Source organism: Centroberyx affinis, unplaced genomic scaffold (genome assembly GCF_046629955.1).
Source record: "Centroberyx affinis isolate AG114_WGS23_722 - 3 ecotype Tasmania unplaced genomic scaffold, CSIRO-AGI_Caff_v1 ptg001641l_1, whole genome shotgun sequence".
NCBI lineage: Eukaryota > Metazoa > Chordata > Actinopteri > Beryciformes > Berycidae > Centroberyx > Centroberyx affinis.
Window position 1 is genome coordinate 31,422 of NW_027280075.1, and position 60,948 is coordinate 92,369.

Genomic DNA, 60,948 nt, shown 5'->3' on the forward strand with positions numbered 1-60,948 from the left:
TATTTAGGCCACAGTGGTTTGTTACAAAGTGCTTGTTGTAAAGGCACAGATGTTCTATGATACAGTGTGTAAATTGCCATTAATGTTACTGTGAAAGACATAAAACTCATATAGAAGAAAACTATTAGAGCTCCAGCAATGAGCTTTTTCATCATTAATCAGGTCAGAACATTTTAAAACTGAAATGGAAGGATGCCAAAAGTGGCATCCTGAAATCTTGGACATATTAAGAATTTATTCAGTATAGTAGTTATTTTTAGGATATAGTCAAAAAGTCTTACTGTATAATGATATCTAACACCCATAAACCTGAACGTTAATATTTTATTTTAAACTTCTGTCTTGATTCTTTTTGTCTTCCATTGTATCTCTATGAAAATTCATCCGTGTTAGGCTTGACCCGATTAGCAGCTGGATTCACAGCAAAAGAGGCGGTGGTACGGTGCAACCAAAGGTGTTTATTCACCCACAAAAATGACATAACAAGACAGCAAACTGGTTGACAAAAATGAGAGGCATGGCTGTGAGCAGCTCTCCAGGGTCCTACCAACAGCAGAGTCAGATAAACACTGGCAGCCTTTTATACTCTGCCTCAGGTAATTAACCTGGATGCTACCAACTATAGGGGTCACTTAAACAATAGCATTCAACAATACAATATACTGCCCCTTCAACCTACCATTCTACATATCTATCGAATACATACAGTTAAATAGATGTTGCTCTCAAACAATAAATACTGCAACATATAAACAATATACATTTTAGTTCAAACCCACACACACAACACCCCCCTCTCCTATCCCATCACATGGTCCCTCCCCGAATTATATATAGGTGCTCAGACACCCCGGGGAACTCTTTTGCCCGAACACCCTGGAACACAGACAAGACAGCACAGGTAAGTGATTCCATGAACCAACAATTAAAACCCTTATATTGCACCAATGTAGTATTGCACTTAGAAGTATATATTGCACTAAGGAAGTATTGCACTTAGAAATATTGCACTTGCCCATACTAAATCATAACATTCAACCAAACAGTGAAAACCTATTTTATGTCAGGTTAAGTACTGAACATTTGTTTGTTTTCTTCAGGTGGAGCTTCAATCCTTGCCCATGCTGATTAACTGCTCCAGCAGGACAAGATAAAATAACTCACACAAACTTAAATATTTAATAAAATATATCCAATAAAATACTTAATCATGACTCGGTGTGCAATTATTAATGCTGTGCAAATTACGCTGTGCAAACTATTCAGTAAGTCAATAAGTGTACAATATAAATGTACAAATAGTGCAAAGGATTGGTAACGAAGTGCGCCTTCATTACATATCCTCCCTACTCTCCTGTGGGAGCACACTACCTCAATCCTCATGGACAGTCAGCACGACGTTGGACTTCCCTGACCTGTAGTGGACAGTGAAGTCATATGGCTGCAGGGAGAGGTACCAACCTGCGATGTGCATGTTTGCATCCCTCATGCAATTCAGCCACTGAAGTGCACGATGATCGGTTTCCAGAAAGAAGTGTCGTCCCAGCAGATAGTATCTGAGGGTGTCGATGGCCCACTTCATCGCCAAACACTCCTTTTCCACTGTCAAGTACCTTGTTTCTCTGTCCAACAGCTTGTGACTCAGGAACGCAACCGGCTTCATCTCTTCATCCACCTCCTGCAGCAGCACTGCTCCAAGGCCCACTCCAGAAGCATCTCTTTGCAGGGTGAATGGCTTGTCAAAATCTGGACTGTTGAGAACCGGATGGGTTCAGATTGCTTCCTTGAGATCTCTGAATGCTCTGTCACACTCATCAGTCCAGCCATTATGGGGATTTTGACAATTGCGAATTTGATTTGGGGGCCCCCCACCGCCTCGGCGCTGCTAGTACTATTGACTATTGTCAATGCTTGATCATTCGCACACCTACTGTAAATCTAACACACTCATTATCAATTTTATTAGTTGTAGCTGTGTTGCTTACATCATACCAATGTCAGCCTGGCATGTTTTTACCATTCTATGGGTTTTTTTAATCTTAAAAGGTAGCAAACTCACAAGAGTGGTCTGGTGTTAATTTGAACTTTAATATTCAAAGTGATACAGTACTAAGTGGAATACTGAATGTGGTGTACTGAAAAGTAACAAAATAAACCAGCAGACAATGCATTTACTGTAAACAAGTTAACCACATTAATTGCTTTTGGTTTAAAAAATTTGCAACGTGCAAAAGTGCAGAACAACAATCAACTACAATTAAAATCAAATAACAGTACCTCCTTCAGTAAAGTTTCCTTCTTATATAAAAAATAAATGCAAATGTAAAAAACAGACAATATTAAATAAATACTTAAATGACATAAAATGAACAGAGGAACCTGTAACAAGATAACGTGATCCTGCCTGGAAAAAAATCATGATATGATATTTTTGACATATCGCCCAGACGCCCACCTGTAATGCAAACATACCTTTATCTTTCTGTTTTTTCTCATCTTCTGTTTTCTTCTTTCTTTTCTCTGCTCCAGAAGGATATTTCCTTTTTTGCGACATTACTTTTTGCTGCATTGATGCAGAGGAGAGGACAGTAACCTAACGTTAGTCTGACTGACTGTGCTTGCATCAAAAGTGCGCATTGTGCATGAACGTGACACCAGCTCCGACAGAGGCAGCGGGAATTGATTAAACCAGTAGTATTAGCTAGCCAGCCCGTTAACATAATATTGTGTTTTTGTATGATTACCATTGACATAATATAATATATCATGAAAAAAAACAAATATCAAGCACTCTTGGGGCCCCTAAGCAGGCGCTTAGTTCACTTATGCCTTGCGGCCTTGAGTCCAGCACACTTTATTGGGGGCTGAGGCTCTTGTGAGGTCATTCAGCACTGCTGACCTCTCTGCAATGTGGGGAATTAATTTTCTGTACCACCACACCAGGCCCACAAAGCCTTTCACCTTCCTCTTGGTGGTTGGAACAGGGAAGGAACGGATGGCTTCAACTTTCCCCACTTGTGGCTTGATCTTGCCAAACCCAATGACAAAGCCAAGGTACTGAACTTCTCTCTGGGCAACAGCACACTTCTGAAGGTTGATGGTCAGCCCAGCCGCTCTGATGCATTGCAGGACTTGCTGCAGATGGCACACCACATCATCCAGGTACGCTGCAGAGAACTCAGACACATCCCTCAGCACATGGTCCATTAGTCTCTGGAATGTGGCAGGTGCCCCGTGGAGACCAAATGGCATCACACGGAACTGGTACATACCAAATGGTGTCTTGAACGCCATCAGCTCCTTAGCCTCTGGTGCCAAGACCAGCTGCCAGTAGCCTTTGCTCAGGTCCAATGTGGTGATATACCTTGCTCTGCCGACCCTCTCCACCATGTCATCAATTCGAGGCATTGGGTATGGATCAAAGGCGGATATGGCGTTGAGGTACCTGAAGTCAATACAAAACCGCAGTGGACCATCTTTCTTTGGCACTAGTACAATGGGACTGCACCACTCACTGTTCGAGACCTCAATTATTCCCAACTCTAACATCAACTTGATTTCCTTTTTCAGTGCTAGCACCAACCGCTCAGGAATCCTGTAACTCCTCTGCCGGACTGGGGTATCCTTCTTTAGACGAATCTTGAGTTGGACAACAGAGGTGAAACCTGGTGTCTCCTGGAAAAGCTCTGGTTCCAGGAGGGGCTTGACATCCTCCTGTTGGCTCGGTGACAGATGGGACAGATCCACTGGGGTGGGTTCTGCTGCACTGGTGGGAAAGAACTCTCATTTATGTCCTCATCCTGGACTGCACGTACAAACAGTTGCTGGTGCACAGGCTCTGGGCGAACCTGGAATTCTTTCAACAAGTTTACATGAAAAGTCTGGTGCTTTTTCATTCGCTCTGGCATATAAAGTTCATAGGTGACCTTACCCACTCGTTTAGTGACTTCATAAGTTCCATGCCATTTGGTCAGCAACTTGCTTTCACTGGTGGGAAGCAGCAACAGTACCTGCTGGCCTGGGCCGAAGACTCTCTCCCGGGCTTTCCGGTCATACCATGTTTTTTGGTATTGTTGAGCAGACCTCATGTTCTCCTGTGCAAGCGCTGTCATCTGCTCCAGTCTCTCCCTCATCTTGACCACATATGCCACAACGTTCTCTCCTTCTGGTTTGGGACTTTCCCAGTAGTCCTTCAGAAGGTTCAATGGCCCCCTCATTTGGTGACCATAGACTAGCTCAAATGGCAAAAAGCCTGTTGACACTTGCGGCACCTCTCGGTAGGCGAACAGCAGATATGGCAGCCATTGGTCCCAGTCAGCACCTGTGCAGAAGACAAACTTGCGCAGCATGTTTTTCAGTGTCTGATTGTATTTTTCTACAAGCCTGTCCGTTTGAGGGTGGTAAGGGGTGGTCTTAATACCCTTGACTCCTAACAACTGGTAAACATGCTGCAGCAGTTTAGACAAAAAGTTTGTCCCACAGTCTGTCAAGATCTCCTTGGCTATGCCTACCCTGGAAAACAGCTGTAACAGGCAATTTGCCACATGTCTGGCCTTAACTGACTTAAGGGGGAAGGCTTCAGGGTACCGGGTTGCATAATCACATATGACCAATATGTAGCGATTGGCTGAGGAACTCCTCTCTAATGGTCCCACAACATCCATGGCTATTCTCTCAAAAGGTGTTTCAATGATTGGCAAAGGCTGCAACTGAGCACGCACCACCTCCCTTCCTGAAGTCAGCTGGCATTTTTCACAGGAACTACAGAACTGAGAGATTTGGGTATACATGCCTGGCCAAACAAAGTGACTAGCAATCATATGCAGTGTTTTCTGGAATGCCATGTGTCCTGCCCATGGAATTGAATGTCCAAGTTCCATGACCCTGTGCCTGAACCGCTGTGGCAGTACTAAGGCCTCAACCTTTTCCTTCCGCTGGTAGAGTATCCCACCTTTTACCACATAGGTAGCCTCTTCAAGACAGCCTGCACTGCCCTGCTTAACTCCTTCTACCTCGGTCACCTTCTCAAACCAAGGCTTTAAGGTGGAGTCCTCTCTTTGCAGGCTACCTACATCTGGTGGGATCTCACCGTCTAAAAGACAGCCTGGTGTTGACAGCTCCCCTATCCCTTTTTTTTTAGCTGTGCCCAACAACTTCTCCCACCTTCTCTGAGCCTTAGACTTGGGAGGCTTCACTGGGCCTGACTCAAACTCTACTCCAAAGAAAGGCAACTCCCTGAGAACTGTTCCTGCAGTCTGAGCCCTAGTGGTAACCACATTACAAGGCTGCACTGGCTCTGTGGCTGGTTTGAATTCAGCTTCCCTGCATGGTGGCTCTTTGACTTCCTCACCTGAGCTCTGTGCCTCACTGTTACCCATGCTACCATCTGGCTGGTGCACAAGATCTAGGAGAGTGGGCTAGTAGAATGATGGCATATGGTAAGGTTGGGGCAGAAATGTCTGGCCTCCTACCATCAAATATACCTCTGCAGTGGGGTACTCGTGCTCATCACCATGAACACAGCTGATTATGGCCTTGTCTTCACTCCACTTTTCCCTTGGGACCAGACTGGACAGTACCACTGACTGAAAGTTCCCTGTGTCAAGTAGGGCTTACTCCCGCTGACCATTAACCAAAACAGGCACAATGCAACCTTTCTCCTGTAGTGTGTCTAACCTGGTTGGCTGGGGGACTGAACACAAAAGGGATGGCTTGCTGATTGTTTGCTGGGCAAAAGTACTGAGTGTGACCTAATCCATTGCATTGATAGCACCTAACCTCTTGCTTAGAGGACTTAGGGGAAGAATTCTTAGCCTTGGCTGAAGGGAAGTGCCTACTGCTGGAAAAACCCCTCCCCAGACCAGAGCCATGCCCAACCCCAGTGGACTTACTTGTCTGGGCATGGTGGTTTTCCTGGCCAAAGGTGGTGATTCTGCTCCCCTTTCTGGCTGATGTAAAAACCTCTGCAAGGCAAGCCGCTTCCTCTGCCCTCTTGGAATCATGTTCACGGATCCAAACCTCCAGGTCTGGATGCACCATCCTTAAAAACTAGAATCAACGTTTCTGAGATGTCTTTGACAGTTGATTTTTCTGGTTTGACCCATTTTGAGAACAAGTCTTTCAGGCGTACATACAACTCTGTGGAGTCTCTCCATGATCATTTTTCAGGGACCGGAACCTTCTGCAGTAAGTATCAGCTGTTATTTCATACTTTGCCAAAATTGCTTCTTTCACTTTGTCATAGTCTTCAGAGTCATCAATGTTCATTAGAACATAAGCACTACGTGCTTTACCTGTCAGCAGGGGGACAAGGCGGACAGCCCACTCATCTCTGGCCCACCGGCATACATGGGCAATTCTCTCGAACGTGGTCAAAAAATGTTCAATGTCATCGTCTGGAGACAATGGGAGCAACTTGGGTTCTCTGTGGAAAGGTGGCTCCCTCTGGGGTCTGAAATTACTCCCCTGGCTGGTTCCCTCGTCTGGGTCTTCATTTTCAGTTCTTTCCTGGCACTGCTCCCCATCCTGCTCACGTCCATAGTCTTCTTTCATCCCGTTGACTTGCAACTGGAGCTGTTGAAACTGGTGCTGCATACTCTTCCATCTCTGCTCCTGACGAGAGGAATCTTTCTCCATCTGCTGGTCTCTGGCTGCCTGAGACCGGACAAGAGACTTGACCAGATCTGTGAGTCCTTCCAGCTTCTCTCCTGGATTACCCGCTGCCATGGCCCCTAGGTCAGCTGATGAGCTTGCTCCCTCCTCTGGCTCCTCCTGCACGCCATTCTTCATTGCACCTCTTGTCATCACCTCTTTACTGTGGTGCGGGCCCCAACTTCTGACACCACTTGTTAGGCTTGACCCGATTAGTGGCTGGATTCACAGCAAAAGAGGCGGTGGTACAAACAAAAATGACATAAGACAGCAACAAACTGGTTGACAAAAATGAGAGGCATGGCTGTGAGCAGCTCTCCAGGGTCCTACCAACAGCAGAGTCAGATAAACACTGGCAGCCTTTTATACTCTGCCTCAGGTAATTAACCTGGATGCTACCAACTATAGGGGTCACTTAAATAATAGCATTCAACAATACAATATACTGCCCCTTTAACCTACCATTCTACATATCTATCGAATACATACAGTTAAATAGATGTTGCTCTCAAACAATAAATACTGCAACATATAAACAATATACATTTTAGTTCAAACCCACACACACCCCTCTGCTATCCCATCACATGGTCCCCCCTGGAATTATATATAGGTACTCGGACACCCCGGGGAACTCTTTTGCCCGAACACCCTGGAACACAAACAAGACAGCACAGGCAAGTGATTGCATGAACCAACAATTAAAACCTTTACATTGTACCAATGTAGTATTGCACTTAGAAGTGTATATATTGCACTAAGGAAGTATTGCACTTAGAAATATTGCACTTGCCCATACTAAATCATAACATTCAACCAAACAGTGAAAATCTATTTCATGTCAGGTTAAGTACTGAACATTTGTTTGTTTCCTTCAGGTGGAGTTTCAATCCTTGCCCATGCTGATTAACTGCTCCAGCAGGACAAGATAAAATAACTCACACAAACAACCTTTAATGTTTAATAAAAATATATCCAATAAAATACTTAAAGCATGACTTGGTGTGCAGTTATTAATGCTGTGCAAATGTTACTGTGCAAATTACGCTGTGCAAGCTATTCAATAAGTCAGTAAGTGTACAATATAATGTACAAATAGTGCAAAGGATTGGCAACGAAGTGCGCCTTTGTTACAATCCGTTATTTAACTTAACTCTAAATAATTCTGAGGAAGTATGCAGTACATGGTCAGAGCGAAAGAACAACAAGGGTCTGAGTTATCAAACCAGCCTCCAGTCACCATGTGTCACCAGTGTCAACATTGACATGAATAACCTTGATGGATGATTCTCCCTGATCATTTTCCCATTCAACTATTATGGAATTCATAGAAGAGATGGGCATCAAAGACATGTATGGCATATATTTAATATATTATAATAGCTGATAATGGCAAATTCTCTCTCTCTCTCTCTCTCTCTCTCTCTCTCTCTCTCTCTCTCTCTCTCTCTCTCTCTCTCTCACACACACACACACACAGACCTATTTTGACAACCATCCATCCTCTGTCTACAAATAGGAAGACATAGATTCTCTCTTTGATTTCTTCTGTCAGTGCCTCCTATTGACCAAACCAGTTCTCACTGGCCAGCTAGAAAACACATAGAGAAAGCCTGAAAGAAAGATATCTGGCTCAAGTAAAAAAATATCTGATTCGTTTTTTTGGGGTTAATGTTTCATATGAAAATGTCAGAGATTGTCACTTTGAATATCCTGTTAAGATGCAGAATGAAATGTAGGTCTGATGTAAGTCTATCCATGTTGTTCTTTTTTTTGATGCAATAAACCAAATAGGTTGTCAGCAAACTGTAAATACAGCAACTAGGCATAAGGTGCAGATTCAGTTGCTCACAATCAGTTCAATTATGAAACAGATTGTTTCCAGTCCTCAGTTCTGATTTACTGAGTCTGTTGTAAAATACCTGATAAACGTACACCTGTGCCCACATCACAGTTCATTTAAATACAAACTAAAATCACCACTTATACCGCTACTTGTGTATTGCTTAGCAACAATGTTCTCTAGCTACTGTTCGAGAGCAATATTGCACATTTAATCATTATTATTTAATTTACATTGATTGATCATTAAAGATGTGTTAAACATTTGTAAGCCCTTTTTTATTGCAATTGTGTGTTACCACCATTTAAAAAAAGTAATAATCCACTCAACACAGTGCTTTACAGTGATTTCAGAGCAGCTAGGATGGTTTTACTGCTTTGCGTTGTGCCTAGCAACTCCTCTTAGCTCTTCTAAAATCACTGTAAAGCTTTTCATCCAATAGCTGCTAAATACAGTGACTAGCCAGACACAAGCAATCTGACTGGTCAAAGACAATTCTTATGGCTAAAATCAAAATTGGTTGCTATTTTCTTTTGTGGCAAACAAGGTGCTAGTAAGCTATCTTTCAGGCTTTCTCTTGTTTTATTTTCTTATGGAGGTACACAAAAATAACTTTTATATACTGTTCACTTGAATTGTAACTGTTGTGTAAAACCAAAACAATAAAATACTACTTTGTGTGATTAGGAGTTGGCCTAGTGCTGACAGTATTCTCTGTACCTTCAGTATGCCATCGTACCCATAACCACAGTAAAGGATGCCCTTTAGTCGAGGGTATTATTTAAGTTAGAAGCTGCGGGAGCTCATGAGCAGTAGCTAAACAAAGTGGTTGCTAAGTGACACATACTGTATGTAGCAGCATGAGTGGTACTATTCAGCTATAATGCGGTCACAGATGACTGTTTCCATTTCATAATGCTATATTGTTTGATATATCTTTGAAATTTGCATTTCCTTTTTTCTACAAAATATCCCCCCCCCCCCCACACACACACACACACACACACCCCACCCTACCCTTAATTAAATAAGTAAAAACCCAAACCTGTTACATTTATCTCCGCCCTCTACATGCTGCACTTCATCCAGACATGACAAGAAAAGAGTGACATACAAAAGATTAAAAACTCCGGACATTTTGATAGGATGAATATGATGCTGAGCCGTTTCTAGTTCTCACGTCAAAAACCCATGGCAAATTTAGATTGAACACCTTTATCCATCCCTCCTTATTCATATTTATGAGAAGTGACTGACATATTCATTGTGGGGTAATTACAGTGTGGTGAACCTTCATTGTCTTTAGATTGGTAGAGACTGAGACATGCTGTGCTTTGGCTTGCTGCACTCATGCAAACCTCTTCCGTGTAGATATTATTAGCCACTATTTGCTTAGCAACCGTAACACATGTCTGACATTTTTGCACAATGAAGTCGTTTTGCCTAGAGTTTATTTTATTTTGGCTGTGAGGATGTAAAAAGGGTGAAAGGAGAGGAGGAGAATAAAAGGATAGAGGCAAACTCTCTCATTATTCTGTCTGAACCTCAACATTAAGTATGTTGATGTCATTTCAAAACTCTTTTGTTTTTGAGGACGCTGAACAGTGATGTCTTTACTGAATATGACACAAAAAGTAAGAGACAAACATCCAGAAGTAGCCATGGTGATTACGCATAAAATTCATCATAAAGGAAAAGCTACAGGTTTTTTTTGTACATCATAATTACTCCCCAAGGCAGTTATTATCTTAAAGAAATGAGCATGCTCGGGTGACCTTAAGATCAATTTAATTCAATAGGTCACGTCAAACAAAATATCCCATACTTAAACACATCATTAAGCTACAGTTGTGTGATGTAGCAACACCAATGTGTCAACAAAACCAGAGAGAGGACGAAGCTGCAGCTTTGAACAGCAGGGGGCACCAGTAATATGCAAGGAATGATGCACATAATACAACTTACCATGAGAAATATGACTTGTGAATCATCAGACCCAAATACTCTCAATATAATATTTAAAATCCCTGTTATTGTGTGTGCAGTAGAATTTGTATCTTGGTGGGTGAATGTTATCCTTTTCTTATCTCTAGAATGAGTGCGCCATGGTACTAAAGTAATGCATAAAAATGACTTACTTGAGTACTGTGTAATATATACAAAAGATTTGACTGTATTAGCCCTTGTGTCCTCTGTGCTGTTTGAAGAAGAGACTTTTAACAAAGCAATGTACTCACTGATAAGAGACCAGATGAAAGCACAAGGGCACAATGACAGCCAGCCTGATTTCCAAGAAGGATGAGACATTTTTGCTACATCAGTAACTCAAATAGATTGTCAACGTGTGCTGTTGTTTCACTTTGCTGTTGCCCTCTGTTAAGTTAACACAGGGTAAAACAACAGAACAACACACAAGCCTGTGGGAGCGCAGCCTATATCAATATATCACCTCAAGTGCCAATTAAACCCATTAAGTGGATAAAATGTGACAAACTGCAGGCGAAAGGCTTGAAAACCATAATCACATTCACTGCATAACAATGTAACTACGTGTACTGTTTATTTTCCTCTTTAGTAGTCCTGCTAAGAATATAAGCATGTGCAAAGACACTTTGGGAAGCCAAACAACTGGTAATAAAACATTTGAGAATGATTCAAAATCATTTTGGCCTTTTTTTTTTTCAAACATTGCTACTAGTAATTACACTTGACGCTTCAAATCATCAGTGCCCTGAAAAATCTTTCTATCTCAGAAAAGTACTAAGATCTTATTTGCCCATTGATACAAATCTATTTTCTGGAAATTTCAAATATGTGGCTTAGTCCATGAAACATTCTCCATGTGCTTTAGACAATGTCAGCTGTCAGTAAAATGGCAAAACTGGAGATGAGTGTTTTTTGGTGGATTGAATGCTTGGATTTATTTAATAAATTACAATACAATATACAACTAAGCGTGCTAAAATCAGGCTTACACAATAAAGTTGTAAAGGTCCTTGAACCATTTGGGAGGCAGCAAATGCTTACTAATTACACTTACACTTGAGAAAAATGAATACATTGCTCACCATTTTATACAACACAATCTTAGGGTCCAATGGCTACTGTTTCTGCAGGATATGCAACAAATGCTGTTACATGCCTTTTGCCAGACAAACAACAAAATCAAGTGCTTTTAAGTGATTCATTAATGCCATCATTTGTGTAAATTGCCACCATATTTTGTATTTATTTACTGCAGTACAACTCATATCAGTACAGCAAAGAATACACAGAATACATTAAGCATCATTCAGCTAGAATGATGGGCAGAGCCTTGTTGTACAGTATATAGGCAATCCTCAGTATACATACAGCCTTTATTAAAATGATATGTGAATGAAGAAAGATCTTACTAACTGCAACCACATTACTGTCCCAATTTTGCAATACATGGGTCTTATAGCAAACCCCATGTATCACAATGACAACGATTATCCAGATCTCTGCATTCTTAGCTTGAGCCATGGATGTTGCCATAGTAACACGAGTATGTCTTATCAAGTATGGCCCTTGTGATTTTTCACTGCAACTTATTTGGGCTTTTCACTGTAGGTATGACAACAGGCTATTGAGTTGTTGCATTCATTTCCATGTTAATAGAGCTAACAGCCATTGTGTGTTAGCTTAACCTCTGACCTTGTCGTGTCAAATTGTTGTCACCTAATATTAAGATAGAAATAGAGGCATTTTATGCAAATGGTGTTAAATACTTAAAAACTATAAATAGGCATAATTCTGCTGAGAGCTAATGAGATAGTGATATCAAAACATTTTTGCTCCACTTCAATGATCAGATAGCAAAAAGCAATTTATTACACTGTATATTCAGCACATATTGTCTTGAATTTTGGCAAACTAGAATGTTGGCTGGTGTGGTATCTTGCGTATTTTCAGCTTAAGATTTAGCCCATGAAATTCAGTATATACAATATAATAATCTTACTCATCACCCTCACAGTATATTTCTAATTCAGTACTGTACACCAACTCAGCATGCACATTGTAGATGTCTGCAGGTGGTTGCAAATCATGCTGGATTCTCATGTTAAAGCAACAAAGGTCCCATTTTCCACATCATTTCCAGCAAATCTTATGTAAATATCAGTGAAAATGGTGACATAAAGCTCTCTTTCACGTCTGGAGAAATACTTTAATCTCTGCAGACAACCTTTGCCGTCTGCCTATAGCGGGCTAGGTGGCCTGCATTTTGCTTGCATAGCATAACCACAAAGTGTAGGTTTTATTTGAACTTGGTAGTCACTTTGTAGCCCCCACTCGTCATACACTTGCGCTTCCTCCCTTGTTGAAAATAATGAGGCTGTTTGATGTGAGGCTACTATAAGCCATAATGAGAGGAGTATGCTGTTCAGAAGACATGAAAGCTCTTCAGTCCATTTGGTCCATGAGCGGCCATTATGGCGCAGGACAGAGCCATCATGGAGGTCTGCTGACTTTATGAAGGGGAACAGTATTTAATGATGGAGGCAACAGCTGAATCTGTCACCCTTTTAACGTCTCATGGGAGAATGGAGAGAATATTTCAAATGGTGTTAAATCTTGGGGAGACCCACAGAATTCAAGTGCAGGGTGAATGGGCTGTATGAAATGAAACATCAACACATTTAGCCTCAATAAAATGCTTGTGTACAAGACAGATAGGAGACCACATCACAGATGAAGGGAATTTGCTGTATACAGTAAAGTCCTTGATTATATTAGTTGTGCAACCATTTTAGTGACTGTTCAACTTTTAACATACACAATTGAGCTATATAAATAATAGGAAGCGCAGGAGCATCCGTTCTTAATTGTCATTTCTTTGGCGGTTACTCTTTATTTACAAAAAAAAAAATGTCATCACAACCCACAAAGCTTTGGACTGATGAGTCCATAAATTATCTTTTCACATCCAGAGGCAGGAAGCAGCACATCTACCTCTTGTCATATCAATCTCTTTATCCTCCACAAGACGCCACTGTCAGTGGTGCCAGAAGAAACAGAGAGATACAAATGGAGCGAGCGGCTGAGTAGGAGGAGGGATGGTGACGGAGGGATCAGCCTCTCTCCATTTGTCTGTGGGACGATAGGAAGCGCCCCAGCGGTGATGGGGTTAATGTTTCTCCAGCCTCAGTTGTAGGGAACACTGTGATTTGTCACCTCAGTAGTAAGCCCCGGAGCCCAGCGTCTAGTTAATGGTTAGACACAGCATCCTGCCACTGGGCACCATTTTGGCTCCATAACAATGGAAGGCCTGCCTCAGCCTGGGTGTGCTGTGGAGGGCCAGGACCCTGTCGCTATCTGTCTCCCCAAAGACGGCAGTTCCTGATCAGTTAATAGTTAATGGACATGTGGGAGCATCAATCCAGAGAACTGTCAAGGAGTACAAATGCACAAATACACAGACGGTGGGGGCCCAATGCTGATGCTGTAAACATATCTTGTTAACAGGAAGCAGACCCTATGCCACCACAGAATTGACTGACAGGATCACAGATGACTAACAATAACAGCACAGATTTTTTTTTTCTCTCCTGTTGCCTAACTAAGCATTTGTGCTGCCAATTCTTCAAAGCTGGAATAAGCGTTATTCCCTCTGAGAGCTCTTTACAGGAGACTCTCTATACAAAAATTAGGTTATTATGCTCCTTTGACATAGAAGGAACTACAGTATGTATTTAAACCAGACATGACCATAAGCCATAATGACTGAATCAGTGATGTGTGAAAGTAGTCTATACAGAGAGCACTTTATATTGTTTTTTACATTATTCTAGTCTGATATAGCTACCATTTCATATTTAAATCAAAACTTGGCAGCATCTACCTCAAGCAAGAATTAACTTTGTGTATGTCACTGCTCCATTTCTACATTTTCAGCTTCACCTGTCCATGTTAAAACACAATCTGATGAAACAAAAGCAATTACAAAAACCACAACCCGATTCACATTGTGACTGACTACATAGCCACAAACCAATTCACATGGCGATCACTGGATTACAACACAAGGCAAGGGAATTGGGGCCTGCAATGAGAGAAAGTGTTTTGATTTTCAAATGCATAGCGCTGATCTGACTCATACATATGAAAGCCCCATTTAAAGCACCAAGAATCACGGGGCAACAAAATCAGTCTCTTTAGGTTTCCAACACTCTACAGGTTTGAGATCAGAGGCAGCTTCTGTGTGATACGGCCTGGGCTTTTAGGCTTGGGAAACATACTGTAGCATATAAGCCCTTGTGTGACCCCAGCATGGCTCCTATACACTCAGACAGGGTGAGACGTCCCTCTCTTTGCACTCCCCCGGTGAAAGTGACGGTCCATCAGTAGCTTAAAGCCGCTGGGGGGCGGAACGGGCCATTATGCACTATTGAGGGGGAAACAGAAAGGAGGGGAGGGGATTGTGTGATGCTTACAGCTCTGCTATGCTGCTAAGCGGAGGGGGGTAAAGCAGCAGGTACAAGCAGAGCTGACTGAGAGAAGAGAGGCATTCTTTTAGTTTTGCGCTCAGCAGCCTCACAGGGATTTCCGACTGAGCGACTTAGACACTGCAGGTGTTGCAAGCTAACAGAACATAGAGCATACTGTATGACATGATGTTATATATATTACCATAAAGCCATAAAGATGAATTAAGGTTAAAGAGGACAGGAGGTTGATAGACCTGTCAGTCCTGAGGTGGGCTACAACTGCAAACTTTAGTAACAATTTATCAATTTTCACAAAGATCTGGTTGAACATTTTCTGTCATATTTTTTTTTCCTTCACCACCCAATCATGCAGATTTATCTGTGATAGCCTCTTCTGTGTTTAAGACATTACAATAGAATAGAACAGAACAGAACAGAATAGAACAGAAAATACGAGAAAATAGTGGCTACAGCTTATACTGTATATATAAGCATACTTATTAAACATGATTAAAAATATACCACATGAAAAATTAAGTGATCTGACACCTTCTAAACTAACCCGCTGAATGATTCTCACTGTTTCATTTACATCACTCAGCTACCTGTCCAGAAAATAACCAGGCTCTCTGTGCTCTGTGTTATTCTTTACTAATGGCCCCAGTTCACATCTATCAACATTCAGCAGGCATTAAAACAACTGTTCTGGTAGATAAAGCATGCTAATGCTGAAGTAGCTACATTTTGCATACATTTCATGCAGCTCAGAAGTGAGATGCTTGATTTTGATGGTTAATTTAGATGCAGAATACATTGCTGGCATTGAGGTTGGTAAGCGCATGCAAATCGTCACCCTGCTTAACAGAGGGTACGGTGTATGAGCTGAGCATGTTCAGCCCACTCATTTTATATTACTAGTCTTTATGTCCCAGCCTAGGCTCCTCTCCCAGTCTCTAACTCCATCTTGGCCATGACAGACATGAACACACACACACACACACACACACACATGTATAAACACTCACACACACATAAACAGTGACACACTAATACACGATTGCATATTCTCTCAATCTCTCTCTCTCTCTCTCTCTCTCACTCTCTTTCACTCTCTCTCTCACTAAAACACACATGCGCACAGATTCCTCAGACTTCGACATATTCTCTCTACTTCTCCACGGGTGAGCCATCATTATCTGGAGAGAGTGCCAGTGTTTGGCCACAGTATGTCTCCTTCCCAGCGTTGAACTGAACAGCCGAGACATAGGCTGCTGGTAGTGACACAGCTGTCACAGACATGCCTCATTACTGCTGTTGCAAATGTCAAAGCACTAAAGTAATCACTCACAGCTCTGCTGGACACATGGTGATAATTTATTTTATGGAAAGAGGATTTACAATTGTGTGAATATGGCAATGTTATATAGATGAGTGAGTTTTACATATTGTTTTTTTACTCTAAAGTAACAGGTTCTTGCGGAGATAGATACTTTGCAAGACGGCGGAATGCTAATGTGATGGCATGTATCAGGATATTTGGCACAAGTAAAAGCATGATAGACATTTCGTTCACAAACAGTGAAGAGGAATCTACTCTGCATGCTTCAGAGTTATTACTGTCAATCCAGGGCGCTCTCAGCTATCATGTTTCTCTCTCATGAGGTTGATGTCACAGTATATTTCAGGTGTATATGAGCCTGAGGCTGTAGAATTCCTCCCGACATGTTAAAGCGGGCGTGCTGGACATTGTTAAAAGGGTTTCCCAGCTTTGTTTGAGCAACAAAGTGCTGAGAGGATGGGTGGGATTTTTTTGTACACAGCCACTAGCATCTATCATGACAGATTTGAGTGATCATTCACTGTTAGAGGAAGCTGTGCTACTCTGCCACCGGCTGATCTGGTTAAATGTTAACATTTCATCCTGTCATCAATACCCTCTGCTGCCATAGCCATCCCAACTGGGCAGGACCAAAGTCAGTGGCATTGTTATGGAAGGTGGGGGGGAGCAGCTAATTAAGTCTGTGTTGTTGTAAGAAGATGAGTGGGTTGTCTTGATTGAGAACTTGTCATGGTGTTTTAATTATTTTTCTTTAAAGAACCCTAAGGGTTCAAGCTGTCTTGTAAATATATGAATTAGGATTTGGAAGCTGCTATCTTACTGTAAATGTCTTGACAAACCTTTCAAAATACCCCAAGAGCCCTGAGTTCATGGACTAACCACCAGCTTCAAAGGGACTGGGGCTTACAACGCTGTTTGCATAGATTGTAAAGTTTATTTTCATTGACTGCCCAGATTCCTGGAAGTTGCCATAGTATAGCCAGCTGTACCACAGTACTGAAGCCATATTGTAAGGGCCCAAACCTGGGCTGCTCCAAGGGCAGCTGTCAATTTTCCTGCAGAGTAATTGAATTGCCATGAAGTCATTCAGCTGGCTTGGGCATGTTCACCTCTCTCCATTCACTTTAGGTGCAGCATATAAGTCCTTTGACTTAGTTACCATAGAGATGTTGTGCACAGGATGAAAACGGTAGACAGGACTCCTTGACCCAGGGTTGACTTGTAATTTATGAAGGAGCTGGGAAAAGTTATCCTCTCAATCTAGTGCTTCGCCTGATCAGCAATACAAATGAAGAATTTGGGAGCCAGAACAATGGAAAGAATTAGGTACTTTAAAATGTTTGCATAACGAGCTCCTTCTCGCTGCAATGGTTCTCTTCTTCTTAATCACCTGCACTCTCCAGAACACCTACACCCTTCTTCGTGATCAGATACAGGACCGACGGGCTGATGTATGATCCGAGGAATTAATCTGCTCAGCCTGATTGCCATTACCGCCATGCGATTATGCACCTTGATTACTGAGCCCACCCCAAGGACCATGACGTGCCCCAGTGCACATTTTAAAGGTGCGCATAAAATTATGTGGTGATTACCCCACAATAGATCAATCCAGAAGTGAATGAGACTGTGTGGCCATATGGACCGTCTCAAGTAGGACTGTGATTATTAATAGGTACTTGAGGTGACCTGATACCTGAAGCTTGAACCACTGAAACAGCCTCTGATCCCTAATATAAGCAAATAAATTCAGTTTCATAAATTTTGAAGGTCATTATTGGATTATTGTTGTAGAGATGGAATTGTTTGGAGTTCAAGCATGGATTAAAGGGATGTTAGGCTCTTCAGAGACTACTGGGGCTGTACTTGTCCCACTTAAGATAGGCTTCAGACATTAAACAGCACCACAATTGCGGGTTGGCTTGATGCTGAGGTGGGCGGCGTGCCACGATTAGCAGCCTACATCATATAGACCTAATGGAGGTCAGTATTTGCTTAGGTACAGTGCAAAAGAAAATAAAAATAGAGTATGCAAAATAACCTAACTTTCTGTGTGCCAACCAGAGGGAACAGATAGCTTGTCCTTATAAGTATCGTACATGCAAGAACATATCATTCTGCAATGACACTGATCCTCAGTATTTGCGCCCATCTAATCCTTCACTCTGTCATTTGTAAGGATTTTTTATTTAATCCTGAGCCAAAGTACTCATTTGGTACAGCAGATAAATAGTCCCATTGACTTATCCAGAAGCAATACTACATCAAGCGATTAATTGGATGAGACAATGAAGAAGTGAAATCACATTTGTTTATGGTTTTCTCCCTGGTTACATGGAATACTTCAGTCACACAGGAACATTATCTTGGATAAAACCCCAACTAGCAGTCCTAATGTTAACATGTTTGCATTAGTAAAGCACTGGCAAGGATTTAATGGACTTGATGGGCTACCATTCACAGCAGAAGAGACCCATATTCTGAGAAAGCATGATGTTCAGTGGCGGTCATGAGCCCTCCCAACACAATTACTTAATGGCTTCAGCAATTACGCATATCTACGGTAGTTGCAAACATAAATGTCATTCAGTGGAAAGGAACTGAGCTATGGTTTGTTGTTGTCTGTATCAAAGCTTAGAAAAGCTTTATGATATGGTAAAGGTATTCAATAAAGGCAACACAGCTGATTAAAGTTGAAACTGTACTCATATAGATATATCAAGAGCCATTTACAGTATGCAAATGTGAATTTGAGCTGCCGAATGCAGAGATTCCATCAGTGGCCAGAGTTCAATGACTCTTCAGTCTTCAAGTGTCTGGATAATGGTCACTGTGACAGCACAGCGCTGCAATTCAAAACCTCAACTATCCATCACTGGACAATGTTTGCCACTAAAACAACATGCACACGGGACTGCATGTTCATCTGTTTGGCCCTGTGCAATTGTAAGTGATGATGAGTGATGGACAGGAGAGGATGGGTACATACTATTCACAGTGCTCCATGTGGCAGCTCGCATTTTCACACTGGTACTGTATGTTTGTCAGCTACAGACAACGCAGGCACTTACGCACTGCCGTGGGCAAGCAAAGTGGTGTTCTGCCAGCCAACTGCGTCACGGGCACATGGGTGTCCTACGTACCACCGCGGAGTCCCTGCCACTGCATGCCTGTCTGCCTGTCCACTGTGCATCGACAGATTGCAAGAGCTTGGCATCCAAGAAAGATGCACAGACAACACAGTATGCTGGAGTCCCACTTTGAGGGTGGTGGTCTTCTTCTCAAACCTGTAGCTCTCTCTCTCATACGTACAGCTTACACCCTAAAGGTAAATGCCTCACATTTGCTGCCCTTGAACATTACTGCTGTAGCACTCACAGCATTGGGAATATTACCAGTTCGCATGGGAATGCTATGCCATTTGGGACTGTCCCTGATATACTGACCTGGAATCACTCAAACTCAATTTTTGAGATAAATGGCTCTCACTTGAAGATGAAAACAAAAAAATCACAATGTCATCGACCTATACAATGTGCAGATACGTGCTTTATCATTTTAGCAGAAAGGATTCAGCGGAGGAGACACGGTGGCCATTAACTGCATTTACAAGAACGCACAGGAAATTTTGCCAATAGAAGACTTCATTGGCACAATTCTCTGAGAGAAAAGGAATTTGATAATAGACCATAACGCTGTTCAGTAATTGAGAAGAAATTACCATCCCTGTATTGTGAAAATGAATGACTGATTGAACAAAGGAATGAATGAACTGAGAAAAATCATATCATCTCATTGAAATGGCAAGAAAATATCCTGTTGGAAGGGATTTGGTCTAACATGGTGTTCATCTCTACATTTAGAACGCATGAAAAGTGATCTTTGAAGTCAAGGAGCTCCGGAATCACAGCACTGAGTAATAGGGTATTCACTTTAATGTGTTTGAGTCAAAAGCCTTGTGAGTCACAGGATAGAACTGTGATGTCTAATGTTAGGGCTACACTATGTGGTGCCACAGGTGGCCTGTTATAATGTATATTTTGGGAAGACACACACACACACACACACATACACACACACACACACACACACTCATCATCCATATGACTGCTCTGATGGGAGGATTTAATGTTGCATGAGACAGATGGTCAGAATAAGGAAGGGAGAATAGTCATGCAGATAATTATAGACCATGCACAAGACACTTGTGCTTCCAGAAAATGTTTATTTTGTTCATAAATTTTTTTCATAAAAATAACAACATCAATATTAATTTAAAGTATTGTAGAAATTGTGTATATACAAAATCTTTACTTGAACAGTTAATATAACTTAAGGCGAGTTAAATTACTTTTTTGCAGTACCCTGACTGTTGGTGATGATTCCACCAAACTCTCACCATTGTTTTTTGCTAAAGTGAACATTTCAGCATGATCTTCAGCAAATGACACTGCGAGCCAAACTCTTTCATCTCCAAGGTAAAGTCCACAGAAACTCGCAGCAATGTGTGCTACCTGATTACTCAAAAGCAATGTTTATATGATCTGCTAGTTATTTCTAGCTTGATTAAACATACTTCTGTACATACTGTAAAATCGCATCATTGAAAAACCATACTACAACTAGTGTACATTCTGGTCCCTTTCAGATCTAGATCAGCAGTTCAAGGAAATAAGTCTTATCATATCAACAATGGGATGAAGTGCGAAAATGTTTTTGATATCAAATTGTAACATTTAAAATATTGTGTTGCTAAACAATAGCCCTCCAAAACCAAAACATTGTGAATGACTTAGAATGCATTTCACTTTAAAAATGAAGCTCAAATGTGGTAAATGTAAAATATACAGTTAGCTATAAAAATACAAAGAAGTACAGTAATACAAATATATTTATTTCCCATTTATGATATATCTTTCACAATTGTAATAATTCAAACAATTGTAACACAACACAAAGACCAATGACAAAAACACCGACAGCCAAATGATAAAAAGTTAAACAAACACTAAATCTGGGCAAAGATGGACAGCTTTATGGTCAAAGCCATAAATATGTTAGCCTACATTCATGTCATAAACCTTCACTGTGGAGTGAAGGACTACCTTGACAGTGGTCGATAATCCGTTAAAAGAAAAAAACACTGACATAAACATGCATTTTAAGAACCATTGTCCAAACCATTGCTCTAAAAATGCTAAAAGCAGAAAATAAGAATCTTAAGTGGAAATATTAATAATCTTTAAGTTTAAGTGCAATCCATCCCAGGCTCACAACGCGGATGGTTTTCTTATCGAGGTTGGAGCTGTCCAGATGAAGAGGTGCTGAACAGCAGTCATGCAATGCGCAGTGAGGTTTGGCTGTGTTGACAGTAACAGCAACAAGTCAATGCTGAGCTGTTAACCCACTTTTACAACTTATGCATCATTGCATAGAGTCAGCAGCATCAACAGCAGGCAATAGGGCCGAAGCAGATCCCTTTTTTCCATTCTGCCCCTCCAGCATCTTGCAACATTCGCAAAACCTCTTGTTGTCAGGCTTGGACTTGCCAGTCAAACCAACTGAGACATCAACTTGTAATCAGCTGGCTTATCTTCCAAGACGGAAAGATCCTAATATTGTGTGGACACATATAGTATTCTGGGGCGTTATCACTCTTCAGATTCCCTCGGGAAGAGTGAACGGCCATGCACTGGTGGCAACCTGTGGCTTTATTTCCATTTTCTCCTTCTGTTTCAGGTGTACGCGTCCGTGTCGTTTCCTCTCGTCGCTGCGGGCGAAACGTTTGCCGCAGACGTCGCAGGAAAACGGCTTCTCTCCAGTGTGAGTCCTGGTGTGGGTGGTAAGGTGATCGCTACGGCTGAAACTGCGCAAACAGATGCGGCACTGGAAGGGTTTGTGGCCCGTGTGGATGCGAATGTGCCGGTTCAGCTCGTCCGAGCGGGAAAAGCGCCGGTCGCAGCTCTCCATGGGGCAGGTGAAGGGTTTCTCTTTGGCTGGGCCGTGAGAGGCGGCGGGGCTCTTTCTGGCCCGGGGGGGCTTCGTCACACGGGTGTAACTTTGGGCAAATGAGTCTGGCAGCAAGGAAGAATACAGGATGGAGTCTATGGTGCTCGGTAAAGCTGGTGATGTGTATAAGGAATCGCACTGATTGGACGGTTGTGGAAGTTCAACGGGGAATGTGACTGGTTTCAGGTTGGATGAGAGGCCCATCGGCGGTGGCGGGTAGTTAGTGTAGAGAGGACTGGAGTAGCTCTGAGAACAGGTGTCAGAGAAACACGGCTCCTGCTTTATACCCCCCTCCACTTTAAACTCCATATCTGGGTTGGGGCAAATTGGGGGGAATGTGTCCAAGAGTTCCTTTACATCCATTGGCTGGTCAGGGGGGAAGTCACTTGACATCGGGAAGGTTTCTGTCTGGAAGCCCGTTTCCAAACAGTCAGACTTATTGAAAGTGCCCCACTCGTAGCAGCTGCTTTCAAACTCGTTCTTGACCACTACAGGGAAAGACGCAGCTTCCGACTTTGGCTCAACCTTCTTCTGGTTTGGAGCTCGGGAGGAGCCGAAGCTCAGCTGTGAAGAGGCGGGGTCTTGAGTCTGGCTCCCGGCCTGGTCATCAGCGTACCTCGGGCACGTCTGGTCAGGAGAAAACCCGGGGGGAGTGGGTCCGGAGCAGGTGTAGGATTGCCTCTTGACGCCGGGGTCTCCAAAATTGCCGTGGCTGCTTTCCATCGGCGCAGGCGACGGATAAGTTCCCCGGCCATTGCCGCTCTGTTGCACTTCTGAGATTGGTAATGTAGATATACCAACGATCTCTGTGATCATGTTGAGAAGTGTTTCGGTGCTGCACGGCGCCCCCTGAGATGCTTCAACATAGAAACTGCCGGAGTAGGCGAGGGAGGAGGGGGTGTAGGTGTCTTTTGGGCACTCGCAGGGGTTAAAAGCAAATTCCGAGTTGGAGGCTTCGGTTTTGAGGGTTACAGGGGTTCCCTCTGTTGAATTAGAAAGAGAGAAAACTTTGTCATCACAAGTGTTTCGTTTAGAGAATCAGTGCAAATTTAAACGGGCAAAGACGCACCATTACATAAACATTCACGCCTAATCGGCACAGCAATGCCATGATAATAACTGCCTTGATATGCTCGTTAAGTGTAATCTCTTTCTGAAATACCCACATTTGGACACATTTAATTTCATCTTTCCATGCATGCACATTTTATCGCTTGTGCGGTGTTGCAATAATGCGAACTCACCGTGGCCAAACTGGGCAGGTACCCCCCGCTCTGCATCGACATACACCTCCTGGTTATCTTTCCGCACGCTATTTTCCATTCCCAGGGAAGAACTGTTGCAATTCTCAAACTGGGGGTAGAAAGAATCTTTAGCATTCAAATCCATATTGTTCAACATAATGGTGCACTTAGAAGTCCGTCTCTCCCAGGGAAATGGTACAGGGGGAAGATGCCAAACGGACGCAAATAACTGTTCTTTCAACCCCACAGATGGTTTCAACAAATCATCCAAAGTGGTGTGTCTATGTCAAAAGGTGTAAAAAGCAATTAGGTATTCCTTTTCGTCTCAGCTCCGCGGTTATTTGCTGCTGTGGATTTCACATCAGCGACTTCCCCTCTCTCTCCTTATATACACTTTGGCGGCTCCCTCGGCCCTCCTCCCCATTCATCAGCTCCAGTGAGAGGATTCCCCGCTGCGTGTAAACTTCATGCCCATACATGGAAAGAGGATGTGACGGGCTCCCCCCTCTCTCCTCCTCCTCTCCCCCTCTCATATTGGAGAGAGATGGAGTCTGACGTTGCAACAAGTGGCGACCAGTGTTGGGTGGTAACACGTTACAGTGAATGTATTTCTTTTCACTGTAACGAGTAGTGTGAGGAATTACCGTTTCTCTTTCAGTTATAACATTGAAGTTACCAAATCCAAAACAATGAAGTCGCTATTATTGTTATCGACCGTCCTCCATCCCTCCAAATATCAGACTGAAGTTGAATTATCCCAAACTGCATATCACCATCCCCCGATTGTTTTTGGTCAGAAACGTCGTCCTCTCACATTAAACTGGCTTAGATGACAAATGGCAGCAAAGTTTACTTTCTCCGGGTGGAAATATTTGCACTGCTTTGATTTTATGAAGGGAAATGATGACAAGAACATTTGACATCAACGCTGATTGATCATCCTGATCATTAACAGGAGGGTTATCCCGTTTTTTGAAGGTAAGAGGGGATGCAGTCGGCAACGTATAGGGGTGTAATGGAAAAGTAATGTAACGAGTAATGTTACAATTAACTGCTACCAGTGAGTAATAAGTGAAGTGATGATATTATGAATAAAACGAGTAATGAATTACTTTCCGAGTAACGAGCCCAACACTGGCGGCGACTCGAGATGAAGAGCTGACCATCTGACACCTTTAGTAAGTAGTAAGTGAAGTTATTGTGTAAATAGACTTAACATATCTAGATCAAATGTGATATAGGATAAGACTTTTGATGTCATCATTTCACACAGCAACAACAGATTTGTTCAAAGTTTGTTCATTTTCCCCATTCAATTAACAGCCGTTACGACAAAACACTATGTGAATTCTATTATATATTTTAGAGGGATGATATACATATATCACAGCAAAACTAGGCTATACTGTAAACTAGATATAATGTCCTAGGAATATTATAGTGATAGAAATTTAAAAAAAAAAAAAAAACATAAAGTACGATGTGGTCCTATAAACCCACTGTCACATGTTATTGTGATATTAGAGTGATATCATAGGAGAGAGAAATAGCATAAAGTGTCTTATCCTTTAATTTATTATGAACTCAGTGACACTATAACTCTCTATAGGAATACTACAGTGATTTTTCCCTAGGGGACATTTCTCAGATTCTGATTTCAGATGCTGAAGACTATAAAGGCTAAAAGGCTAAATAGTGTCCAGTTCAAGTTCAAGATCATGTGTCTAGTAATGGCTTGCAGCTTAAGCCATACAGCACAACCAGAATCACAATAAACCAAGAGATAAAATACAAAAACATACCTGACACATTATATGAGCTGAAAGAGCAGTAGAGTTGTACTGATTTGGAATTGATTTTATTTCTAAGGTTTAGCCTAGCAGGCGGTGCCACCTGTTCTTTGTAGACCTGACAGCCGACATTCATGAGCTATGTGATTTAAGGACATGCCCATTAAAACTGTCAGTTATAGGCTAATGTAACTTTTAAAGAATGTCATTAAGTAAGACAGAGATTTTAGAGTGGAAAAACCGTGCAGGCAGGCCTAGAAAACTAAGACCATACAGGAACTTTAACTTACAGGTGAAAACTGAGCAACCCGAACAAATAATAATATTTTCAACAGTCAGACTCCGCCAGATTATCGTTTAATATGTTTACAAGTGAGAACTAGCACACTGAATAAACCTATTGTCCTAAAGGTGGATACGCACAAAACCAACTTTAATGTAGTCCAGAGATTCAACTAATTCCTCGAGATTTTCACACTGTATCAGTTTAATATCTGTGTCAAACTGCATGGTCTAGATGTTTTCAGTAGTCAAACTGAACACCCCTTCCTGGTAGGTGACTGCTCAGCTTTTGTTTTCAGGTAGGCTTTTCACTTCCTCTGGTGTGGTCGCTGGAAAATGTGATCGCTTACACTATAAGGCGGGCGAGCTGCAAAGCTGTGTCCAAACGAAGCCTTGGCCTTTAAGGAATGAAGGGAGTCGATAACACCCCTGAGGTGTTCAGTGGTTGAACCCAACTGTTCACATGACATTTCAACCCCCAAAGCATTTTTTTATTTCCAGTTTCGCATCTGTTGCTGGGTGCACTCCGTGGTCACATTTCCTATTACAAAAAGTCGATATGCTTTCATAGGATATTACTGTCTGCAGCGGACCTCTGGCACCAGTTTGAGTTTCAGGACCATGGATAGCGCCGGCGCAGCATCGAGTCTAACCAACAGGGTTACTATAATAATACATCTGGCCAAGGAACCACCAACACACAAGCCCTGCTACGCTCAGTGAGTTTCTTGTGGTTCTGTATTTATGTGAGGCGCATTCTCTTGCATGAAATCAATCCCATCATCCCTCAGAGGGCAATAGGGAAATTCCAGTCACTGCTGGCACAATGATTTTGTACTATCGCCTTAATTCTGTAGTTCATTTCTTTCTAGGTGGGAGCAGTGGTCAGCAGAATGATAATATCCCTATTGACACAACATGTGCAGTGGCCCTGTAGTTTAAGCAGCATTGTATTATATCAGCCATATGCTAAGGCTCTCCACAACTTCAGAGTTTTGCATTTGTGGGATATTTTGAGTATTTTGGCTATCTGAGATGGTGTATTCCACAGTCAACATAAAGATGGAGGCCCCAGACAATCCCTAAAAAAAAATCAATATTTCAGTGGTGATGAGCACTGACCTTGCCCCATAGGAGAAGAGTGGATCAAAACCATGCCAAAAAAAAGCATTTCTCAACACCACTACAGACACACCATCACCAAAGGAATTCATTTTTCTTTATTTTGATCACATCCTGTAATGATATAGCTCAGAGCTCAGAGCATGTGAATACTATCTGAGTGGGTTTTGTTATGGACAAGATTAACTCAAAATTAGAAAATGTGTAGGCTATATGGAAATAAATGTATTGTGTCTATTTCAGCACAAATGCAAAGAGACCACTAGACCTAATAAACTGCATGCTTATGCTTTTACTAGACTGTTCAAATTTTATGTTATCTCCTTCAATACCGAGGAGTGGAAAATATATCAAAGGATCTGCGAGTTGCTGCCCTGTCATCTTTTTAAGTTAGTGTATGATAATAGCATATAAGCTCTTTCATTGCGGCTTTGACATTCTCCGGAACAAATCGTTTTCACCTCAGATGTGCACTCTAATTCTAGGCCCAGAGATGTTTAGCTTTGAGGAACTGCCTCCAAGTAATCCAGAGTCTATTAAAACCAATCTGATCACACAGAGTTCAGATCACGAGATGCTGTTATGATAACTGCAGTGTGGCTGTAACCTCTCTCCTCCATAAAATGCCACGGCACAGGACTAAGTAATGGATTTATGTAATGTTAGCACTTACTGACATTACGGCGCTGGGGTAACTCCATACCTGTAAAAGTTAAATGAAAACCTTTGTTGTATTCCATTGCATTTAAGCACTATGAGCAAAAATGCTCTTGTTTCTTAGGGAACAGCATGGCAGCTTGAGACAGAATGTAGAGCGACACAAAGCTGCTTCCATGTTTTAACAAGGATATTGACTTCAAAAGAGGTTCAAAGTGTTGGCTATGCCAAGAAGATGAAACATTGCTGTAATGAAAGGATATCTAGACACTTCTACTCAATGGATAATTTCAGTAAAGCACAAGTGGAACATGCATTAATATAGTCCTGGACTGAAAGAGTTCATGTCTTTCTAATTAGCCAAGGTATTCATTTGACCTCCTACAGAAAGGTAACAAAGCAAAAAGTGCTTTACCCTGAAATACATCAATTTGTGTAAACAATAGCCATGAATGATGATGATCATTTTTATTTTACAAATTTGTTAAGAATTGCACCTAAGCACGTCCTTCACTGAGCGTCGGTTTTATTAATTAATTTATTTAACCAAACTAGAACTGCTTGATCCTTAAGAGACATTTCCAAATTAAGAAAGTTGCAAATGCACATATGGCACTCCTATCGATGCAATGCACATAGGTTTTAATACACATCAACTAATCTTCCTGTACAGCAAATACAAGGGCGGTTTGAAATATAAAGTCTGTATTTTGCAAGCTAGTTTAGTTTGCAAATGCTTCAATATATTAAATGTGCTTAATAACTATAGACCAATTTCATACTTTAATCTTCAAAGGTACTTTTTATTTTCTGTCTTTTTGGAGATAAATTTGAAGATTGTGGCATCAAAGCAACTCCTGGATGCGGTGGAAAGAAACAACTTTTAAGATTCAGGAAATATATCTGATATCTCTGGGACTGGCTCCCATTTTAACTGTCAAACAGAACATTTTCAGTTTCTAATGGTTGATTATATTGTTGATTATTTTTCTTCTGCTTTATATAGAAACGCCTAATGTTACTTTAATTACTGGAATAAATACTTTGTGCCTGAGGGAAGGCTCTATTCTTGGGCCAGTAGTGTTTCCTTCATATATGTTATCCCTTGGCCATGGGACACCCAGGCTCACCCATCCAGCAGGCTTGGGAGTGGAGCTTGCAGGTGAGTGCCTGGTGTGTGGGTGACCCTTGAGGCTCGGTTGGACACGGCCTGAAGAAACAGTGCGGAGCCGCTGCCTTGTGGGCTCACCACCCACAAGATCAAGGACAGGGGTCGTGACATTTTTCATGACTATTATTTATGAAAGGAGCTGCTATACTCAACTAAACAATCCAACTACGTTGTCAGTGTTACATGTCTATGTGTATCTGGTGTCAAGGAATGGATGTTCCAAAATTTTCTTTCAACAAAATTCAGACAAAACTTATTTATGACAATATTTCTATCCTTGGCTGCTGTAATGCCTTGTTCTCCTGTCTCAATCCACCAGCGTGTGTGCAGTCAAGTTATTGATGAAAACCAAACGCACATCGATGGATCATTTTACCCCTTTTTTAGCTTCTCTACACTGATTGTTTGTTGTTTTAGAATTGATTTTAAGATGTTTACTTACTTTTAAGACTCAGATGAGTCTAGCCGCCAATTTCATCTCAGATTTCTTAAACCCTTATGAGCTTGTGAGATCCTCAGGTAGGACCAGTCTGGGCTAAAGTCTGGGCCAGAAACCAAAGGTGACCAAAGGCCATTTGCTGTTTGTGTATTTACATTTTTGTTGTTTTATTTATTTATTTTTTTTGTTTAGTTTTTTGTCTGTAAAGAACATTGTAACTCTGCTTTGATAAGTGCTATACAAATTAAGCCAAAAGCAGATAAGCAGAGGACTTTCACCCCTGCTTTTAAGAATCAATAACCAATTTCAACCATGGATTTTTCAATTGGAATTCCAAAGTTTTGTGATCAGTCAACTCCATGCTTTTTGATTTTCTCAACCCTTGTTGATACAGACTCTCAAGAGTGTAGGTGTTGACATGTCAAGTATTTTGGTGTTGATTCTCCATCCCCAGTATAAAAGACAATACTTTATATTTCATACTTCAAAATAATAGATCTCTATCGTGATTTACAGTAGCACCTCAAAGTCTCAATACCTTGGCATTTTGTCAACTAACCATGCATCCCACACTGTATGAGAGTAAATAATAGAAGAACCTGATCCATACCAGGAAACCCACTGAGATGCAGAGGCTGTCGTTGATGTTTGAAAAAATCACTTCAAACCTACCCTGATCTGGAGGGTTTATGCAGGAAATGGCTACAAATGTGGTTGAAATACAAAAAAATGTTAATAAAAATAAATGTTACCACAATTTGGAAAAAAAAAAACTCTCTGTTGTCAGCTGCCTGTGATTAAAAGAATATAATCTTTTTATATTTATGATAAGAGAATATAGTCCATTGGTGGCATATATTGTTTACTAACCTTTTTGGATCATCTTTTGCATCTTTTGGATTGAAGAAAATAACATATGTATAGATATGGGAACTAACATTAATTATTGAGGTGCCTTTATAAGCAATCATATGGTAATGAAATGCAAATACATCACACTGCACATGCATTTACATTCAGCCTCAAGAACTGTGGTGCACTTTCAGCTAATGCCATTTTAACTTCCCGGATGCACAGCAGATTTTTGGAGCAACCCTACGAAAGCCGGGGTGGTACAAGAGTCGGAGAAATCCATCTGCCTCCCCCAAATCACATTCTGACAACATGTCTCACATTCAAATCTCCCCCCAAGGCGTCAGATGAGAGAACATCTTCAATCTAAACCTGGATACAATAGAGCTTGTAAGACACCGCAAAAATGGATTGGGAGTGCTAACACCACAGAAACCTCTGCCGGAAACACGACTTTCTATAAATACAAGGTACTCGCCTCAGCTGCCAAGTTCGTTATTTTCTCCCTCTCTCCCTCTCTCCCTCTCTCTCTCATGTTGGGCCATACATGGTTATATATACCACATCATCATTCAAACACTGGGCAATTGAAAGAAAAATAGAACAAGTAAGAAAAAGACAGGGAGCGGAAGCGTGGTTCTGCTTTTGAAGGAACATCTCTCTCTCTCTCCCTCCGAGAGTGGGAGTGGGTTAGGGAAGCCCGGTACCAGGCCCCGATGCTGCTGTTGGTGTGGCAGGTTTCCCGTGTGTTCCAAAAATACTTCCACACTCGCCCACTTCGGTCCCCAGCCGCCTGTACACTTTGGTTCTACAATAGGGATAGGTTAGAATCATATTCAGCTCTCCAATCGTGATTGCGGAATGCCCCAGTGTTTCTTCAACCGTGCCCCCAGACTCCCCCACACGCGCTGCACCAGCATGGCTCCCACCTTGCCCTCTTCTCTGCAGGATCCATGCTCAACAGCACTCTGACAGATCAACTCTTGGGCCCGATCCAGCTACCTGCTGTTACCTAACGGCTTGCAGATTTTCATGATAAATCCATGAAATGTAACACTAAAATAATACACGCTGTCCTATTTTGTTTTATTTTCTTTAAATATAATACACAGTGTTGTTGCCTGCTGCTTCAAACGATGACTTTGGATTTATACAATAGAATGCTCTCAGTCCGAGATGATTGATGGTGTGGTAGGTAATAGTTATTACACTGTCAAAAATGCAAATATCTAGGTTATTTGCTTGGCCAGATGCAGCAACAATCCCCTTAAGATGTACGCTCAATAACACCCTCCACACAAAATCATTATCACACAACATGGGACTAATTGCATGTACTTTTGACCACAAGTTAATAAGTGAAATTCTAGTCTAAAATACATCTCAGCCAAATATTCTGCACCCATATTGAATTCTGTCTGTTGCAGATATTCTTACCCAGTGACAGCACAATGTAATATCTGTGGAAAGATATGAATGTTGATAATTAGCAATCATTGTTTCCATCACTGCTTTGATGCACAGTCATCATGAGGAGATGCAATACAAACAGATTCAAACAAATGGCTTACAGCAGACATGTGAGGAAACAGATGAAGAATGTTAAGAGCTTGCAGCTAACAAAAGTAACTATGGAAACGGCCAGCTCTACATTGCACTAGCTTCCACAGCTCTCTCCAGAAATAAAAACTGTTGGGCTAAGAGCGAATCAGGTAAAGACAAAAGATCCCGGGTGAACCTATTTATAGTGGGCCTTACATAACATACACATAGACCTATGTTGGTTGAGGCAAGTTGGGTGCTCAACAGCAAGCTTCTGGGGGGCAAAAAGCGGGATGCACAGGATCGCAGACGGTGGACGGTAGATGCTGGAGGATATTTTATAGAAAGATGTAAAGTATAAAAAGCAGTTAAATCGGTGTGGATGATGATGCTGCTGATGATGACAGCTGAAGCGAAGAGAGGGAGGAAGGCATGCTGTTTTGATGTCAGGCAGGACAAACACTGTGACTGTGTCTTGCGATATTCAAGGGTCCCCTGGGAGGGCAGTGATGTCAATGCTGGAGTTCCACCAACAACAAGCGGCAGTTCACATTAACATGTAGCGAGCTAATGAAAGTTGATAGTGAACAAAACATTAGACAGTTCATAGCCATGGGGTTCAATGAATACACAAAGAAAGACTCAAATGTGTATGTCACATGTTGCATGAGCTCATAGAGAGCTTGCCAAAAGCCTCGTCTATTTGTCTGGGAGGGCAAAAAAGTGGCGTCAGCGGAGAACTAAATCCCCCCCCCCCCACATTATCGTTTAACCTCGGGACAAAACTTCTGACATCTCCCTGCAGACGATGAGAATATACAAGCCCACATATGCATAGAGAACCTGTGTGGAAAGCAGGCGCAATGCATGAACAGTGATTTCCTAGAAATACAGCCTGCCACCATATCTTATATCCAAATGGAGCCATTAGCATAATTATCCACTTATACTGCTTTAATTCTCAGCAGCTCTCTATTGTAAGTAAAATGATAGCTGAGCTGTATTCAAAAAGGCTCTTTTCCACTCACAAATGCCTTATTAATTAGCTCCCTCTAGCATAAGTTCCCAGTAATTACATTCCACAGAGCACTCGGTGCTAGTGGGGGCTATTTCCAGCAATATTAGACAACTTTATGATTACTCTGCTGAGATTTCCACCCTCTTTATTTCAATATTGAGCAGTGGCCATTTGGACACTGTATTCACTATATTCACTGTGTATTCCCTGCACTCACTGCCCAATTAATTGGCACTGGACAGTCACAAAATATTCAATATATTGAAGCTCTGATAAGGTTGAGATAATATGCAAATGAATACTCGCCTGACTCATCTGTTTATTATGCAGTCACATTAGTTAGCTCTGATGCTGTTTGGCTATTATCCCATTTCACTGTGAGAAAAGGGTCCTGGGTGAGGGGGATGGATTGCGCAGTGAGTGCTTTAGTCACACAGATTGTCCGCACTCTTCAAAGGAATAAATGCATTTTTTGACTGTAGTTGCATTGAGGGGATGTGAAATCCATTTCCTCTGAGAGAAACAGCAAAAGGCAGAGGATATGGCTCATCTGTGTCCAAATCCCTTGATAGTGCGCTTTGCGTTAACAGGTCAAAGGGTCAAGTGATGAGCTTGTGTCTCCCACGACTCAGCCCGAAGGCAATGATTGCACATTGATACATCATCCACTGGTAAATAGCTTCAGAGATCTAAACTCACCACAGTTCAGTTAAACGAATGTCTGGCAAAGTTTCTGAGAGAAACATGCACAAAGATATGCTTTACACCTTGAAATAAGCGCGCTGATTTTGTTCAGGAATTGACTTACACAGTCCGTGCAAAATGCCAGATGCTATTAATAATTTCCAAAATCCGCCATCTTGATGAATACAGTAACAGTCTTGACCATAGCTTCTGATAAATGTAGTGAAACTGCCAATCTGTGGCTTCACAGTCTGACTGCTGCTCTGCTTACTGATAGAAGCACTATTTTTAGCCATGCAACCTTACTGCACCATCCAAAGCCTTCAACGACACAACTGCACATCTAGCCTATTCAAAGGATTCATAAAAGACAAGGGGTTGGAACCCAGTGATCGTGCACACACAGTGAGAGCCAACATCAGTGCTCTCGCCACCCAGACGTTTTTTATTTAGTGTCAAAGTATTAATAAGAACATTGCTACTGTATGCCCCGGTGTGTGAATGTATGCCAGTATATATCAACAAGTGAAAAGAATTTGCCATCCGTGTACTCCCATGCCTTTTGATGTTATCTAATTAAGCACCAAGCCCTCACAACAACTGCGCTCCATGGAAACCATGCAGGTAAAAGAAATAACTAGCAGCAGATTGACGTCAGCTAGTGGCCTTCAAATGCGCCGTCTGACAAAAGGAAGAGGACCGGGCTGTTGTACTTAAGGTCACAGTGTGGTGAAGCTACTGTCTGCTTTGACTGACAGAAGAGTGCTGACATCTCTGCTGAACACCTGAGGAGTATTAACCGCAAGATGAAAAAAAACGTCCTGTATTTTCAATGGTTAAATAAGGACATACAGTACAATCTAATACTATATGTACATTGTATGTCAATAACTGGAAACTAAGAAGCAGTAAACAAGCAAATGTATCTACCATGTACTGATGATATTGTGAGTCAGAGTTTAACTCATGACATCCCGATGAATGCCATGCCCACACTTTCTCCTTATTCTTCCTTCCACTCTCCACTGTATACCGGCCATCAAAGCATACATTTTATACATCTTAGCTCTTAACCTTAAACATATTTTTTGGAAGAATAGCCATTCCACATTCCCAGGAGTTTTTTGTAATATATTCAAGATGATAGTGGCAAAAGAAAAAAAAGCCCTAAATCCCAAAACCTTGGGAATTGAGTATTTGATTGCTATTATTAAGTTGAAAGCTTACCCAAAACATGAGACACACATGTGCACACATTCAAAAACTGCCTGCACAGCCTGACGGGCATTTAAAACACGTTTTATTACATGTATCACTGAGAGTCCAACAATTGTGCAGTTAATAAAATAGATTTATGTACTTCTGGATATTTTGTTCATTGCACTCCTTTTGCCAATGAGTCAGTTACGATATCTTGCTTCAGATAAAGTCAATTGTGGTTCCAGTCAGTGCCAGACTTTTTCTCATTATGCTATTTTTGGGCATGGACTGATTCTCTTTGCAAATAAAGATTATTGAGAAGTCTGTTTTTTTGTTTTTTTTTACATTTGAGGCATTTAGCTGATGCTCTCATCCAGATAGATTTACATGAGTGCAATGAGAATAATCTTAAATTCTAAGACCAATTACAAGCACCCAATATGAATAAGCCATAATGCCATAATGCCCTGTCAATGTCCTTGTGACCTTCGAGAAGTGCTAGGAAACAAAATAAACTAAGAACTAAAGGAGAGGTAGAAGGTATTTTTCTGTCTCTTGCTTTCCAAGCATGATTGTAGATACATGCTTAGATTCAATAAATATTTAACTATTTCCCTCAGAGGTAACATACCAACATTACAAACAAGTTACAGTACAACAGAAAAGTAAGATCTTTAAATCATTTATTGTTTCTTAACAAAACAAAAACAATGCCACAGTCAAATTTCATGATGTTCCCTGCCAGTCAAACCACAGGTTGAATATACAAAATACTGCTGCTTTTAGAGGCGCAAAACATTATAAAAGCTATAGACCTATCTGTTTGAAAGACTGGGTCCAAACAGTTTAAATTCAAAATGACCAATCATTAAGACAGCAGAGAATTGAAGACATATTATAGCATGAAGACAAAAATGGCACTATTGAAGACAATGGCCCTCATTTGTCAAGTGAATGCACAACCCATTCATTTGCGCTCATTCTCCTGGAAAATTGCTATAAATTTGATCACAGTTGTACATCATGTAACATCTTGTAACATCATCCTCGCGTCTACTGTGAAAGCATGTAACCTCTTTTGGAGAGGTGGACCAGTGGTTTTCTGCATGTTATGGAAATACAAACAAAAAAATATGCCTTACTTTGTGTGCATTACTGATCTTTGACAATTTCAATCTATAATCATCAATTTTTACCAATACTGTAACTACTAGTCTATTATTTTATTCCTTCAAAAAAAGAAATGATGCCATAACTGTCTTTCAAACAGTTTGTTTGTTTTTTAAGGATACAATTTGGTATGTGTTCTCCTGATATGCATTAATGAGAAATTTCAAGTGTAGAACTGAAGCATTAGACAGCGCTCGGCTCCACACACAGCAAAGAGATGGTACACGCACTTCTCTATAAACTTGTATGCAATCATCCTTCACACATACATACAAATAAATTAATTGATAGGATACCTGCATGAAACCTGTAGATTTCATTAAAGGGCACTGCTAAATGTGGCTGTGTCATTGTGTTCTTGAGAACATGCTTTTTCCATTGGACCTTGTGCTTATATCAATGGGTAGGAAAGTCTCATCAATAAGACAAGGCATGTTTTCCCACAAGCAGTTTAACACTTAACCATGCCTTTGTTTTGATGCTGTGATAAATGAGGGCCAGTATCTTAGAGGACTTGAGAGGAGATCTATAGAATCAGTACTGTTCGGCCATCATTAATACTGTCAGGGCTGACCAGCCAGTGAAGGGGTGGCTTCCTTGGCCCCTGCCAGTGCTGTCACTGTACTGTTCCCAGATATACCCTGTCTCAGCATATTGTCTGTAAACATTGTTGATAACATTAGTCCTGAGTTCCTGATAAAGGGCAGCTGCCTTCTCCTGATATGGCCCTTCGGTGTTGCCGTAGTGGTGCAGGGCTCTGACTGCCAAAAAGTTGATGTTGATCCATACTGGTCCCCTCCAGTAGGGGGCATCGTGCTCTGTGTTTCGCTTCATATACAGGGGATCGGCCCTGGAGAGTGAGCGCAGGCCGTAGGGTGTCCACAGCTTATCGGAGTCTCTCATGTCTCGAATGATATGCTCTAGTTTGGGTGAGTCAGGCTTGAGGATGTGCAGTAAGAAGGGGAACAAGCTAACATAACCTAGAGCATTAACATACTGTAGCTTGGGGGCCCGGCGGACAGAGCGCACGAGGCGTGCCACAGGGAACTGATGGCGCGGCTGCCCAGGTGGGACATATACCTTCTCCTGCTGCAAGGACACAGACTGGGTGTGGTTGCCAAAGTCACTGAAAGCACGGAGTTGTTCTGACCAGTGGAGCTCGTTCAGCAGATTGTTGTCAGTGAGCACCTGGTGGGTCTGCTCATACTCCTGATGGGGCTCACCTAGGTGCCGTGCTATACTAGCCATGATGCCTGAGGCCAATGCCATCCAGCAGTGCAAATCCACGTGGCGCTCATCTGCTGAGGGGTGTGAGGCCCGTGGGTAGTCATCCAGCCCAGACGTTAAGGTTTTGGGATTGAGGAACAGATTGGTGTCCTTGTCACGTCCACGCCAGCGGTAAGAGTTGGGTAGGGGCCCCGACTGTGTGGTGTTGTACCATTCAAACCAGGTTTTGAGTCTGGGGAAGAGCCGTCGGAGGAAAGGCAATGTCGGCTGCGATGCTGCCGTGCCCGGATTTGAAGGGAGCTGTTCAATAAGTTCCTGAAGAGCCAAGAAAAGAGTGGGTGGGTTGGCGTTCTCATTCCGCTGGACTACAAACTCAGCTGGGACTTTACTGCGAGCCTCATCTCCGAGGATCTGCTCACGGGGGATCCAGCCCTCCATATTCATAAGGTCTAGCCAATGGGCAGTGGCCTCCCGTGTCACCTGGGGGTCCCACTTGCTCAGCAGCAGCTGGTGAAACCCCTCGTCCCAAAGGAATCCTCTAGGGAAGAAAGAGCGTGATGGAACGGCAGTAAATAATGCGCCTTCGGGGTACAGGAGCGGGTATTCATTGTAGAGCGACTGGACCACCGACTGGCCATAAAAGTAGCCCATTCCACCCAACATGTTGCTGAGTGCTGCCTTGCTAAACTTGACATGTGCCTGGCTAAAACCTTTGCTCTCAAGGCCAAAAGTCTTCTCAAATTTAGCATCAAACACAGCTTTCCTCTTCTCCAGCTCCTCGGTCATTGTCGTCCCCACCAGTTGGTTGGGGCGGCTGCGGAAGCTTCCAGACTCAAACAGAACTTCGATCTGGAAAGGCGTCTGGACAGTCACCTGGTGAACCACAAAGTCACTCTCCTTCCTGGTGTCAGCAGGTTTCTGTTGGTGTTGGTGGTGGGGAGGCTTGTAGGTGTCTACAGCAATGTAATGCCTCTTCTCACCAGAAGGAGGACTGTAGACAAACCTGCGGTTGAGACTGTTCTTCACAATGTCAGTCAGCTTCTCCAAGCCAGGAGTAACAGTCTGAAGATAGTTATAGCTGAAAAGAGAAACAATTGTCAACCACCCTGCACTTTCAGTATCTTTTCTTCTCATGCTGTCTCTGCTGCCATAGCGGTCAAATAAAACTTACATAAGAGGTCAGACACTATCATAAGTAACCTTAACTGCACTAGCTATGCTTGTTAAGTCTCAACGTAATGCATACTGAGATGCAAGCTGGGCCTGGTGTAAGCCTCTGCTCTGTCACTCATGCTGTACTGGCGACTCAGAGGTTAAACAGCAATTGGTCACACGAGGCATCAATAAAATCAAACCTGTACTGCAGACTGCTAGTTAAACTGCAGCCTTATTATGGTGCATATCATCCATCTCCCTACTTATCAATCACAGTTCATACAATTCTTATAATTCATATGAGGGCATACCTTTCTATTTTGCTACTTTGGTCCTCTCTGGCCTTCATGAAACTGTGAAATATTGGTGCTCCCTCTGAATGTTGCTGGCAGAGTCTTGATCCACTTTCTATTAAAAATTCATGTAATGACTGTTTTCTTCTGATCTCTTCTTTCTCATGTTGGATTTACTTATTTAATGGCAGCTGAGCTGTTCAAGGAGAAGGGTGGGGGCCCACATGCAAACGGTTAAGCTATCTGTGGTTTCTCAAACTTCTATTTTCTAGGCACTGCCCTCCAATAATATATCAAAGCTTTAAGAAACTTACAGTCATTGTTGCTACAGAAATGTGACTGTATCCCGAGCTTTGTGTCAAGCTTTTTCTACATATTGCCTTTCCTAATTTCATTTATTGCTTGATTGGATTAATTAAAGCAATAGTGCACTTTTCTACCATATTGTGTTCATTTGAAGAGTTATTCACAGTTACCCAGTCTTGCCAATAGTCATTGGCAATTCCTATTGTCAGAATTTTTTGCTGCTCATCTTGATAAAACTGTCTGAGGCACTGGCACTCGCTCTGAATACTGTTCCCTCCAGAGTTTCCTTGTCCACTTATCATTAACAACTACCACAATCACTCTCTTTCAAAGCTGCTACTCTATATTCCCTCATGGTCTTACCATTTTCTCATGTATTCAAACAATTACCTGGCATATTTAACACTGGATAACTCCCCAGTGACAGGTTTGCGGAAGGTGATCTTGAAGTTTCCAAGCTCTTCGGAGAACCCTGTGATGGAGCCCAAACGGTTTCTTTCCTCCACATGGGCCTCCAGGGAACCTTGAGTATCTGCTGCTGCGTAGAACATCAGGGAGACGACTGGTGCGTGTGGGGCAGAACTCTGGTGGCAAAACGAACACAAGGAAACAGAATAATATTCAGTGTTAGAAACAGAAAACTAAATACAACCATGAACTGCTATGGCTTGGCAAAAATGGAAATTGTTTGGGGCATCAACTGCTATATAAAAAGATAATCCAATTGAAAAACTATACATTTAAATTATGTGGGATTTATTAATTGGTCAGAAATGGGTGAAATCTCTCCTCACTCAGGGGTCAAGGGAACATCAACATCTGCAAATGAGTCTAAATAAAGCCTTATCCTCTGTCCTCACATGCTGTTTGGCAGTGATCCTCCAGGTCCAGTCTCCTCCATGATCCCCACCCATCCTCTTGACAAACTCTGTGGTCAGGGTGAAGTCATTGTCCCGGACTTCCTGCACGCCAAAGGTGAGCCCATCATGCATCAGCCAGCTGTAGCCTGGCAAACGGTCACTCTGCTCACAAGTGTGCCTCAGGTTCACGTCAATGTCGGAAAACTGACGCATCCACATCAAGCCTAGGCATAAGAGACGTAAATAAATGTGGTTGTATAGCACAGAGGATGCAGAAATGTGCAAAGCTGTTAAATTATATCCCATAGAGTACTATTTGACTATGGGCTCCCAGTCATGTAGGAAACCTAACTTTATTGGCTACAGGTTCCAATGGCCCAAGTTCCAAAAGTGGCCAAGCTCTATTTTACCAGCCAACCACCGATAATTAAGCCCTATTCTCAAAAGAATAGGGCTGTTTAATTATCGGTGGTTGACAGGGTAAACAAACCCACAAGCTGATGCCTAAGTTTACCAACATTTCACTTGTGCCTGTGCTCAATTCCAGCCGTTCCCAATCTAATCAAATTTACCATTTGAGATTTGGGATATAACAATAAAGTAAATATCTTGTTAGTTATCAATAAAATGTTAATAAAAGTAATCAATAAAATGTTAACCATCCCAGGACAAATTTGCTTAGCAACACAAGTCTGACTGCAAAAGAAGGGAGAAAAAATTGTGCCAGGCTACCTGTCACAACTGATCTGGGACTCCTGGTCTTCATGCCAAAGTAGACTTGAGGCCTGTATGAACCCCAGAACCTCTCAGGCGATACCTTTGCATTGGTGCTATTGGCATCAAGGACACAGGGTGAAGGATGCAGAGTCACCACCCGTTTAGCAAGGGTGGACCGCATGTACAGGGCATAAAAGAACCAAATGAGGCTGAATATGCAAAGACCGATGGAAATGTTGATGAAGACTTTGCCAATGTCAACTTTCTTTTTCTTCTCCTTGCGGTGAAATGCAGTGGGCTTCTCATCTTTCCTTGGAGGGGGAGCAGCTTCACCGGTCACCACCCTCTTCCTCTGCCTGCCCATCCTGCCCTGCTGGAGCTGGGGAACAGGAGGAGGAGAGAGGTTTTGGATTGAATGTTTAACAGTCAAGCCAAATAGTCTAGCTTCTGGGCGTTAATGTCAAAGGACCGAAACGGCAAATGTGTTGTTTGCTTCAAACAGTATTATGCACACATTTATCAATCAACTATTTCACGAATTCACACTCGTGCTGTGGGAGATTAAACCCAAACGGCAGGTGGTGTGTCCTGCAACGTTAAATTAACGACAGCTAACGTTAGAGCAAGGAGGCAGTCCAGCTAACCTTGCATGGTAAGACAGGCTGGCCGTGCCTTGTGATCGCGTTTAATGTGCCGATATTTAAAATTCAACCTCAACCTATGTGTAATGTGTCACCCAAATACGACCCACTTAAATACAGCGAAAAAGACACCTGTTTTAGTACACGTTAGTTCATTCGCTACTACTACTACGCCCCGGCGGCACTGCAACGTTGCCTGCACGCTAGTGTTGCCGTCATGCTAGTCTTTAGCTAAGCCGACTGGCTGTGCGGACGGCTGTCACAATGTGTAATGTGGGTAAAATTGGTCTACAGCTACAGTACTGTTGGGCGAAGTTACAGTTAATAAATGTTCATTGAAAAATCCTATTTTGCAAGAGTGAGGTGGTTACTAACCTGTCAAAATACCAGAGTCTCAGCTGCTCATTATCCGTTGCTAGCTTACTCTTACTAGCCACTTCCTGATTACTACCCGTTTGCACTGACGTGTACTCCGAGTCAGTGTGAGTATGTGTGTCATGAACTAGTCTGTTACTTGTTTGTTTGTTTTTTTATTATATATATATATATATAATTATATATATTATTATTATATATATTATATTATTATTATATATATATCATTCAAAATGATTTTATTGCAAGCTAAAACCACCCTGTTACGAATGTGCAAGATGGGAAAAATGCAAATGTGACACTGTAGAGGGAAATATGGAATTTTATTGAAATATACTGTCAGGATGAGATTCTTGTGCAAGGCAGGGAGCTGTGAACAGTTTGCTAATCAAAAATAAACTTGTTTCACTGAACGTGTTCTGTCGATAGTAAAAAGATGACTCTGTAGGAATATATGTACAAAAAAATAAACATTTGCCTCTATTTAAGATGTATCCACATGACAGTTGCATGCATGTATGAATGTGTCCTGTGGGGTTATACCTGTTCTGAAACATAACATGTTACAAAACAAAAGTGTTTTAACAGAATTTCCCTAAACCAGTTATTTACACTGTAGGCATAATACAGCTGTGCTATTAAGACACATAGCCAGGTATCCCATGTAACGTAAAATGGGGTCAGGGGTCAGGGCCTATATTCTTGAGAAAAATACAACAGTGAAACTTTGGCCTCAAGCTGCTTCTCATTTTTACAGGCATCAATTGTCAACATGACATTTTCACACCTGCTCTGACGATAAAAAGCCAGAGAAAGATGGGAAATGAGAGAAACTGAGAGAGGAGGTACAGGTGAAGGCGAATGATAGACAATGATGAAATAAAACATACATGAAGGAACACAGCTGATGACTTTAAACCAACAGCTGTGGTCGATGGCATGTATCTCCACTGTGCCTTCCTGGTTCCCTTCCACCCCCCATTTCCAAAACTGCTGGCATGAACAAAGAATAGACACTTACTTTTGTTGCCTTTTTTTAATCAATGCAATATGTTCTTAACCAACATCCCCTACTTTGGTCAATATGTAAAACTCATCGTCACAAACAGTGGCAGAAAAGTCTGAACATACATTAACATTTTCTCTGTTGTAAGATAAGAATTGGGGGTAGCAATTTCACAGACACATTAAACAAACTCCTTGTTTAGAGACTAATCATTTCTGGATTGATTCTGCTTTCTACACCAGGTTTGGGTTTATCGTATTTTAAGGTTACGTTATCCACATTCCATTGATGAGTGTGTGGCAGTGTTTCCACTAATGTGCCTGCTAAAGATTCAAGCAAAATCAGAATGCTTGAGAGATTGTTGTTTTTTATTTTTTTTGTAGAAGCACTAACCCCAATTCATTCTTAATCTCAGAGAAGGGAGAGGGCTTCCAAAACATACATGCCCTAATCAAAATTTCATATGAACACCCAAACAGTACCCAAACTTCTCTTGCTTTGACTGCTGTGCTTTACAAAGTGAACAATTTGCTAAGGAAAAAACAGAGGACAGAAAAAAAAAAAACTGTACATAAAAACAGACCAATAGAACTGCTATAGAGCAATATTTTTTTCCTTGAAATGAAATTACAAAAACATTTGTGGCAGAAAATAAAATGCATAGATCCTGGTTATTGATCTACTTTACTAAGCGCTTGCTGACAATACAGTATGCTGTGTCTTTTCTTTTGATAAGTGCTTTCTCTCTTATAGCGCAATATATGGGGGGGGGAACAAAACAGAGGGACAGAGCAAAAGGTGTAGCACAGCAGGAGGCAAAAGCACATAACACCCCAATTCATCCCCCATAGAACCCAATGACCGCCTGCCTTTCTTCTCAAGCTTCGACTCAAATCATTCTTGATGGATAAGTACAAAGACTGAGGCAAGACGGGGTGAATCAACCCCAGAAATCAAGAATATTCTTACAAAAATGTCGAAAAAAAAAGAGTGAAAACCAGATGAAGGGAACTGAGTGCCCGGGCCTCTCTTCAGTCTACTTTCACCGAACGTCAACATTGGTGTGTGTGTAATGACGACGTAATCAGGAGAAGAGCAAGGGAAGCTAGACCGCCGGCCTGCCCAGTTTGAGCAAAACAGGCTGGAGCAGAGAAAGGGTGTAAGAACCTGTAGACCCCCCCCCCCCCCTCTCCTCCTCCTCCTCTTCCTCTGGATTAGTTCTTGATCACTCCTCCATCTCCCTCGCTCACAAAACGCTTTCGCCCTCTAGTGGAGAAAAACAGAAGAGTTTGAGAGGCATGCTACAGGAATGATACTGCAATGTATCAAGAGTGAAAACGTGGCAGATGGTGAAAGAAAATACCAATGTTTTGGTATTTTATGGTTTATGGTTTGGCCCTTTAATCACAATGTCCACATATTTTATATTTCATTTGACCATTTCCCCATGCAAGGTGAGCATTTGGAAGATTTTGCAGATGCCCTTTAGTTTACCGCATTTTTATATTTTTTTTAACTGTCACTTCCAAGAAAAATATAGTCTAGACACCATCAGTTATGTGGAACAGAATTGTGAACCTAGCTTACATTTAATACATTACATACATGTATTGTAGTTTCTGGTGGAAAAGCACTGTTCCTTCTGGGAGACTTGAAATATGTCACGGTTGACAGTTTTGGATCTGACTTTAAAAGGATGTTAGCCAAAAACTGAAAACGTGAGCAAGTTATCTCAGGAAATTATATCTGCACCTCTCATCCAATTAGGGATTTCTGAATGTGCACATCATTTTGAAAAGTCTGGAAAGAGAATGACTTTATCATTGAAACTGGGCCTTCATATTAGCCTTATGAAGTAAAGCTGAAAGAAAACATGCACACCGTGCAGCTTCCCTAAACAACGGTTGTTTAACAGTAGTGAATGGCTCCAGGAAAGCAGGGAACAAATGGTACATAACCATTTCTGTGATGACGGATGTAGAAACTTAGAGGAATTATGTAAGACAGAAAAGTCACTCTGGGAAATAAGCAAAACAAGCAAACACGCTGCTATTTTTCATTAACTATCCTACTACTGCACACAAAGGGGCAAATGCACTGAAATACAACAATCCATTTTTACGACAAGCGGGTCTAATCTGGATTGTACACGTCTGAAAAAGATTTGAAGCATAGCCATGCTCCACTTGTTATCGTCTAATAAAAGACATTTGAATATCTGTTTACCATCAACAGTTATGATATGCCACTTTCAGTATCCACTTCCCAACTAACCTGGAGGGACAGGCATCCCTCAGCTGTTTGGTGATGACAGACTCCTGGTAGCACAGATCCACAAAGGTCTCCATGATGGAGTGGGCATGTGGCACATCAAGGTTGATTTCAGGGAGTTCGTCGTACACACGCTGGAAACCCTGCACGACAAACGGTGCACAAAAACGGGAGATGTCATCGCTAAATGGTAAATGGACTGCATTTATATAGCGCTTTTATCCAAAGCGCCTTACAACATGCCTACATTCACCCATTGGTAAATGGACTGCATTATATAGCGGTTTTATCCAAAGGGCCCTACAACACATGCCTACATTCACCCATTCACACACACGTTCATACACCGATGCCGGCAAGCTACCACACAGGGTGCTGGCGCAACCATCGGGAGCAATTTGGGGTTCAGTATCTTGCCCAAGGACACTTCGACATGTGGACTGGAGGAGCCGGGGATCGAACCACCGACCTTCTGATTAGTGGACGACCCGCACTACCTCCTAAGCCACAGCCGCCCCCAATCGCTACAAGGCTAAATACATATTACATTTTATAATAAACCTACACTGGACAATTAATTAATTAATAGCAACTACCACTTGACATAAAGGGACTGACCCTGTTCATCTGATCCACCGTGATGAGGCCCGTCTTCCAGAAGGCCTGCAGCAGCTTCACCATCATATGGATGGCCGTGTCTCCTTTGGACTCCAGCACCATCACTACAGCCTGAAGAACAGTGATGTATGAGAAGAGAGAGAAGATGTGCTGCACCATGTGCCATCATCTAATTAACACGTCAAATATCAATACCACTAGAAGCTTTCCTCTTACAGAAAAGGTCATATTCATTGTTTTATAGTTAAGTTTTATAGTTAAGTGAATAAGGCCCCAATAAAAATTTGACTTTTTAGAGATGCTTAAGATGCGCATTTCGCCACACGGTGGCAGCATTTGCAATTTCCTGAGAGCTGTTTGTCATCAGACATCATGGCAGAATACAGTTGTATACTCAAGGGACAACATAAGGTAAAGAAACAGGAATTTGTTCACAGTAACAGTTCTCTTTTTTATTTAAGGAACATGTGTAAGGCGATAAATATCTATGATTGATGGATGGAAGTGCAGGTGAGCTTGACGACAATTGTTTTAATATTGTTGACTCAAATAATTTCAGCTTTTCCTTTTCAATTTGTAAACCTCTGAAGACAAAAGGATGAGAACTCATATTCACCTACATCAAACAAAACACTATGCTACTATGCACTATACAGATATGTTACTACTATAACATAATGAGAGTAATAACATGCTATCATTTAATACAAATTTATAAAGTTAGTTTTCAGTTACATCTCTAAAACAAATACAGTTAAATACAGTGCAAAGTGTATTTTATTGATGCAATGTTACTTTATGCTCCATCACCTCTTGTCCTCAATCTAAAGTATGTGACAGTCAAATGCTCCATCTGTAGGTCTGACTGTGCATCTGTACACAGAGAGATTTGAAGCCCAACTGAGTTGGTCTGTTTTGATTTAGAAAACCATACATGCAAATGTTTAACAGAAAATATCTTATCAAATAATTAAATTTGCTTTCAATAAAAAAAAGAAAATATCGAAAACAAAATGGTGTCAAATTAGATGCATCCGAATCATAATTAAAATTTTCAGTAGCACCCATGTTAATCAAAATCTCACTGAGGAATTCAATTTGTTTTTTGTATGGAGCATACTGACAGCTCATGTTACGCAATGTGCTTCTGTTTTTTGGAATTGATCATGACTGCAAGCTTTCTCAATAGATGTTATGCAAATGAGAGAACAGCCCTGCCACACACACACACAATCCTTGGCATACAAACAAAAACCTTCTCACAGTAACAGCAGCCATTAAAAAGACATCAAAGACTATTTTAAGTTTTGGTCTGTTAATTCACTAGGCACTGTCTTTAAATAAATCTTTTATAAATCTCTATAAATCTTCATATACCTCATAGACCAGCTCATGGTGGAAGTGGGGGACTTCCAGGTCCCGCAGACAGTGTTCTGCCTCGGACACCTCTCCTGATATCAGGTACTCCTTCAGCAGGAGGTTCATCTGGAACAAAGACGAACAAACACAATCACATGATGCAAATATCCTGATGTGTGAGGAAGGAAGCTGACTGCCACTTGTCATTTGGCTTTGACAAACATTAAAGACATCTGACTTTAGACAGCCAGTAGGTCCATTAAAATGGACACGTACAGTAAATCACACCATATCTTTCAGTTCAGTCAGTGGACAAATTGATGAGATCAGGACCCTTAATTCTACAGTATTCCTTTTTATAATATGGGATTTCCATGTTTTTGCACAGACATTATTAACTATGATGTGTGCAAACTGCACAAAACACACTGTAAGTTGGAGCAAAACAAGACCTGTAAGCTTTTTGTTGTGTGTGTATGTCTGTGTGTGTGTGTGTGTGTGTGTGTCTGTGGTGGGGGTTGGGGGGTTGGGGGGGGGGGGGGGGGGGGGGGGGGTTGGCTGCTTATAAAGCCTGTCAAATGCAATCTCCTCTGGAATGTGCTAGGAGCAATGTACAGGATGGACAGACAGGCACAGGTGCACATGTCACACACACACACACACACACACACACACACCTCAGCTGGGGGTCGATAAAGCATGAAGATTTATTTGCTTTCCAGGAAACAAGCTCTGCTGCTGCATATGTGTCTACAGGGGGTGTGAGTGTCAGGAAACATGCATACTGTACATACAGACTTGTGATTTGGACAAAACAAAGTTCCACCCTTCCATAATATATATACACTGTATAAACTAATAGAGTTTATTATAAAATATTATATATCTATTGTATTTTTTTTACCTGATGCCCATCATTCAATATAAAAAAAAAAAAAAAAGAGAGACAGTTTCACAAATCCCCTCCTTCAAACGATTACCATTAACATGCCCTTGAGCAAGGCACTGCAAACTAACCTGTATGCATCAGTGTCACATTATATATTATCTAAAATATTTTACTGGTGAAGACAACAGCTTACATTGAAGGTGGGAAGAGTTGAACATATAGAGGTCCATAATGGCTCAAAGCATCCTTCCCTCATGAGAATCTCATCAAGCTGTCAATAATAATGCAAATTCTAAACTACTCGATGAGAATTTGCATTTTTTGAGGCAGAGCCATGGTATAATTTCAATTAACTCAATAAAAGATTCTCTCTGGCTCTAACCTGATTTCCTTGGAAAGAAAACAAAATCTGGCAAGCCGGTCTGATGTACCTGACAACTTGCAGTCAGTAATAAGAATATGGATTTCTTTCCTCTTTGCAGCCTTGTACGAATCAAGCAATCTCTGTCTAATTTGGTGCTACTGCTTGGTTATGTCACTCCCACTGCTGAGTGGAGTGGACATCAACAGCCACCGCTTCGCGTAAAATTATTTATGGCACAATTAGTCATACCACTTGAGCTTCGAGTGGAGTATGATTGATGCAACAAGTTCAAAATCCGCCGTGCTGGACCAATAGCTTAGAGTTGACTCTTTGTCTAACATGCCGAGCCAGGGGAATTTGTGGTCATCTGCTCTCTCAACTCCTGCTTTGACTTTAATTCAGCGCGTTAACTGAAGGCACTGAACCCAGAACAACAGATAACAGCAGGGAATGTAGAGCAGACAGACAAGACGGTGTCGGAGGAATGGAAGAAGAGGCTGAGCAACTCAATTAAAACGGATTAGAAGAGGGCAAACGAGAGGACAAAGAGTGAATCGGAAAGAAGAGCGAGAGAGGAGCTGCTGGTGAAAGAGGCCTTGTGCCGGCTGCAGCCCAGTGAAGCCCACTCTGTGCTGCCCCGGGCCGGACACGACCAGGCAGGAAATCAAAACTGGACAGGAGTCTCAGGGCTACTGAGGGTTATGCAATGCTCTAGGACTGAGGGCGTAGTGATAGATCACACTCCCATTCCTAAACTCACACACACACACACACAATTGCTTAAATGTTGCATAACTTGCAATTTTACAACATGTACACTTGGAAACTCCTACGCCCCTATGCACGCCCACATTAACATGCAAATTCCAGAGAATCCTTCTAGATCAAAGAACAATAATTCCAAAGATGCACACAGAAAGAGGGCGGCTTGTGGGGTGTGAGTGCATGTGTGTGCATGAACAGCGTGTGTGTTTGCAGTGCGTGTTTCAGTTTGATGTTAGGGTGTGTGTGTGTGTGTGTGTGTGTGTGTGTGTGTGTGTGTATATCAGTGTCTGCTCCTCCTTTGCCCTCGGTTTTGCAAATCCAACTTCTCGAGGGAGAAAAGTGTTCTGCTGACACAGCAAGAGAGCAGAGGGCAGGCCTGTGGCTCTTCACCCAGCATGCACTCCTGCCTTCTGTTTACGTTACATAAGAGTAGCAGAGTAGCAGAGCTAGTCGATACAAACAGTTCGATCTCAGGTGTTGAAAGATTATAATCCAGCTATTAAATTCAACATAAATTGACGTTCACAACATTTAAAAAAAAAAAAGATTTCTGAATATGCAAAGACACAACAGAAGCAATTGTGCATTCAATGATTTATCATAGCTGAATTGTTTATTGTAGTTTAATGGGCAACATTCTGCCCCCTTGGCCAGAGCTTACCTCTTTAATGAGATGTTTGACAGGTCTAAGGCCTCCACCCACGCCCCACACATTATCTAGCCGAACTATCTCTCTCTTCATGGACAGCAGCACTGCAGCGCGGTCTAAAGCCGCTCTGGAGAAAGATCATAACCACAGTGTAACAAACATGCACAAAAATGGAATCATGTGAAGTCTTTTCAGCATTAACCACAACCGATGATAGCACTAAAACACAGTTTTACCGTTTAAACATTATCTGTTAACTCACAGTGTGATACGTGGGAGATGAAGAAAGCTATTCATCTTGAAAGAGATGCTTTTTCAATTCAAAGTAAGGAGGGGAAACTAAAGACCCTCCCTGTAGTGCTGGTAATCAGCTCTGGAGAAGGAACAGTCATTTGACGAGTCACTGAAAACAAACAGCTGCCCTTGCTGACAGGGAGAAACGCTCGCTTCCTTATCTGGAGATTCTTAAAAACGATTATCCGACTGTAAAATCAACAAGAAGATTTCAGCTTGCCTTACCCTAAGAAAACGTAACCTAAATCAAATCATATAGCAATTGCATTTAAGGCTGATTTATCAATTCTTCATCAATCAGCAGCCATCTTATTGACATTTTTAACTTTGAGTCTGGGCTCACCTGGCATGGTCACAGTCCACTTTGCCCTTGTAGCGGTCCAGGAAAGCCATGGAGAGGACATGGTCTGCTATGGCTCTGGCTATAAACTGGCCCAACATCTGAGAGACACGAGAGAAAAACGATTATATCCTTAAAACATGCATGTGTTCCCACATCACATTTCTTTTTTATGGTGATGTATAAAGCAATATGCCAACAGGCAGATTTAGTGCATTTGGCTGCCGTTTATTTCGTTCTTCTTTAATCCACTGATCACAGAAATCCATATTTTAAATGTGCGCCCTTTCAATAAACACTGAAAATCATACACTGTTTATGAAATTACTTCCTTTAAGAGCACTTTCATTTCTGAGCCAACCATTAAATATGATCCCACTGATGCATATCTTGCGGTCCTTAAGACTAAAAGAATATATATTTATGACACAAATAAGTAATGTATCCTTTGATCACACTTAATGGGACACCTTTCTTAGGGCTATTACAGGAACGTTTCCAGGGAACTGCTCTGAATATGTGAAAGCACTCTTTGAATTTGAGTTACATCTAAGACCGGAGACATAGTTCACAACTTTTAGACCAATTATAGCCACGATTTGGCCATCCAGACTGACTGGCAAGATCAGACCTAGTCCATTCTAGACACTCCACACAGATGATCTTGTGGTGTGTGAGTGTTGAGGACTTTAATCTTTTACCTCCTGATCCAGGCGCAACCATCATGATTACAACACACATGCTTGATTTTTCCGACTTAGCAGGTCTTGACACTCCTGTAGTACGAGCTGGTCAATGACAATAGCCAATGAGACTGTTCAGTCCTGTAGTGCGTCCCCAGCCTTATGTGTACAACAAAAGTCATAAATCCTTATGTTTAATGGATCTAGACACTACTTTCCCCTCCGCTTATCAGGTCTACCTGTGGAGCCTCCGGCGTGTCCAGTATGAGGTCTGGCAGCTCTTTGAGCATCTTGTCGAAGGCACGGGCCATGTCAGCTTGTGACATCACCTTGCCCGACAGGTCGGACAGTAGACGGGAGGTCAGCTCTCTGTGGCTGGCCTTGCCTTCGAGGGACAGGGACACGGCCACGGAGGAGAACTCAAACTTATTGGGGCCCAGGTTCAGCTCCTTCAGCAACATCTGAAAAATGACAACAATGAAAATTAAGGTTGTGAAGCTGATTAACTGATGCTGACCTGGAAATTTAAAAGTTACATAACGATGTGGAATGTTTTATATATTTGTAAGGGAGCGTGTACAATGTTAAACATATTATGCATTTATTATGCATTGAGCTTGGAAAAAAGTGTACAGAACTACTGAGCCTACAACCACTGGGTCCTGCAAATATCCGCACTGATCCAGTGATCTGTACATGTGACTTCTCCATCTCTTGCTTCATGCTGATTCATTTACCTGGACCTCTTTTGTGTCTCCATGCTCAAAGTACTCCTGTACAATTGGGTTGACTGTTTTTTCCAGTTCCTTCTCATCCAGCTCTGGCACAACTGTTGCATAAACTGTGTCCCCCTTTGAAAGAACAAATGCATTACAGTCAAAAAAAATCTACAGACAATACACAAAGCACATGGACACTCATGATCATGAGCATGTACACACACACACACTTCTTGAAAGTTATCCAATATTCTATATATATATTCCTCACCTTCACACAAATATTTAACATTTCTCACATCATCTTCATTTCCACACTGTCAATTGAATTTTAATCATCATCATCTTGTTTATTATCCCTTACTAATACCATGAGCTTCGTGAATAATCAATATCGATTAGAGCTGTCAACCATCATCATATGACCAGAAAACTCAATTTACATTGTCACAGCTCTAAATTAATATGCAAGCAAGGTTTGAGCACTCCAGTTCAGCTAAAATGCCCACGTTACCGATCAGTCACTGTTCTGTCCTGCTGATACAATCGCTCATCATGAAACTAATCTTCTCCCTTTAGTATCAACACATTCACGTTGCCGATTTAAAAATCCACATGAGCTTCCCAAATGCAGGAATGTGCTAAAAATACTAAAAACTAACAGATTCGAGTACAGAGTGAACAAGCACAAATACATTTTACTCAGAATTGGTTCAGAAATAGTTAATAGCCCTGATCAATTACTGACCTTTGTATGTCCCTTATATATTTGTGAATGTTAAATGATGGCTGATTCAAGATCATACGTTTCCTGTCTGCATTTGTGAATGTCATTAGTGCCAGCCGAAACTGGTCCAACTCACTTTTCAGGTGAGGTTTTTGCCAGACCTGGAGAGAACAATAGCGAGCACTGATGGAACAATAGCCTTGGCAGATTGAACACAACACTTTGAGGTCCTACAAACTACAATAGGAGAATGAGTGTTTTGGCTCGTTTGAGAGAAGAGCTGGTTTCCTCCTAATGCGCTGCAGAATCTAGAGCGCGAGGAGTGAGAGCTCTATTGTTTTGACCTCCTCTGAAAAAGCCCAAGTTCATAGGATAGGAAAAAAATATTAGTATAGAGAAGGATTTAGGCCAGCAGTCCACGCTGACTCACTTTCCTGTTTTCTCCTTGTTAAGCAAAGTGATCCTAGACTGTAGCAGGCAATTGAAAAGAACCAAAACACTACCTTTATGGCCAAAAGACATGGCAGGATATCAAGCACCTGTACCAAGAAACACTTCCGCACATGCTGCTCATTGTTTATTCTGTTTAGGGGTCAAAGAGGAGGAAAGGGAGAGGTTTGTAAGGATGCTATAGTTCCATCTGCAGGGCTACTGACCTTCAATTTAAGTTTTATTTTTAGATTTTGTCTTTTTCCCAAGAACAAGATGACCTGCACCATTTCTCCACCCAGACCACTCATTAGAAATCCTACATTAGGTCCCCCCCCCGCCCGGCACTGATTCAAAGGCTACTGTCTGGACATGTGCAGTGTGTACTTTTCTGTGCCAGCCTGTCCTAGTTACTCTTTACCACACTGCCATCATTCCAATTCAGTGCCATTTCTACAACGGTCAAGGCCAAATGACACTGGCTTGTCTGAGTTTTTCCCAATCCATTATCAACTGGGACACTTGCCTTGACAGAAGCACCATTCCCATTCTGCAGTCCGAGTCAGGGACACGCAGCAACAGCTTGCTTGATAACAGGGTTAAAGATTGAAAATACTGTCGATTGTGATGGGACAGAGCCATCTGGATGGATATGATAATCTGACAAGCCTCGCTGTAAATGTGCTTTGGCCAATTCCTATGGACTTTGGCATAAAAGAATTTAGGATCTCCAAACAGATAACATGATTACATGGCTAATTCAATAAAAGCTCTAAAAACTATTTGTTCCCAGTGCTATAATCAAATATACAGCATCATATTCAACTGTCCATTAGCATCCCTTTGATAGTGGGAGGACAATTAATTATGTTATCCAAGACACTACCATTCATTTCAACACAGAGGACAATGCATTGTGTGATTCATCAGAAAGACGGGTAGGCATATGCTTGTTGTCTGTACGCGGACAATCAGCTTGTTCAGAGCGTGAAGCCTCTTTTACATCCAGCGTGTCCCAGCCGCAGCTCCTCCAACATCATCAGCGTGTTTGTTTGCCACAAAACTGGGGCTGCTGCAATAATTTAATAATCGAGTGATTGCGACTGTAGGAGCCAACCGCAATTATTTTGTATAACTGCGATCACCGTTTTGTTCATCATTTTCACCCTACGGATTTTCCTCTTCCATATTAACTATAAAAAAAAGCAAATGCGTTCGCAAATTGGTCAAAATTTATATCCCATCGCCCACTTCAGAACAACCGTGTGATGAGTTCCTGGACATGAAATGTGGGATATGTCTGTGGATGAACTGAAAACATTCATTGTGCCTCTGTACTTCTGTGCAAAATATATGGTATGAACATTTTTTGGCAAGGAACCACTTCAGGGAAATCCTGCAAGAGTGCGTATCGGATGAATGAGAGGAGACAAATGAGTGCGTGCGTAAAGGAAGGATTTAATGGACTGATCTCATTATACTATTATTGAGCTCTGTAATTGTGAGGGTTGAGTCCCAAGTCATCCAGATAAACATGTAAACAAACACATAATCACGTACAATCAGTTTTAAATCCACAGTCTCCCACACTCACTCACCTGAGCAGATTCATCATAGTTGGGGTCCCGTACGTCTGGCTCCTCGACTTCGTAGACCATCCCCGCAGCCCCCCACACTCCTTTACCACCCGCCCCACCTGGGAGACACAAAGTGACACAAATGTGAGGCCACATGTGAGGGACATGGCCAACAAAGAGCACAAGCTTACTGCCGGTCTTTGCTGGGGCCAACATTGACGTAGCTCCAAAATCTACCTTTTTTGGGTAGGCCCCGGCCTTTGCCAGTCCTGGACTTGCGGTCGTTGGCGTTGAGTTTACCCTTGGGACTGTGTGGATCGGTCCCCGCCAACTCCCCCGATTCGGAAATCGACTCGCTGGTGGAATTGCGGGACGAGGACTTGCGCAGGCGACGCTTAGCTTTAGCTTTGAGCCGTGCCTCATGGAGTGCTTTCTCCTGGGGCGTCCAGTTGCCGTTGACCTCCGCCTCATTCAGCCCGTCGTCGTCACTATAGGGATGCTCGGCATTCACCTGGTTGTCGTCAAAGGAGAACATCCCTGTGATCGGAAAATGGAAAGGTTGATCACAGTTAATAATGTGGCCAGTTATTTTATGGTAACATGTGGATACGGAAAATGATTTGTCTCCTTTACCTCCTTTGCTATTATACTTTCAAAAAAATATGTGCTTGTGGAGATATGTGGAGATATTACTGTACATTCTGTCGGAATACAGTTGAAAAAATGATTTATAGAAACAAAATATATTACAAATTGGGAATGGATAAAAAAAAAAACAACAGGAAATATTAATTGGATAAAGTAGAAATACAGAAATCTCTATTAGAGATTAATGGTAGTTCCATATCCAAATAACTTGAAATCTTGAGGAAAAAATAACCCCAGATGGTGTCAGAGAAAGGCATACCTTCTCATCTATATTGGTGTGCTGTTTTCAGAATTATGCAATTTTTACAACCTCCTACACAATGTTTCAAAGACTGCAGTGGGCTGAATCTTTATGGTATAGTTCTACTGCTAATGTACCATAGAGCTGGAGCCGTAAGTCTAACAAGGTAAATGTAGTATGTAGGCAAGCTTCAGCCAGAGTTGTTTATCACACCAAGTCAGAAAATCTGCGAACAACAGCTGGTGAATATGGTTTGTTTAGTGGCACCTATCTGCCTTTAAAAGGGATGTATTCTGGTGATAAGACAGGACAATGTTTCAGTTGGCACCTGATCTGAAGAGATATGACTAGAGGACGTGGTAATTCACAGATGGTGCAACAATATAGTGAAAGAGTAGCAGCAGTTTGGGTTCTCTGCAGCCTAGATTTAGTTGCACTGTGGTAACTCCATATATCTAGTGTGTATAGCCCAAACGGCACTCCCCAATGTATGACAGCCGAGACTATATATCAAATTCTGAGGTATATTATTGGTAGTACTACAGCCACCGCCATTTGTAAAGGACATGTTTTGCATGTCAAGCCAAAGGTCACAAAACCGCCTAACACATAACTCAGGAAGATGGCAGCATATGCGCAAATATACACACATTCTTGTGGCACTCACCAGCCATTCAGCTCTATCAAATGATTTTGGCAAGGTTACTTAATACAATATTCTTCTGTGTTAAGAGAAATGTCTAGGAAAATGTCTGCAAAGTTCAGCTTGCTTCTTCTAAGTATGGAGAAAGAGACAACAACAAATGGGAGTGGAGTGTTACTGTAGCCATGGGAGGAGGAAGGGAGCAAAGGGGAACACATGGTGGAGAAATGCTGACACCAGTTTTTTTTCTCCCTCCTCCTCTTTGCCGTCTTCTCGCGCTCCATACTAGCTAGAGTGGACCTGACTACATATGGCAGTGTTGGGGCCGCGGCCAGTCACATGACCGGACTGTAGGAGATTTGGAAAGCAGAGTAGGAATCTGAGGGTGTAATGAATACTCAGGATCGCTTCTGCAAAGCCTAAATGCCAGTCTGAAAAGTTATGGCCCTATAGATTACAGGACATGCAGACACGTGGAGTGGGAGGACAGGGGAAAATATCCAAGCCACAGATCCAACCCAACAGCTCATGCTCTCTCTGAAAGAGTGCATGAAAAAGCAGCAGCTCAGTGGCCCTGTTGCACTACAAAACAATCAGATAATCAAAACTAGTTATCCTGTGTAAATATCACGCCTCTGGTGCAGCAAAAACAATTCAGTTATGACCCACTTTCAAGTTACACTAAAAAAAGCAGAAATACTTGATTACAAAATGTTTGACTTTTGCAGAGAACAAACAGAACAGCCTCCTGCATGTGAGCCCAAAGGAAAGTAAGCACCTCTGAGCACAACTCACTCATTTAAACTGTTGTAACAGGTAGCACCACTCCCTTGTCCTGCAAAATCTGTAAACAGCAGACCACGTGTCATCTCCTCCTTCAGCTCCTCCCCTCTCCCTCATATAGGCTACAGGCCCTGCCAGAGCAGTAAATTAGGAACTAACCAATGGCAGTGTGCCAAACACACAACCAGCCAATTGGAAACGGCAGAAAAAGAGAAGGCAGGAAAAGCTGGGGCTGCTCGCCAGGGCAAGAGTTGCAAAAGGAGCAAAACAAAAAATGCAGCCTACCTAGCTAACGAGTGAACACAACTTTTTAACACCGTTGACACCATGTGCCTCGCCACCTCCGTAACGCAGCGCTCACTGAGGGAAGTGGTGTCACTGTAAGCACAGGGAAATGAAACTTCTCAAAGAGTTTTCTGTTCTTCACCCTTGTTAAGCATTACTCTACAATGGTAGGTTTGTGTGTTTGTGCATCACTTATCACAGCCCAGTTCTCATTGTGCAACTGAAGCTATCACAGCTATCCCCTTCTGCTCTGTCTTTAAGCCTGAAATCCCCAAAGCCCACAATGTTAAAACACTATCATAATGGTTCTCCTAACCTCCCCCACAGTTGGCCAGTTTTAAACACACAAACACAAGAGCCAGATGCTCCAACAGTTTGGGGCTCCATCCAGGCCTGTAGAGGACCTTTGCAGTTTCCCACAGCCAGCAAGCCTGATGAACAGCGTTAAGGTGTTCAGTCTATATGTGCAGATACAGTAAGATTGTTATGAGTGAACAGAAGGGGGTCAGTAGAGCAAAGTTTTCACAGAGCTCCCAAGGGACTGACCTAGTTTTCACCACTGTAAATGGCTGTCTGGTGTGAGGTGACAATCTACTAAAGAGATCAGTCTCTCTCTCTCTCTCTCTCGCTCTCTCTCACACACACACACACACAAATGCACACACAAAATGTACTATAAGTCAAGACATGTGTGATGTCCTTAACAGCCAAATAAGAGGCTACATAATGATATGGAAAAAAACACCCATGCATGGTGTGGTGATTAGCTAATGAGGGGAGAAAGGGGTGTGGTGGGTGTGACTGTCCTGAGGGGTTCAACTGTCATTTCTTATAATGCAAGAAGAAGACCTGGGCAGAATTACTCATGGAGTTCAGTTTGAAACATGCTTGAGACATGCTTCACACATCCCCAATTTCCTACCAGAGTGACCAAGCTATGCTAAACGATTGGTTGTGAAAGGAATTTGCATAAAATAGCCCTAACCTGCATGCATAAAGGGATTTGTGTGTTTAAAAATACAACAGCAACAACAGAAACTGGACTGGAGGGACTCGCCACTTGCGCACACATGCAGCTGAAATAAAGTCAACATGTTGCCACACATTAGAGCTGCAACGATTAATCGATTAATCGATTAGTTGTCAACTATTAAATTAATCGCCAACTATTTTGATAATCGATTAATCGGTTTGAGTAATTTTTTAAGAAAAATAAGTCAAACTTCTCTGATTCCAGCTTCTTAAATGTGAATATTTTCTGGTTTCTTTACTCCTCTATGACAGTAAACTGAATATCTTTGGGTTGTGGACAAAACAAGACATTTGAGGACGTCATCTTGGGCTTTGGGAAACACTGATCCACATTTTTCACCATTTTCTGACATTTTATAGACCAAACAACTAATCGATTAATCGAGAAAATAATCGACAGATTAATCGACAATGAAAATAATCGTTAGTTGCAGCCCTACCACACATGAAACAAAAGTTAGGTCTTGCTTGCTTCATGTGGCGAGACGCAAAAAAGAAACTAGGGTCGATGCCTCGACAGAGAGTCATGTAGATCTGCTGACTGTTCTGCTTGACTCACCCTGTGCAACAGCTGCAGTGCAACAACACAGATAAAGTGCAAGGGTAGTTGTATACAAAAGATTAGAGCTGATCTAAGAGCCAGTTAAGAGTCTGATAACAAGTTTTTCTCCAGATAATCGACCACTATCCATATATTCACTGATGTATTGTGAAACAAGTATGGTTTCCAAGTATGGTTTGTTTGGTTCCTTAATTGAGCTACATGCAAAAGGATAGCATGTGTGGGTTTGTGTGTGTGTGTGCATGCATGGATTTGAGAGGGGTGGGGGTGCATTTAACAAAAGAACAGAGAGTGAGACCATAACATTATGTGTACTCAGCAGGCCATGAAGTGATCAGGCTTGACATTTATGGCAATGGGTGCACCCCATGATACCCTTATGCCTATATTTATCCAAGGAGTTATATAAATGTTCTAACAGGTAGAGCCTTACGGTGGTGTTAAATCAACAGCATAATGTATTCCTCAATTACGGCTATAAGACACCCATCAGAGGAGAGAGCTATGTCACTCAAAAACTCACCCAACTCTGAAGCCAAATGGTTCAGAGTGAAGCAACAGATGGACATGTTTAGGTCTTTGAAGCATGTGAATAATTGTTCATTAGGGAACATCCACGCCTAATAAAACTATTACACTTGCTTTCAATGCATCAGCAACTTCAGCTATGGTATTAGTTATTCCCATGCTGCTGTTTGAGTTCAGTGGACTAGCTAGTCAATAATGTAACGAGTTGCTCTATCCCCTTTTCTTCAACCCACACAATGGAGTCTTTGACAGTGTGTGATCACCACATCGACAGAGCTGCTTGATCGAGCGTGGCTGACCCTCCTTGAGAAAAGGCCTGTCAAGTTCATATAGAAAACCCCATCAGCACGCTGATGTTTTGGCTATTCTTACCAACACTAAACCTGTGGAGCTGCATTAATCACATTCCAGGGGGCCAGAGCATGGCGTCTCACACACTGTGTGTAATTTCTGCATGCAGCAGAAACACTGATTTACTTCCGTATGAACCCTAGGTGGATCTGTTATTGGCCAATGCATATTTTCAGGGTAACCACATATGACCAAAACACATATTAGCATGCTATTACAGTTATGAAGTCAGAGAGAGTCAGCTCATACTGAATGGCTGGGTGGTTACTGCACTAACAATACATGTCTATTACTTATGTAACCTTTAAATACAGATGAACGTTGAGATTATGTAAGGCATTTCTATTGGTTCTTATAGTAAGCTATACATGTCGACGTCATCGTCAGGCTGAATGGCTACAGTAGTAAAGCAGTCAACAATAGCACCGTGCAAGGTGCAACGTTGGATGAATGCAAACATCGCGCTGTTCATATACGATCCGTACATGACAGCGACAGGTGGGGTGAAAATCTGGAGGTTGGGAGATGAACTGACGGGATGCATAGTTGCATACTGAGTGCAATGCATCTTCCATCTTCTCACAATGATAAAACTGGCCGACGAGATATACTGCAAGCGTCTGGCTTATTAAAAAAAACAAAAGAAACACTAGCGCCTCGTCCAGGAAAGGGGCGTGGTTCAAAACAGCATTGTTTGCACGACATGTAAAGCCTACATATACATGTCAGACAATCAGGCCTGTCAAAAAGTGTTGATAAATACGATATAGGGGAAACGCCAATGTATGTATAATTTAACCCAGCAAAGCATTAACTACGCCAGCTAAAGCTTTTCCGTGCATTCGTTCAATCTAAAAAAAAAATCACATCACAAAATCACACTGCAAATGAAGTCTATCATGCTTGCTTTCAGCTGCGACAGTGTGCACAAACGCTTGCCAAAGCGGAAGTGAGCAGTGTGGCTTCGACCAATCAGAAGCGCGAAAGGGTTAAAGCTGAGCAGATTCAGACAAACAATGACACGTATCAAAGCGCTGAAGCAAAATGTGCAAGACGTTTAAGTCGGTGCTCGTTTAATATAGGATTGCACGTCGAATTTGCCAAGCGGTGTGTCTCTGAAATGCGAGTGTAACGTTGCACAAGTGGTTGTTGGGTGCTTTGCTTCGGAGCACATGGTGGAGCATGGCTGGTACTGCAGCCCAGCCCTGCAGGGACAATGGATCATGGAGAGCACACAGCAGAGCCAATGTTTCCACACATTCAGGCCATACAGTTGCCCCCCCAGTCGCTTGCTCAAATGCAATCCAACGCCTGGTAATTGTTGCACTTCCTGAATCCACTCACCGTCGTGTTTCTGAGCGGTGGCCCATGTCTCCACTTCGGTCGCCATGGCGCTCTGTAAATGCTTGTTTTACCGATTAAAATCCTCGCCGTGCGCTCTTCCGAGGTGGCTGCAAATCCTCAAAAGCGTGCAGCAAAGTGAGGCGTCAATAAAACAGCGTTTCTACTGTAACCTTGTCTTTTGACAAATAGCACGTGTTGGAAAATACCTCGAGTCCCCCTTGCCTTTTTTTCTCTAGCCTATATCTCGTGCTGAATGGTTTAAGGTCTAAAGAAAAAAAAACAGCCTGATGAAATGCAAATACAAAGGAATAGAAAACAAACAACAAGCAATGCAAAGAGTGAGCGAACTAAGACTATCGCACTCTTCTCAGAGGGTTTCTGAAAAGAGCAGGTGAAAACAACAAGCTTGGTGGAGACTGGCTAACTAGTCAGAGAGCATTTCAACGAGCAGCCTGCAAGATAAACAAAGTCTGTTTTTAACTTTGGAAGGAGCGAGCAGACGGAGTCACGTGGAGAAAACGCGCATGGGGAGTGGTCAGAAGAGGGGGTGGGTACTGGTCCGGTCTGACCAATCACCGAGCAGAAACAAAAACAACACGGCCAGCATTTTCAGTGTATTTGTTTTTGTGTAGCACTTTTCTGAAACAACAAAGTGTACACAGTGCCTCAAATTTGTATAGAATGCAACACAGAAACAAAATGCCAAAGAAAAGAATAATAATGATAATAATCATAATATAAAAGAAAAGAAAAAAACAATTTAAAAATTGAATTTCATCAAACCCATATCATATGTACTACC

General features: G+C 41.9%; 3 protein-coding genes across 3 annotated transcripts; all 3 read right to left on the reverse strand.

Annotated features, from left to right (window-relative positions):
* Positions 1–21,943: 21,943 nt before the first annotated feature.
* On the reverse strand, positions 21,944–23,695 carry LOC139651363 (E3 SUMO-protein ligase EGR2). The gene is made up of 2 exons (XM_071528254.1): positions 23,539–23,695; positions 21,944–23,277 (listed from the first exon to the last, which is right to left on the reverse strand). The coding sequence occupies exons 1-2, from the start codon at positions 23,693–23,695 to the stop codon at positions 21,944–21,946; spliced, it is 1,491 nt and encodes a 496-aa protein (XP_071384355.1).
* A 10,722-nt stretch (positions 23,696–34,417) lies between these two features.
* Positions 34,418–41,110, reverse strand: mogs (mannosyl-oligosaccharide glucosidase). Its single transcript, XM_071528243.1, has 5 exons — positions 41,040–41,110; positions 40,039–40,402; positions 39,307–39,530; positions 38,837–39,030; positions 34,418–37,770 (listed from the first exon to the last, which is right to left on the reverse strand). The coding sequence occupies exons 2-5, from the start codon at positions 40,385–40,387 to the stop codon at positions 36,000–36,002; spliced, it is 2,538 nt and encodes an 845-aa protein (XP_071384344.1). The 5' UTR covers positions 40,388–40,402; positions 41,040–41,110; the 3' UTR covers positions 34,418–35,999.
* A 235-nt stretch (positions 41,111–41,345) lies between these two features.
* Positions 41,346–60,589, reverse strand: pdcd4a (programmed cell death 4a). The gene is made up of 11 exons (XM_071528238.1): positions 60,147–60,589; positions 53,967–54,266; positions 53,751–53,848; positions 51,015–51,128; positions 50,517–50,738; positions 49,598–49,695; positions 48,973–49,087; positions 46,312–46,419; positions 44,935–45,045; positions 44,320–44,459; positions 41,346–43,311 (listed from the first exon to the last, which is right to left on the reverse strand). Exons 1-11 carry the CDS (start codon positions 60,190–60,192, stop codon positions 43,260–43,262), a joined length of 1,404 nt encoding a protein of 467 aa, XP_071384339.1. The 5' UTR covers positions 60,193–60,589; the 3' UTR covers positions 41,346–43,259.
* Between the last annotated feature and the right edge of the window lie 359 nt (positions 60,590–60,948).

Excerpts from the sequence above, each read along its gene's own strand:
- LOC139651363 (XM_071528254.1), bottom strand. The coding sequence starts at position 23,695 with ATGTTGAACAATATGGATTTGAATGCTAAAGATTCTTTCTACCCCCAG. Across the intron at positions 23,278-23,538 it reads ACCTGCCCAGTTTGGCCACG|AGGGAACCCCTGTAACCCTC; the intron begins GTGAGTTCGCAT and ends CTAATTCAACAG.
- mogs (XM_071528243.1), bottom strand. The coding sequence starts at position 40,387 with ATGGGCAGGCAGAGGAAGAGGGTGGTGACCGGTGAAGCTGCTCCCCCT. Across the intron at positions 39,031-39,306 it reads GGATCACTGCCAAACAGCAT|AGTTCTGCCCCACACGCACC; the intron begins GTGAGGACAGAG and ends TTTTGCCACCAG. Across the intron at positions 37,771-38,836 it reads TCCAGTGTTAAATATGCCAG|CTATAACTATCTTCAGACTG; the intron begins GTAATTGTTTGA and ends TTCTCTTTTCAG.
- pdcd4a (XM_071528238.1), bottom strand. The coding sequence starts at position 60,192 with ATGGCGACCGAAGTGGAGACATGGGCCACCGCTCAGAAACACGACG. Across the intron at positions 51,129-53,750 it reads ACTATGATGAATCTGCTCAG|GGGGACACAGTTTATGCAAC; the intron begins GTGAGTGAGTGT and ends GTTCTTTCAAAG. Across the intron at positions 45,046-46,311 it reads ACCATGAGCTGGTCTATGAG|GCTGTAGTGATGGTGCTGGA; the intron begins GTATATGAAGAT and ends ACTGTTCTTCAG.